Raw genomic sequence first — 72089 nt, 5'->3', positions numbered from 1 at the left:
CAAAAGTTCCCTTTGTTTGCATTGATATCAAAGACGGCTTAGAGACAATATCAACGCGGAGAGCGTTTTTTTTTCATATATTTTTTTGAGGTTTTAATGGACTTCATTGTCAAGTCGTGTAGTTTTTGATATATGTATAAGCACAGTAACGACTTTTTTCACCACAGCTCATCGTTGATGCTCTTAATCCCAGGTCCGATAACTGGAATCGCTTATTTTCAGTAGTAGAAACTAACTTTCTTACACTAACGAATAATGCATTTGTTTTTTATTAACTGCCAACTGTCCATCAAAAAATTATTAGTTTACCTCATAAGACGCCTACATCCAACTGGTCTCACGACGTTACTTATTTCTAGGAAAATAAGGACAGCTTTTTACTTAAAATTTGGAGAAAATTGTACCTATAAGATTATTGCAGACCAAAATATTCTTTTAAAGAAGGATGCTATGACCGTTTACGTCAAAAAAATAAGAATAGTTGAGACGACTCGTCAGAGATTGATCATTCCATGCTTACTGGCCTGGGGGAGAAGGGCTAAACATATATCAATTCCCTTACCCGATGAGTGAATTTAAAACTAGTTCGGTTTTATCAGAACACGGGAAATCAAATGTGGTTCTGGGACGACCTCACTTCAAACAAGCATTAATAATTAACCTTTCCTCAGTGAATATTTCTTATAAAAGCCTGTGTGTGCATTTAACTTACCCTAGAACATTTGAGGTTCCAGTGAAGAAGACCTAACCCTAATCATCCTTTTTTATGCGGATAATATTGTCACCGATACGTTTATTGGTTGGTTGCTATCCAACTTGCCTGGATAAGGCGGAGATTCCAAAAACGCTTACCATGATACTTAACACGAAGTTAAACTAAAGAAGTGCAAGGGCATTTTCTTAACCAGATGCTTCGGTTTTGATCAAGCAACAAAAAAGATTGCCACGATAAATTTCACCTGTCTTTAAACGTCATTGGAACGATTAATGGGGCGAATAAAGATATGCAAAGTTCGCCTGTGCCAGACTGAGCTTTAACAAGTCACCATGTGAACTTAATAGTGGAAATAACTAGACATACAATGCTTTTCATTAAGATATACCACGATCCAGGATTTAAGCTAGTGGTTTGTTTTGTTTTAAGAAGTATGGGTAGAACTTGCGAAGCACTTGGTTTATCGCATCAGGTAGCCAAAAAAGCTGGTGGAGTTTGCCCTACAGCTAGCTGTGGCAACTAGTAGGGATCCCACCATACTCGTCTCAGGTAGAACTCTCCTACAATAAGACACTGGTCAAAACTGGTGGATGTATTTCGGGTTTCCCTGTTTTAAAAACAGAATTGAACTTGATTTCGAAGTTGCGAAGGCTCTCCAAAACACTGACAGCATTTATAGGGAGTGCATTAGCAAACTATGCTGTCTCGAAATGGTTCAAATGAATGACTTAATTCTAATGGTGAATCAGCGTAGGCAAATAAAACTGAGATCAGAACTACAGTAGCTAAGACACTTTTGTCTTGGACTCTGGAGACGAAACGTTTAATAAAAGCAGAATTTACAGTCAGCTTGCATCTTGTTGAAAAATAACAGATTATCATGATGATTCTAGCACCAGCTTATCCACCACCTTTATATGTTTATTTCTTCATAAATCGCCTTCCAACCTGATTAATTATAATTTATCAGCAAGAAAGGAAACGCTTAGAATGATTTATTTAGTTACCTTTTTGCAGATTTCATAATCAACATTTTGTAAACTGTGTTCTTACACCAATATGGTATCAGTAACCAAATCTGTAGTTAAGGTTCTGTTACTGAAAGCTTCGTTTCAAAACTACTTTTAACACACTAAAAATTGAACAAATTTACCCCTACAAAATAGCATTTTTGTTCTATTTATAGAATCTTAGGACACGCAAACCCTATTGTAAGTTTGTTGGAGTTAATAAACTGCGTTTGAATTCTGGTACAACTTGCTCCCTCGCAAATAGATGAACGGCCAGAACTGAAAAAGGTTATTCCGATGCGGAAAAATATTTTTTTTTCCGTAACATTAAAAATTTATTGTAGGGCAAATAGAAGTATAAGAATAAGGAGGATTTATTTATCCTGGACAGCTAATAGAAAGACAAATGATTTACAACTCACGTATTTGATCCCTTCGTGAGTGTAACATTGGGTCATTGTTCTAAAAAAATACGAGGATAAAATTTGAGTCAGATTTTAAAATTCGACTTCAAACCAGAGGTCAAATCTGCACTGAGTATACGGTACAACTGTGTAATTGATACGCAGCGCTTATATGACAAGGAAATGGATACCTTTGAGCACTTGGCAGATGTGAGCAAGAAGTTGCGTTGATGTCCGAAACCCCCTTTTCCCGCATGAAGCTTTTTTTCAAGTAAATTTCATGTTACAAATTTACTTTTAACAGACCAGGAAGCTTAGTTTTTTTTCTACCGTCATATGAACGCCTCTTTAAATATTTCCTACGCATTCAAAATTTTAAAATTCAAAATTTAATAGAAAAGTGCGATTCTTGAATTCTGAGCGATATCTTCTGTGACTTTTCCATATTAACTAGAAATTCAAATTAAAACGTTCCCCATTGGCGTCAGACATACAAAACATGCACTTGCCATCAGTTTTTGACAGCCGTCTGTATCAACTACTATAGTGAATGGATTAGTTAAGACTAACTTGTTAATCGTATTGTTCTGAGAACTTCTGTGTTCTTCATTTGTGATCAAGAGTTTGGTTTTTGCCGGGGAACTTTGTTCATAGATATTAGCTGCAATATCCAAATGGTTTCTTTCTGCCTCCATGTACCACATTTCAACTGATAGACAAATAAGGGATTTGTGTAAAACATCGAGAGTTTGTTGCGTATAATTCCAACTACTCTGGTTATTTTCAAAACACAAATTTAGAAAATGTGATTATAATATGAGCCCGGGCTAATGGGTCATTGAAAAGAGATCAGTCAAATCCCCACTTAAAAATGGCAAAGGACTGAGCCGGAACAAATGCAGGAGTTTGTCATGATGTAATTTCAAACCACGAAGCTATGCTTTTGATTTAAACTAGATTAATAAATAAAGCCCCTTATTCTTATTGTCATCTCTCCTTTCCCATGCGACTCGACGCTATCAAATTATATTAAGTTTAAAAATAACTTGCAGAAATATTCTAATTTATTTATTACTTGTGGTCGCATCAGTAGAAGCAGAACTATAGCCAAATGCACTAAAAGGCATCTTTTTACCGGCTTTTTGCGGATTGTTTTCGAACGGCTGCAGAAAAGAATCATTTATACTCCTCATCATTTAATTTTCTATTAAAGGTGTTCCTAGGAAAATCGAAAATTCGCCAAGAAAGTTAACAGCTTCTTGCTCCTTCAAGTGTCGTCGATTGGGCTATTAGCCTCTTGTAGAATAAAACCACGGTGAGGTATACGTCTATGCAGTCCTTAAAAAGGATAAAACAAATTTTGAAAATGGTTGACGAAACCCAAATTGCCTGGCAAATGTTCAAAAACTCAATTCTTCAAGCAATATCAACTGAGAGTCAAACATCCGATAAGCCCAGGAATCTGATTTGTCGGAGATGTCTTGGTTTCAAATGCGTTCTGTGCCATCCAGGCACATGTTATCAATAGCCTTTAGCATCACTCCCTTGCAAGGGCGAAGTTAATATGAAATTCACTTAACAAAAAATCCGGCTATGATATTAATAATGCCGGTAGTGATTAGTTTCCGTCACCCAGACTGTTATTGTTTTACTGAGAGCTAAGAAAAGCAAAAAGTTGTCCCATTACATGATTTCAGCCTAAACAAAAAGTATAAGAATATTTCTGATTGAAGGCGAAAGGGACTGAAAACAGTAAAAATCTCGCAATTTCGTTTCATGTTGAAACAGTTACGCGCCTAAAGGTGGGGGGTGGGGGGGGGGGGGAAACAAATGAACAAAACACAGCGCCCGAGTGGAGTTTAAAAACCACTGTCAAGCTAGTCTCTCAAACAGAGTTCCATTGGTTGGAAAGTTTTCTAACTGGGCAGTTATTCGTAGCCAGCACTTTCGGAAAATATGTTGGGCCTTAAATACAGATTAATGAACGTCAGGCAACTTAGGAGAACTGCGAGGATGGAACGCCAGTTTCGATCAAGTAATCACCTTTTTGTTGGCTCCGTTAACCTCAACATCCTTAATACGGAGAGATGGCGGATGAATGTGAGTGTAAATTAGAATTTCACGGTGAAGAGCAGCAAACAATTGTCAATGATGTGACGCAAAGAAGGTATGGTTGCTAAAACATTACATTAAATTTAAAGTAGCAGTCAAAGTTGAGAATGAGTATGATGAATATCATAACAGAAGGCGATTTTATTGAACATGCTAACTTGAAGACTTAGTGTTAACCCTTCCAGAAAACAGCAAGCAGCTAAACAAATAGCAAATGTTTCTACATAGAGGAATAACCCCTGAAGAATCCCTTGCAATTAAACGAGTTTAACACTACGTATTTCGCCATAAAACACTTCCAGAATTCACAACAGTACGGATTTGATAGCATTTACTTCCGAGATAAAAACGTGGAATAAAGACATGTGAAAATGAAAGTCAGCCATTTTTAGTTCCTTACTTCTAATTAAGTTAGTTGATAGATTCCAAAGGTAGCACAGACAAAAGTGCATTGTTGGGCGATCTAGAGGTCACTTTTCTGCCCTTACTCTGTCAAAATTGTGCAACGAGAGATCTATTCTAACTACCCTTTCCAATTTAGGAAGCCGCGCTTTGGCTACTTACACTCCAAAACCGATCAAGGTTTGGCGGTGCTAGGAAAATTGTATTTTCTATACACGAATCAAACATACTTTCTGGAATACTACGCTTAGTTTTTAAACTAAGAGAGAACTTAATTAAAACCACCTACAATTAAATTTAAGTAATTATTATTTGCAGTGCGGTTTTGACTTGACTAATTTTTGGAAGGATTTTACCGCGGCCTGATTAGCCACTGTACCTATACCGCCTCATTACATATGGGTATGCATAGAAGTCAACCTAATTTAAGTGCTGCGTATTAACACGAGCTAAAATTAAACAAGTTCAACAAATATTACTTTCTTACATAAAATCCTGCATATCCATCAATTTGTCCAATGTCGCCGTTCCTGTTAGCGTTTGGGATTCGAGACGCAGTTGGAACGCCTGCGACAAATCACGGGAAAAGAGTGAAAAATTAACACTAAGCAGACATTTGTTATTCGGCCGAAATTTCACAATACACCGATATCTGTGATTAGAAGGAAAGAATGCGCCTCCTCAGAAAATAGGCAGTCATAATAACGTAGAGAAAATGTTGGTCAAAATTGGGAGTTATTTGATTCCAAGAACTTTCATGTTAAACGACCGAAATTAAAGAAGTGCACCTTTGTCGAATGTCAGCCAGACGTCGAGAAAAAGGAAGTTTTTTGTTGGTCCCTGAGTTCCGACAATTTTGCCATTCCTCAATTTCACTTCTGCACCCAAAGCTACCCAGGTGGGATGGCGAGACTTGAAGAAAAGCAAAGAAAACATAGTGGATATTCAAGATGGGTGGAAAGAATAAGTGGTACTAGAAGTCGTACGTACTTCGGCCTGACGTAAAAATGGATAACCACATATCCTGCTTACTAACCTTAACACATTGGATCAGATTAGGCAGTTTGGGGGAAATTCCACGACAGTCACCACTCACCGCTGCAGCACCCTGTCGAACCTTCTTAATAGGAACGTAGAAAGCTCCGATGGTTTGGCGGCGAAGAAATCCCTTAAGCTGAACCTCTAGAAGTACACCCCCATCCACACTGTCGAGTTCACTATGAAGAAATGGTTAAAGTATAACCTGGCAATCCATGATAAGTTCATTCCAAATGACCTCAAAATTTACGCCCGATAAAACCAGGTCTCAACGGGTTTTTTGGATTATTACCCCGTTGTATTTACTTCGTTATGGAGTCCCACTAGATAAATCAGGTCCTAGATCTAAGTTAAATTTACAGAGAAGTTAGAAGGGAGATCATTAAGCATAGGCATAATTTACAAAAATATTTTCAAGGGGAGATGCACACCATTGTAAACGATTTTCTGCATTTCAGTAGTCTAAAGTACTATTGTTGCAAAGTCCCAACATTAATCATACGCTCTGGTTTACACTTCCAGTTAGAGCAAAGGTGATGTCCTCGACGACTATTTATTATGCACAAATATTTAATTTGTGCATCCTTATAGCAATACGCATAAATGTGTCACGAAGTAGAACCACTACTGTAGGAGCAAGCGCAAATAAAGTAGACGGTGGTTCACATAGGAACCTTTGCTTAAAATTCACAAAATGAAACTCGTTCCCCGCATTTTAAAGGTTATTACCATAGCTACCTAGCTTTTATGAGTGTCATACTTCAATTAATTTAGTTACGTTCGCGAACGCTGCCACTATCCAAAATAGAGGTGTTTCAAAAAAAGCATTCTTTAGTTCAAAAAAAATTATAGAGGAAATAAAGTCATACTACGAAAACTCCTCGTTCCATATGGGGTTGCAGCCCGTTAGCGTTCGCGTAAAAGATTTCGCCCCATTGACGTCCAGTGCCACAAGTACAGCGACAGAACTGCTAAATCCCTGCAGCCGCGCTTCTTTGACTGATAAGCAAAAAGCTATTATTAAAACATTTGCAAAAAGATTATTAAACGACTGGAATTCTTAAAAATGACACCAAGCACGAGAACTCAGAAACAGAAATTAGGGAATAATTAAATTTGGTGACTAATTACATGACCCCAAATGCAACAGCCACATTGCCCAAAAAATATACCAAACAGCCTCTGCTTACTTTCTTAAGTATCACGAGACATAAAACGTTCCATAAAATTTTGATAATCGCCGGTAACACTCGAGAATCTCTAAATTCGGCCCAAATTTTAAGCATAAATAGTTAACTATGAACAAGTGACACCGATTTGATTATCCAAACTAAGTGCCACTAGAACATATGAGAAACTATCAGGATTAGTTCGTTAACGAAGTAAATCAACATAAACATTAGGGAAAATACGCGATTACCTACTAGAGTGAAAAAATCGGGAATACTCGTGGTTAAGAAAGTGCACAAAATTATTTTACGCTTATCAACAAAACATCATTCATGCAATCCCACCTTCAATGCATAAAATGGGCATTTTTGGCATGAAGACGCAACACACTCATCTCGAGCGTATGCTACAGGTCTAATCAAGCTCCCTCAAAAGGCATTGCATTAATAACAATCAAGATAAAACAAACAAAGTAAGGTCAAACAAATATGAAGTTCGTTAACGAAAAATAAAGCAAATACCCCGTTTTACATGGCTTTTTGCAAAAGATTCTCTAAATTTTAATAGACTATTAATTGTAAAAGTGGTTGTCACAAAAGTTTGTAAATTCCACCTATTATTAAGCAGTGAAGGTAACAGGGAAATCTGTAAGTACACATGTGCAAAGCATAACCTTTTTAATGCTTTGCTGCCTACAATTTGTGCATGTTTTGTTAGAAGATTTTATCCTATTACGGGCTCCAAAGTTCACACTGCGTTTCTCTATATGCTTACTGCCGAACTGTTGACCGAGCTGAGATTCTGGATAGTAGCACTGTAACACTATGGTGTTTTTTTCCTTGGTATTGCTGAGGCGCCACTTTTTAACCTTTAAATTTGTCTGCTTGTACCTCGCTGGGTGGGCTGGCCGTCGGACCATGCCAATATATATTCTGCCCGGGTATTGTGTATTCCTTTGCCTTTAGGGAAGTCTCGGGACGCTACAAACACAATATTTAATATTACCGCACCAGCTGCTACTATGCTTCAGACAGCGTATCGAACGACCGGAAGGCTAAAAAGTATTACCAAAAGACTATGCAGGGAACTTATGATGTCAGCTGTTGAGACCACAAAGTACACTTTGCAGTAGCTGGACACCTTGTGTAATTGTATGACTAACTGCCTTACCACCTCAGTCTCTAAAGGTTGCAATTCCATTCAGCTGCATTGCGTCTCTGCTGTACACATCACATTGGTCAACTGCTACTTTAGGTAAGACTTACAGTAGGTAATTCGTTGGTTGTTCATTTAATAATCGGTTTCGGCAAAGGGCTACTTTATCTAGGGAATTATACTGTAGCGTCCCGAGACTACCTGAAGACGAAAGAATACAGAATATATATTCAGCGCAGAGAAGGTGTCTGGGCTATTGGCATGGCTCGAAAGGCCGGCCCATCCAGCGAGGTACAGGAGGGCTAATTCAAGGAACAAAAGTGGTGCTTCACCAATACCGAGGGACAAACCACTGTCGTATTACACTAAAAAGGCCTTTGCAACATAACATAAATAAGCTTAGTAATTATTAACCTAAAATTGAATAATGACAAATCTAATTTGTACAAGCTACCTAGTTGACCACTATCCAATCATGCAACTACGCCTTAATAAAAAGGCCTAATTAGGTATTCCAAACTCTGATATTCAAATTCAATTTCCTAAACTTATTGCCAAATTTTATTCAAATGTCTGATATCATCTCTCATCCATTTTTAAAGATGTTTTTAACTATCTCCGACGTTTTTATCCTAGCCTTTACTGCTGGAATAGTTGGAGCTGATATTTTATCTCTGTTTTTTAATCTTGTGGCATTTTGCACTGGTTGGACAACCCACCAAGGGCGATCTTGTCTATATGTGGTGTTTGTCACTGGAACAGATTTCTACGGGCAAGGTGGTTTTTACATATATCACTAAATTTTTTCAAATGCACACTTTTAACATTTTTCGTTTTTGGACTGATCCATGAGGGGTTCAACAACTCATATAACTTGAAGTGGTATTCACAATACATGCGTTGATAATTCTCCTTGATGATTATTTGAATTTGTTGTGACTTTTCTGTTAATGTATTTGTTGGATTATATCATCGTTAGTGCAAAACCTCCTGACTTTCTTTCAATCTGTGGGCACTAAATGCCACTCTCAGGTTCGGGTCCTATGCATCCTTCCGGATCGGGACCTATTATGAGAAAGTCCATTTTCTGGTCTTCCATCTCATCATTTATCTTCTTTATCACATGTTTTGCGCATAATACTGAGAGGCCCTAAAAGTAACATGAGCAAGTTAGCAAACCAGTGTCATTTTACGCAAACTGTTTTTTCCTTATAGGCGTTTCTGTGGATGGATACAAACTCTTCTTTAGTTATGTCCAGGTCAACTTACCGTCATTAAGACCTTTTCATAAGTAATGAATTACACATTTGCTATAAGAAGCCTTTGTATATGTTATTTGTTTATACATGGGTTGTAACATTCCTGATTGTGTATGACTGTAATATTGGAATTATATGATAAGTTCGTTGAAAAAAATGCACTTGGTCACCATGAGTTCGAAGCTGTCTGCTATAAAGAAGTGATGTTTTAGTAAAAGGCGGTGAAGGTTTCCCACTGCACAATGTTAATCGCCCTGTAGTAATTGAATAAGCGTTTTTAGCATGTTTGATGTGCGTGGCCGTACTTAGGTAGGAAGTTAATATCTTTCGACAAAGACATCGCAAATGAGCTATGGATCAATAGCTCTTGCGCTATACCTTCTCCTACTCGCAATTCGCCCCCATCATGTCTTTTTTGATTCGAGGGTAGATCATCAATTGGCCAGTCGTTAGTCGCTACATTCCTTACGCTTTTACCAAAAAATTTCATCGAGTGAGTTGAATTTTCAAATACAGTGCTCCACCCTTTTCTGACTCTTATTGCTGCACAGTAACGAATTTCGAGGGTAGCTTACATCTCACTTGTATGCTTTAGATCAAAGTCTTTTTTTTGAATTCTACTATGATTCTTCCAAATTCGTAACCTTAACTGAGTCTGTGTGCACAACTGATACGTATTTTGGTCTCGGATATTTATCTAGTTATCACTACTCTCAAGCCATGCTTCCTTCCCGCTCCAGATTTCCCCGGTGAAATCATCGAATATGCTTCCTTAAAAAACGAGAGAAAAGTTATGGAACCACAAGCGAAAGCTCCATCATTGTCTCTGGATGCCTATGCTTCCAGCGCAGCCTCTGTCGCCAGTGTTCCTGCACAGGCTGTCTTCGTCCCAACTAAACTCCCACCAAGACCCACTTCAAGTCCCTCTACTCTCCTGCCTCCTACTTTTACGTACTCTTCCAATGTGGTTGTCGAATCGCCAATCCCTGAAGGACAAGCATTTCCTCGCGCGGAACCTGCCGAAACTATGGCTGTGCAGACCCCCATGGAAAGTGAAACCAATATGAATGAAACCTCTCCCATTCCAATGGATGATAGCGCTATGACGCAGCTGTTAGCCTCGATAGAACCCATTGGTCCACCAGTTGTGGAACCAATGGAATGTCAGTCGCAGCAACAACAGAAGATGGGAGAGAAAGGGGTAGAGGAGGAGGTTGAAGATGAGGAGAAAAGAGAGGAAGTAGAGACGGATCAAAAGGAGCTAAATTTGGATGAAAGTGTGAGCGCCTCTAAAGAGCTTGATACTACCAAATCAATTCCTCAGCCTTCTCTTCCTTCTCCACCATCTATGACGACCACTGCTGCAGCTGATATCGATGTTTCAGTAGCAACAGTAGAAAACTCAAAAGTGGTAACAGATGAGGTTGCTGATACTGCTACTCACCTTCCTCTATCACCACCGAAGTCGAAATCGAAACCCGTTGTCCAGATTGTGCGCAAACGAAGGCATATCTTGTCGACGCTGCAAATGATGCGAAGCTACGCGGACACACTACAGCCAGTAGATTGTGTGATTCTCGTGGAGCGTTGTGCTCCTTTCTCCAGGAACACTCGTTTCATGAAGTACTTTAAAACAGAATTTTTGTCCAAAATCCTCAGGTGGGTCATAGCTAACACCTATTGGTGCTCCCTTATCTGTTGTTAGTTTTTGCTTTTCACTATCTTATATTGCACATTATTGCCTTAAAATACAAGCTCTCTTTAAAAGGACTTTATTTTGTGGAGCCTTTTCATACTTAAAACTGGGTTTAAATGCCTTGGAATATAATTGAGTATCATATTCTGCTGTATTGGGACGTAGTATTCAATTAAAAGGCTCCGTTTTTTAATTTCAGTGATTTAAATGGTGGGCCTCCTGTGGATATGAATTTTGGAAGAGATGTAAGGCATTTGCTTTTTATAACTACTTTATGGCTATTAAAACTTCTTTGGGCCACGTATGATGATATTTGTACTATATATCTCTTAAACCGTGTTTTAACGGATTAAGAAACCCCGATTATGTTGTTTGCTTCTGGAAATAATAATCAAAATCATATTTCTAGAATTGGGTGTTGGATTTTACCACTTATATGCATTAATTTTTAGGAAAAATTCTCCTATTTGCCTAAGTATCGCTGTAAATATGTTATAACTCAAGGTTTTTTCCATATTGCTCTATCCTCGTTGAATTCTTCTTGGTTCGTAGCATCATAACGCCGAGGGTACACTTGAAGACAATAAAATAACCATGTTGGGGATGGGCTTTGTTACTGACATACAGAAGGGTTGGTACTTTGGGCGATTGTGGGTCTTTAGCATTGAGTAAAGTTAGGGGGGAGCGCTTGACACAATAGCAGAAATAGGTACCATATTTCCCTTCCTCAATTGTCTATGTGCACCGCATTGACCCTTAATTTGAAAGCTTTGAATTATTTTTTCCTCCAGCAATTATTTTTGCTTAAAGCTCAAGAATAACCTACAAATCTGTTGGTGTGAGTCTGTTTCACGTAGATTACCGGGTATAAAAGTTTGTATAGCCAGTAGAAGTTCATAACTAGTCGTTTTAAACAACTTCTAATCGTTTTTTGTGAAGTATGAAAATGGTTCATAGATCTAAATTGTGTCTTTTTTGAAGTCTGTGCACTCGTTGATTCCGACTAAAGTGGATGTAAATGCCGCTATGACACGGAAGCATGTAAGAGCGTGTCTTTCTAGTCATACACTTCCCTCTACTCACTCCACACCTTCGATTGGCGCAATCCGGAGCCTCCTACCACACTGGTCAGCGACACCGCTATCATCAAGAGCATCTTTACCGCTCTTGACACCCTGCAATCCTCCGGAGTCCCACCCGTCGCTCGAGGAGACGAGGGTATTCCCATAGTGCCACTGTTACGCGTAGCCCTCAGTCTTTTTGATAACCTTGAAACACATCGTCGTCGCGCCCTGGGTCTACGTTTACGACGCCGTCACCTTATTCTTCTCCTGCGTTCGCCCTGCGCCACTCTTGAACCCCTTAAGGCCGAGGCGGCTATCCTATCGGGTGAGGCGGTGGTAGAGAGTTCTGCCACTGCGATAGAGACAGCGGAGTGTTCAGAGACTACTGCTGCTGGCGAACCAATGGATGTGGAGGGAGCGGCAGTGGACAGCAGCACAATGCGGAAGGGTGTTTTGGCACAGCTGCGTGAGCTCCGTGTGGCGGTAAGTGTCTTCTCGCCCTGTGAGGACAAGAATCTGCGACGCCTGGCGCAAATGTGCAATATGCTGCCGCCAGATATTCGGCGGGACTCCGAGTGGCCTACGGTCATCTTCTCGCGTGAGTTAAATTAGAGTTTTACCTCCCTATCTTGAATGCTTTGTAAATAGGTGAAACACATTTGAATCAACGATAGCGAATACTTAATGCTTAGTGTTCATTAATACACTGGGCCTAGTCACTTAGCTTTCGAGTGGTGCTGGTTGAGTAACGAAAAGTGATTGCTTCATTCCTATTCATTTTAACATGTTCAGCTCATTTGCACTTGGAAATGAAATTTCATTAAACCGCAAACCTTTAGAAAACTACTTTTATTTCACTTTTAACTCGAGTCAGAAAACTACCTGAATATTTCTTTTCGTAATCGTCGTTATTTTACTCAGCCAATTCTTCAAAATGGCTTCAGTAAGTCAGGCAAGAAGTATTTCTCAAAGAATGGCACTTAGGTTCAAGAATTGCGATAGTCTGATCATCCCTATCGGCTGATTGAATTTTAGTCAATGAGGCGTTCTAAGAAGCCGCTAAAGAAATTAGTATGGCCATTTATTGTCGCCCCTTTCAGGTGAGATATCCCAGGCTTCGCTGGCCCAGCGCCATTCTAGTGGTCCCACAGCTTCCCGACGATCCGCGGCACCACCGTCACCACAGCAACAGCAACGTCCCCAGCAAACACCGCCACAACCCACCTCTGCCTTAGGGAGCGCCGAACCCTCGCCCTGTCATCCCTTGCAAACTCAAAATCAACAACCTCAACAGCAACAGGTGCCATCGTTGCTGCCGCAACAACAGCAGCCATCAATGGTGCGTCATGTGGTCGGAGGTCCTGGTGACTGCTCTGCTCCTTCGCCTCACCAGACGAGAATGGTGAGATAACCTTTTGATGTTTTAGCCTCTGCCAGCTGAATAAATAGGGAGCTTAGTGCCAGATTCGCTATTTGATGTTGTAGTTATTTCCCACCGACTGATCTCAGCCCAGTGAATGCGTACGATCCATGCTTTGGTGTGGTTTTTAAAGCGTTTTGTAATACCGCGGATTTTATGAGTCACCTTGTGGAATAATTACCGAAAGCTTTAAAAAAAGTTATGTAAGTTCTCCTCGTATTTCCGAAGACATGTGCTGAAATCGAGGTATAGCAGAAACGTATAAATTCATGGAAATCTATGCGTAAATTATTGAGGGTCTGTTATGACCATTTAAAGTAAATTATCATTCAAGAGACCGTGTACGCTTAGGTTTTTTTGGCTACCTTCAAAATCATAGTAAAACTAACTGCCGTGATTTGGCGTTTAGCATAATCGGCACTATTCAATTCAGCGTATACAATAATCACTCCTTCGACTTCCTTTGGAGTTGATTTTTACACTATTCTAATCCAGGAAGGTGGATACATGAGGGGCAACAGTGTCTTTTGTCAGTGGTCTTTTAGACTTTTAATCAAATAAGGTGGCGACAGAATTCAACAGAATCTTTTTTCTCCGCTTCAGCCGGTTCCTTATCCGCCAGGCAGCAATCCAATAGTATCTGGAAGTGGTCAATCGCACACCGCCTTCTCAGGTCCGAATTCCATTGAGCCTGCACAGAGCCATCACCTGCATCAGAGTCTGCAGAGGTCTCTTGGCAGTAGAAGTGGACTTACCGGACCCAGCAGTGTGCCCGATGCCTTGAGCAGCACGTACCAGGTCTCACCCATGGCCGCTCAAGGCTATGGTCTCGCACCACCGCTCTCTGTTGAAAGCCAGGTGCCCCGAGCTTCACACCAACCAATCCCATCGCAGCAACCACAGCAGGCACCACCACCACAACAGCAGTACTATTCACCGGTGGCTCCAACGCCTTATGATGTAAGGTTTTAACGGTTATTTAAGAGCCTTCAAGTAGCCTCATTATGGTATACTGGCTTGCTACTGAATGTCAATTCAATTCATCTGTGCTTACGGTTGAATTGCTTCATTTTCACTATATTTCAATGCTGGCTAGACATATCATTTGGTCGTGATATAATTGCGTCTTTGTTTGTACTTTTTAGGGTGAGAGCACCTTATCAGGCCTCTCGCCGGCAATGGCCTCCGACCCATATCTTCGGGTTAGCTATCCACCCAATCCGAGTCCCATGTGCTCTAGCGCAAATATGAGTATTAATCCCAACATCTCTGCTACAACTGACTCACAGTCTGCCATCGGGTTACAGAACTCTTCCGAGCCTCTAAACTCAGATCATCACCATCAGCAGAAGGCGAAACAGCGGCCGACATCGCAGCAACAGCAACCCGTTCTGTCGACCTACGCGATTCCCGGCACTCCACACTCCGCAGAACCAACTAACGTGCAGTATCACCAACGCCAGCATCCCTCACCCTATCAGGCACCACAGCAGTCACCAATGGCAACCAATCCTGTACCTGTGTCGACGGTGGTGAGTGGGCAGTATCATCCTCCGTCCACACTGGCGTATCCCATACCAGAAATGAGTCGGTAAGTTAGCATTTGTTGGATGTGTGATTGAGTTCTTAATTCTACTTCTTGGTGTAGAAGTACTTTGATTAAGGGTTGGAAAGCTCGGTTATTCAAACATTGATGTGTTCTCCGTTGAATCGCTAAATTTTCTTTTTATCTATCAATGTGCGGTCATGGAATGGTTTCATTAGTTTTATTCAAGAAATTAAAGGCTTTATAAAGAAGGCAATAATTTGGGACCTCAGTATTGAGAGATGGGAATTGCTCAGTAATAACCGTGCCCTCCACGATTTTGGGTTTTCGCACCGGGGTTCGTTATCCGGGCGGGTCAGAAGTACCTTTGTTTTTTTTCACTCGATGAATCATTTTACCCTTATTCAAATGTGAGAAAATACTGCTAAGGGAGGAATTTGGGGTATTTTTAACAGGTATTTCTATGAGTATGGAAGAGATCTCGCTAAAGAATGCTCCGAATGTTCAAAGATATCATCCCAGGTTATTAAAGTGAAGGAGAAGCTTACGTACTACCTAAACTTCTAAAAACCACTAATAATCTGCTTTATAGCATTTAATCCAATTACGAATCCTACAAGGTTGTGTTCAGTGGAACTCATGGGTAGAAATCCTAAAGAGGTAAAAGGTAAAATCAAGAATTCGTTTAGCCATACCAACTGTAAAAGAAGGTTATTGTTTTATTCAGAATTAAAATTACTGCTTCACGATGAGTGAATAATACGAATAAGTTCTTTTCAAATGATCACAATACGAGACATGATAGATAAAGTCCATCCGCCAAATGGAAAAGAGGTTTTCACGATTTTCCATTTTCATGAGAAAATTTTTACTCGCCTCCCATTACTGATGACTGGACGATGTTTTGTAAAGAGCGTTTTTTAGTTACTTAAAAGTAAAAATATTTAATAAAACTGACGACGAAGTGGCTGCTTTTTACTGTATTACCGTTCCATTGTCACCCAGCTATCTGATTTTTAATTCTTTACAACAAGAAGAGAGATGGGTCGTTCATAATTTAGTACTGTGAGCAGTGGTTTTAATTAGTTGAGGATCGGTTCCGCTGTATTGCTGGTCATCATGAAGGAAGTCTTCACGGTTTTGATGGTCCTTTTGCAGATTTAACTTTTTACGATAAATTCAATCTCTCTTGTGTTTTGGAGCATTATTCAGTCAGCAAAATCAATCTTGTTGATTCCCCAATGCCAAAGTCACTCCTTAATAGATTTGAATGTTTACCGGTTGAATGGCATGGGCAAAGCCTACACCATTAACGTATTGGCAGAATCGCTAGAAAATTTAGAAGTCATGACAAGGTCTAATAAGTGAGGTATTTCGTATTTATTTTTCAAGCTACCAAAACACGGGCTCTCCACTGAACGCAATGCGCCCGTCTGCCCCGACAGTCCCACCCGGTCGGGTTATGGGAGAAGAGCGGACGCTCCTCTGGGAGGGCCAATTGAATGTGCGCGGTCAGATGCTCGCCTACGTGCAGATCTTCTTTGAAGTCCCAGCTCCGTAGGTTTCTCTTCTGACAGCTTGCACTTAGGCAAGGGAGAGGTGGTCTACTATTTTGACAATCAGGGTTTTATTACATTGGCAGTGGCAAATTATTTTTAAAAGTACAGGGAGTGGTAAAATTATTGCTATGCGTGTTGAACATATTGAACAAAATTTAACTTGCATGACGGTTTAAGTAAGGAGCTACTTGCAAGGTTCATTTTAACTGAATAGTTTAAAAGCATCCAGTTCTATGTCAAGTAGCTCAGGAATGCTTATCCAACTCGGAAATTGAAATATTATTCATTTGCCTTCAAAGTGACAAAAGCGAGCAACCGAGCTTAATATCCCTTTTGATTAATTATGGGAAGGCAAACTACACTGACTGACTTAGCAGGAATTACACAATTTTTTTGACGCTTCAATACGAGGTTAACACGCCAAGAACTGTTTTTATTGACGTTTAACGTAAGTGATGCAACAATCGGTTTACACTCACATCAACTGCAAAGTAGCGGAAGCTGATCACACAGGCTCTCTCAACGTGCATTAGCAGATAATAGTAAGCCTCGTAAACTATCAATTAAAGTCCTCATTTCCTTCGTCCTGTAAAAAGACATCATATCCCTCAGATTGCCTGCTGACTGGTGAGGAGAAATGGGACACTTGACACATGATATTTCATCTTTAGAAGATTATGGCTGGTATCTTATACTTATCATCATTGAAGTATTTAGTTCTTAGGCAACTAGCACTGACTATGTTATGTAAAGCACAGAAAAAAACTTACTAATGGTGTTAGACTGTAATATAGGTCGCAATCTTATATATCTGCAAACGTTGGCGCTTCTTGCCGTGAAGGCCAGCAGCTGAAGCCTTTTGCCTAGCTGGTATGCTTATGAACCAATAGCAACCTTATTCGGGATAATGTATTTCTATCTTCACACGTGGACATAAAAGTACAATTAATCGTTTATTGCACTTCCTTACTGGTTTTTGCTAGCCCTGGAACCAATACGTTGCGTGTAATTTCTTTATATTTTAGCGCCTTGATTCCTCTTTGAAGTTGTATCAGGTCATACTCATAAAGAAGGAAGGTTCATTATTAGCGTGGAGAAGGGTTGGTAGGCTGCATGCATGATCAGAGAGTCATGCCACCGCGTAAGGGTACAACACAGGAGGCTGAAGGGTCCGTGTAGTTAAATATTACAATAAAGCAAGCACCTTTTATATTCGAGCTTTTTTGGGCCTATTTAAGTTCCTCTTCAAAGATTCGGTTTCAACTCAATCACTTTAAAAGGTTTCTGCATAGAATTGTCTCATGATCACAAAGGGACACTGCGACTCGTTGTTTCTTACTTATTTCTCCTCCTAGTCTTTTGCTCCATAAAGCCTCGATTTCATTTCCGACCTTTTGGCGGCTGCAAATGGAGTTCCTGTTAGATATTACAATGACATGGTTTCTTTTTTCCCTTTCGTCAGCCGAATAACCTTTCCGTGGCAGAAGAGTTCATGCCTAATGCTGCAACTGGAACAGGTTGATCGTGACAGCCAAATGGGACAGATTCTGAGCCACCGTATGTCCTCCTACCTTTTGCCCACAAAACTTTCAATTGCTTTCAAGGTAGGCGCTATTCTTAAGTTCGAAATGTCCGAATTTTTTAAGTATAGAGTTTACTTTCATCTTCATTACCACTTTTACTTGGTTATCGTTAAGACGCATAGCTATTTATGTTTTAGACATGTTTCGATCTGCAGATATATTTTAAATAGTACTTCTGCAGTAATTGTTTTTTGCGTATACAGTACATAGCCGATGGTGGTTAGACAATTTCCATTCTTATAGGTGATTTTAGTCTTGAATATGACCAAGCCCATTGTGAGAGACCTCAGCTGAATTAAAATGCGTGGTTAAAACTTTACCATCTCAAACCGGACAATTATTGGCTAAATATTTCAAAGTATCCTGGAGAATTATCAATCATATCCCGTAGCAATCGTCACGTCTTATGTTAGAAATTTCCACTCTACCTCATCAAGTTCTGAGAAGCATCTTTATCCGGACATATTCACAACTCAAATAAAAAAGGCTGAACTCCCATTCGCGTGTATAAATCAGTTACATTGTTTAGAGTTTGAGATAAGAAAGAACCAAATTAATTCATATTTAGTGGTAGATTGCCGCTTTCTCCTTGTTCCTTTCAGAACCCCGAAAGTCAGATTGCCTTGCAGAATCGTCTGCTCAGTCCTACACCCACGTCTTTTACTATGGGCATAGTACCACCTTTGGCCAGTTTTAACGGTTCAATTGCTCCAGGTGTTATTTCTTTCATCTGCCTACTCTGCACTGATGATGGGCACGTTATAGGTGGGCTACCTCACTGTGTTTTCATTTTTATCCACTTACATTAGGATTGATATTAATGTGAGTAGAAGAAGGACGGCAAATGGCTCTATGCAATCACTTACAAATTATTGTCTGAAATTAGCTCATTTGAGGAGCACTGATTTATACCCTATGTGGTGTTTGCATCTGCTAATAATTGAAATTCTGAATGAGTTACCCAACTTTCTGGCATTTAATTTTACTAGCATGATATAAAGCTAATGCAGTGATTGTTTATTGGTTAGTCTTTCACATCCTGTCAAAAGGTCGAGTTTTTGTTCTATTGTCTCCTTTTTAATATGTGTCCTCTTTGAGAGACAACCTCCGTCAGCAATTTTTTGCCTTATAAATCCTAGATGATCAATTTATAGGGCCTTATCGAAGATAGCGGGAAAATTTAACTCATCCACTATATTTAACGAGAGAACAAAAGAGTTAGCCTTGCTCGTAAAGACGAAATTGCATCACAACCCTTTCCATTTTAACTGCTTACTTGTTTCCATGGTCGCACTCGATGTAGGTGGTTGGCGTTGAATTCGTCTTCCATACCAAAACGTATTTTGTCCTCACTATTATATTTCACGCACTTTTTGAGACCCTGAAAAGTCTGTATTGTGTGCTTGTAGGGTCATCGTGGGGTCTCTGTTGTATCTTGGATCCTTCTTTCTTGATTTATAAACAAGTTTGGTTTTGCCAAAGAAGTAGTTTCCGAGTGGCTAGAGCAGTATTAACAGACGTCTTGGGATATCATTTCTGTACTTTCCACTTCCTGTAATTCAAACATTTTAGGCGCTTTGGAATGTCCCTCAGGAAGTTCTTCATTTTCTCAAAAATTGGTTTCCGAAACCACAATTGTATTTCAAAATCCTGCAGCGGGCCTGCATCATCTTAAACAAGTCACAGTGCTTTTGCCATTACTTTTATGGTTTTAGCTTGCCAATGTCACTTATCCCCTGCAAACTTACAAACCTTTCGCGCTTTGAGCCAGTTGTGCGTCGGGTTCACGGAAGTCAGCCTCATTGTGTTTTAGGCTTAGAGTTCGAGGAATCGCTCAGAAAGTACCATTTTTCAATTTACCTCTCTTTGGCTATTCAACAGTTTTCGCCAACACAGCCTTCAACGGCTATTGTTTCAGTGGTTGATTGACGTTTAGTGGCGAGTGCCTTGCGAACACCTCTTTCTGTGTGTTATACACTTGAATTTTGGTATCACGACGAAAACGAGAATTTGTTAGTCATCGTCTAAGAAGCAACTATAATCTACAGTGATTTTTTTAAGTTCAATCTCTTTTATGGCGATAGGCCTAATGCCAAAGGATTCGGAGACATTCCGTGGTGACATACTCCTTCGTCAATTGCATCGATGCCAGAGAGTCGTATCGGAGAGGCAACAGCAGCAGTATGATGCTGGCTTATTAGAGCTACAGCCACAACAGCACCAGCAACAGCCTTCACCGGCCTACAGCACCAGCACACCCTCTCTGCCCAACACACCCAGTAAGATGGTGCGCCCATCTACTGCGGTAAGTGTAAATAACTAAGCATTTCATCCTGTAATTCGATTCGCAATTTTTCTATTTCAAATACCACTTGTTTCCGCACTATGGGGTCAGAATGTATGAGGGATTAGTCATTGAGATGGAAGGCTTGATGTTTACTTTGTAATCCTCAAAGTGACACTTCTTCAGCTTCGGTATGCAGTTCCGCTAGCGTTTTCGTTATACATACTTGTGCTTCTCTTGCAACTGTGATACGGAAGCAGCTTAAGTTTGATTTTTGTGAATTTCTTGATTCACTAATTGTTTTCCTGCTTCACTATTTTCAATGATTTTTTATGGTCGGTCAATGTGCAAACAATCGGTAATACCGTTCCCAGTCAGTTTACCATTTACTGCGATGCTTGGTAAAGGCTTGACAAAACAAATGCTTCACCTTTCGAGACTCACAAGTTTTACTGGCAATGCGGAAGAATAGTAGTGAGATTGATGAAGGTGGAAAGCAGGATCGGCATAAGCGTGTATTGTATTATTTTTCGCCGTGGCTTTGGTGTATAGAAAGGTAAACGCTGCTTCGGTTTGATAGCAGCGGTAATATGAAAATTTGTACATTCAGGTTCCCCTTCATACGGTAAGTATGCCCACGTAATTTTCTGTTCCAAAAGTTCACCCACGGCAAAGAGCTCCTTAAAACGCTTTACTTGTTAAAATAATCATTGAAGTCTAAATTCCCAATAATTACTTTTTCTCACCCTAATCACCTCCACTTCTGTCTATTCAATTTTCATTTAAGACTCTGTTCCTTTTTCTTACTTGAAAATATGGTTGTCTAAGTTTAATGCTAAGAAAAGGTGATGGTCATCACCCTCTTCGCGTCTCCTCATTAGTAGGTCTTGAGATACGGGATATGAGTTGGTCTGTAGAAATAGGACTTGCGTTCAATTATTTTACTATTGCTGGCTGTATCTGAAAACTAAACTTCTCTTGCACAATCTGTTTCTCGAGTTACAACCAGCTGTATCGAGTACGCAGATGTCATTCACTTTTAGCAGGTGAGCAATCCATAGTGCACAATGCCGTCTGCAATTCACCCAACACGCGCAAATTCTAGTCCTCTGGGTATGCAGCAGTGTCTTTGAAGTGTGGAGTGGGCAGTGTGCCGATTGTTTGGGGACAGCCGGTGACATGCCCGTTCTCTTAACGAATGTTGTAGTACGAAAGCCATTTCTCGGCAAATGACCATTTTAAGGGGACACCTGTGAAATAAGAGAATACAATGACAGTCTGCGAGGCTTATCTTCATCTGGTAGTGCACGTGGATGGGATCTGTGTGCTCAGCTTCCACCACTTTCCAGTTGTTGTAAGCGTGAAACAATCCTTCTACTATTCACTTCACAGATCTCCACAATTGGTTGCAAGAGGTCATTTTAGCAAACCTTATGGTAAACCTCTATTTTTTGGTTATCTTATTTATCAAACTGATTACTTGATTATTTGTTTGACTTTGGAAATTCGGTGTTATAGTCAATTCAATTGAAGTTAAATTTTTAGTGAAATTTTAGTCTCCTGTGCTAAGGATTTGTGCAACTGTACTTTGCGCATTCTTTTTGCTGAAAAATAATATGGAAAGATGAGAATTAACTACTATTTAGGGGTAAATAGGATTACTTTTGACATGGGTTTAATCTCAGTCTTATTTTTATTGAAAGTAGAAAGGTGATAAGTTACTGGAGACTCATGCCTCTAGGTAGTTTGAAACTAGGGTGGTTTTTTCCAAAAACCAACTAAATGGTAAGAAATAGGATTACAACATTATTGAGGAGTGTTGTTGTTGATCTCTTAAGCTTCAGTTCTTTCGCCTACTTCCAATGAACTTGTAACCTCTATACCATGCTCAATTGAAAGACTTGAGTTAGTAATTTTAAATCCCCCAAAAGCCTTCATTTTACAATCAGTCAGTAACAAAATAGAATAAACTTCTTGCTAATTTAATGCTTTACAAATCTCTTCATAGCGCTGACATGCCAAAAATAAACTTGCCTATTCTAATTGAAATGTGTTTATGGTGTTATTGTCTCACAGACACCTTCGCCGGTGGTTGGTCGAAGCAGTGGTGGCAGTGGCAGTGGCGGCGGTAATTTAGCATCACGAGTCGGGGGAGGTGTAATGAGTGAGGAGAACGAAATGGTCCAACAGCAACAGCAGCAGTTTATGACCACGTACCACCAGATGCCCCCACAGCAACAACAGAAGATGCAGCAGCAGCAACCACAGATGCCTCGACAACCTCCATGGCAGGATCAAAGACAGACTGGAACGCCAAGCGATTTGATTCAGCAACAGCAGCCGAGACCCTACCAGCCCTATCAACATCCCCCTCAGCAACAGATGATGATGTCACCTGGTCCAAGTGGTCAGGTTGGTTGACATCAAATTTGCGGTGTCCGATTTAGAACTTAAAGCGGGCAGACAATATAATTGTTCAAGCAATGTATCAAAGCTGTCGCCTGCAACTGTTTAGGTCTTTTGTCGAGAACTTGTTTATCTGTCGGTAGGGCCGGCAGTAAGCAGTGGAATCTTAGCAACACTTGTTTTACAATCTTGGGGGCTGGAGGGGGAGTGTTCAAACGCCCTTCAGTTAGTGCTAAGTAAAAGAGGATGGATACTTTTTCAAGTTTTGAACATGTTTTTAGCTTGAGCAGCGTAGTCTAAGCTTCATTACTATCCCGCTTTATCTCTCTCTACACTTGGTTGGTAGTTTACTACGGATTGGTTGTTATCGCCTCATTTTTCATCCAAAAATCTGTCAAAAAGTAGTTTTGAAAATAAAATTTTTGCTCCTTGCTTTGCTGAAGTGGGGTTGTTTGATGAAAGATTTATGATTGATCCTAGTCTTCATCATTGATTAAATTACCTTTATCCAATTTCGACAATGGCAAGATTGGATAGATGGGTTATTTTCTTCTTCGTCTCCAGTCGCAGCAACAGCAACAACATCTCTATCAGCCTCAAGGAGTGCCCATGGCTCAGTCCGCTTACATGCAACAAAAAATCCCGGGTATCATGTCCCAACAACAACAGCAGCAACAACACCTCCAACGTCCACAGGCCTACCCTGGTCTCGTCACCCCAAGACAGCAGCTACGAGACGCCTCGGGCCGCTTTCAGAGTAGTAGTTCCGCTGCCGCTGCCGCCGCTGCTGCGGCAGCAACTGCCTCTGGGGGCCAGGACTATCACACCCCACCCCTCCCACCTTCTTACGCACCCACCCCCGGGGCGCAGATTTACGATTTGCCACAGCAGTACGCCGGAATGGGTCCGACGCCTCGTATGCCCGCCTATGCCCGCCCTCCGCCCGCCATGCGGCCTGGTTTCCCCCGGATGAACTCCGCTGCAGCTGCTGCTGCCGCTTATGCAGCGCGCGCGCCCGTCGGTAGGGCCATTCCAAGGGGCATGGGGATGCGGGGAATCGCCCAGCCTCATCTCGTGATGCCACCAGGGCCTGGCGAGGGAATGATTTACGAGAATCCGATGGATCAACAACAACAGGGCGTATTCGAGTCCAATGTTGTAGTGACCCCGTCTACCCCACATAACCAACCGCCGATGTTTTGATTAACTATTCCTTTTTTTCTTAAGGGAGTGTGTGTATAGATGTTGATTTTATATCCAAGTCTTGGTCATCCCCGGTCTGTATATGTGATTAAAGCATTTGCCAAGTGGTATATTGAAATAAATGTGGCTTTTTGTGGAAGAAATAGTTGGCTTTATCCTTATTCCACCACCGCTTCAGTGACTTGAAATGAAGGATTTTTTGCACATTTCCCAGCAATCCGCCGGGATAAAAAGGACCCCAAATTTGGCAACAAAATGATTTCACTCATCTTGTTCATTTGATAAAAGCAATCCCCTCAATAAATAGTTCGGAAGTACGTCACAGCCGGAGCGTAAAACTAGCCGGGCTTTTTAAAGGTTGTATTTTCAGATTGATTTACTCAATTACCCCGATGCCATGTCGCCTAAGACAAGTCATCGGTGGGAAAGTCAAGTGATTAAGCAGTGTAAGGCGGGTGAATTCTTTAATGTGCATTTCCACCACTCATGATTTGAGATAGACTCAAACTCAAATAAACAGATCTACTCGAATCAAACAATTGCAGAGACAAGACGCATAAAGGTGACTTAATTTACTTACGCAATATCAGAGATAATAAAAACAATCTTCACCAACACACATAGAGACTCAATTCAAGGTTTCCAAAGCCGCAGCAGCCCATCCTCAGAAAATGTGGCGATGAGGTTTTGGTGTGGATGGTGAGCCACCCCAAGGATCTCTTTTTCATGCACCTAAAAGGAAGCACACAAATCAAGCACCAACAAACTGTCAATCAGAAGTAGAGATATCACATCACAACTGGCATCGCTCACCGGGAGGGTTCGTTCCAACTTGCCGCCGCTGCTGACGTTAAAGCAGTAAAGAAGGCGATCCTCACACACCGCGTAGATCCACTCGCCTCCTGAACTCACCGTCAGACCGACAAATTCACCACCCTCGCGCTTCCCATTGGTGCAGCTGCGGATTACCTGTTTGCGCAAGCAAATAGTGCTTCAACACCACCGAGCTCGGTGTGAAAGAGCTGGTACGCAACTAGCGGAAATAGAGCACATTAGATGAGACCACGTGAATGCACAGTACCTAAGTTGCCTCCATCAACAAATTTACGATACTAATGTTATGATGCAAGTAAAGTGTGGCAAAGTTTCCACCCTTCGGTGTTTGCAGTGCTGTGTTCGTGATCAAGCGTGTCGTCGCATGGCTAGCTAAGTTTAATAAGTGCGAGGTTTGATACCAAATCAACTGAAAACCTTTCAACAACCGTAGTGACTTCGATTACTGTATTTTACCAAGAAAGTTACGTTAAAAGCAGTCATCACAAACCATTAAATATTTAAGGAAGATTATACAATGCTTGGTCTACAGTTCGAATTTATTATCACTTAATTTCAACATTTCTGAATTGCTTAAGGATTAAGGAGGCAAAATTCTCATCTAATGACGATAGCAAAAACGGACTTTCTAAGCTGACCGTTTACACTTTCACACTGAAGATAGAATTCAAACTTCGCTGAGGAAACGTAACAGGAGCAAATGGATACAAAGTAATTCAAAGTAGACCGACTTAACTACGAGGCAAACGGCATAAAAAGCATTTCCATTGCCGTTTCGTCCAAATCGGGAAAAGAGGAGATTTGTGAGCTTGGTGACTCTCGGGGCTTACAGCAAAATTACCAGAAGTTCATAAACTTCCAAAATCTTCCCTATATACGATGAAAGTTCTATTAAAAGGGATCAAGATCACAGCACTCACCTGTCCCTGCATATTCATGATGGCAATGGTGTTTGAACGACTGCAGACGATGAACTGGTCCGCGTTGCGAGGCATCAGCTGCACACTCAAAATCGGCACCTCACGTCCAACAAGGCCCGAAATGGTCTGGACAAAAGGGGTGAGAAGGGTAGAAAATGCTCTAGATAAGATTACCCTATTACTGTTCCTTGGCTGTGGCCATTAACTGCAAAAAAATATCGATGCTTTGTAGTACCAAATGACAACAGAATACAAAGAAATCTCTTAAGTGAGGTAATTTCCTACTTCTAAACTTGAGGCAGACAAATTATAAGTCGGCACCTTCAATGTGATAGGTTTGATAAACAAAAAAAATTGCATATTTTTTTCTTAAAAGCATCTAATTTATCGTATTCAAGAACAAAAAAATAGTATGAATGAATAAAAACGAGATCACATTTGTATGCGCAACCACCTAATAGAGAGAAAGGTAACAGTAGCGGAATGAGATGAAGTACCTTTACTTCGAACCCATCAAATGTTACTTTTCCTTTATCAAGCTAGTTTTCACGAAGTGGCTAATATCAGAGTAAGCAAAACTAGAAGCCGCTGGCTTGCTTCGGCGGCACTGAGGTAGGTGAAGTTCCTTCAGTGTTAATTGATGAAATACTGAAGCATTTAAACGCAAGATGTACTTTAAAATAACCCCTTCTAAAAAGTAAGCAGACTATTCTATTTCCTTTGACATGGGCTAGTGTGATTAAGGATCATTACTATCATTTCCCAGTTGGGGACGTTAAATCAGAGGGGTAGAGCAACGCCTCCATTTGTGAAGAGCAGTAATGAATAAACCAGTTCAATCGCCAAGGCCACAGATGTGGATCTAAGGGACAAACTTTACCAAATGAGAAATCCAGAGCACTCACCTTGCAATTGCTCACACACTCAGCGGTGCGCGTGGACCAGATGCGGACCGACCCATCCGCACTGCCGCTGAGCACGTGACGACCGTCAGGGCTGAAGACTACGTCGTTGACAAAGCCCGTGTGACCCACGAACTCCTTCAGTAGGTTACCAGACTTCATCCCATGAATCCTTAAAGCAAATCATAACAGCTATCAATGGGAACTAAATTTCCAGTCTAATGGTCGACATTTCTCAGGCATCCCACTTAGAATGCATCTTTAATGTCATTTCATTGTAATCATTCCAAATTATTTCTACCTTGTTAATGGTTTACAACAGACCAAGTGTAGGCATTTTTATGGGCTGGATCTCTATGTGCATGAGCTTGAAGCCCGCAATCAACAAGTAAGACTTCAATGCAGATCGCTTCACCACCGATATGTATTGGTAAGCAAAGCGGGTAAGACAAATGTGTACGAGCCCGGAAGTTGGACATTGGGGACTACCTGAGTCGTCACTAGGCTGTTTCAGTCACGTGTACTTATAGTAACATCCCTATCTTAGCCTTATTATAGTGGGCGTTAGTGTGCTCAAAGCGCGTCCATACGTGATATCAGCCATTCAAGAGGGACTGAGTAAGAACGCGACGCTCTAGGATGTTCGGAAGATATCCATGGAAATGGAAACTCCTGGAAAAACAAACGAGAACGTTTTCTGGGGTTTCAGGCATCTCAAACAAACGCGTTGTCATTTTTACCTCCAACATGAATTCGGACGCAGAAGGTATGGGGAATAGGCAGGTGCAAATGTAATGGAGAAGAGTTCGAAACGCTTGGAGCACAGAACAGGGGCTTAATCAAACTACGTGACAACTCTAACGCATCGGACGTTTTTATATTTAGTGACAAATTAACAGAAAATCGTGAATACGATTTCGGGTACAATCCTTAAGGTAGTCCATAGGATTGGCCATCAATTCAGCCATTGTACAAGCTGAACGGAGCGATAAAAAAGCATGCTGAAATAAGGTCACTAATCAAACAAGGGCGCAAATGCGCTGATAAAACATGTCTACCTTGAAAGATGGACAGCAATGGTCCGTATCAATATCTTAGTCTCAAGTGTTGAGTAATCGCATCAAGATTCGCCCAGGATACAAACAGAAATTTACTATCATGAGCAGATGTTTAATGGCCAAATGGAATGCTAGGGGCGTGCCAAAATGTGGCCAAGAATCCAGCAACGCATCTTGTACATTACTCGACCGTAAATTAGCTTTAACCCATGATAAACGTTGGTCGGTGTTGACATTTGGGGCGCAAAACATTGTATTTTTTCAGGACAATAACAATGTAAACACTTGGTTCAAAAATGCACACTTCACATAGTTATCTGATGAGAAGTACAACTTTCCGAGTGAATTGGATAATTATCTGTCTACTCACTAAGACATTACTCACACCTACACTATAAATTTTACAAGTGAAATGGCCAGTAAAGCAGTGCAGATAACCGATTATCCATTCATGCACTGTATTGGCCGAATGGGGGATCAAAGCAGTAAAAATGAGTCAGCTAATCGGACAGTCCAACTAATGGACAAGCTAAATTTAATATATATCGCTAACATTGGCTCGCACCAGTGTTTTAGGAGTGAGCGTTTGGTAACTGGACAATTTGCTTGAGAAAAAAAGTAAAACTAACTTCGATTGGATACTGTACTGACCGAAAATCCGCCAGTGCAGCTAAAGCAAGAGCAAGGCTTACTCTAGCCCTATTGTTAGGTGCAAATGCCGCAATTTGCTCAAGGTGATAAGACAACCAAGACTAAATATTTCATTTTCAGGAACACAGAAAGAAGAGAGACGGTGGTAAAACTACTAGGAAAAGTTCAATTCAACTTAAATAAAAGCCACGTTCAGTAATTATGATGGGAGTATACAGTGAGACCTAGAATCAGATATTGCAGCTAGTGCACCAGACCAGAAACACCCAGTAAACTGACCGGATGGTGTGATCGTAACTAGCAGTGAGGAGGTGGACATTGTCCATGGAGAAGTGGGCAGCGGTGACACCCTTCGTATGAGCTTTCTCAAAACGTCGGAGACACTGACCCGATTGAATGCGCCACACTTTCACCTTGCCGTCCAGTGAGCCCGAGGCCAGCAGTTCGGAGTCGCGGCTGAAGGCCAGACACAGCACCGCTGCGTCCATCATCATAAAGTTCTCCTATAACAAACAACACAGACTGGTCATTTTATTGTCAGGCCATAATTTACGGTGAAGCGCCGTTTTGATGCTCCATTTAGTACCTTTGCTCTAAGTTCCAAAGACCTAGTAAATAATTGAAAATAAATGTGTTTGAGTTTCAAACAAAGTGTTTCACCCATTAGACTTTGTGGGCACTGGCACGGCATAGCAGCACAGTCTATCGTAGAACACTTCCTTCAGAAAAACCACCCCAACCTCCTAAATAGTTAAAACATATTATAGACATTTAACTCGGTGGAGCTCGCTGTCTACGTGCGTATTATAACAACAAAACAGTTCAGTTCGTTTCTCGTGTTTCGCAAAAACAATACATCGTGAAACCTCGTTCTGATAGTCCATCCGAAACCTGTTCTTATTAGAATCACTCGTTGTAAAAAGATACTGTCCTAGTTCCGAGGAGTGAGTAAATCAAGCTACTTCATCCCATAGACTCCGAGTTGAAATAAGCACGGAATCGCTCAGTTAACCATCACGCAATGCTATTGTTAAAGGAGCATAAAAAGTGTTAAAATAGAAAAGAAGCAGTCGACAGCGTTTGATATGAAAATACAACTTGTATAGCCTCATTTTCAAGGGCTACTTAGAACTACCGGTCCATGTCGGCGAATAAACAAATAGTGGCAGTGAATCCAGCTAATAAACCATCTCGTTTTGTGCCCTGAGGTGCGATGGTGATGCGATATCACTTTTGCTAAATGAATAAATGTAAGTGTTGCTAGATCTACAGGTCATTTTCAAGTTGCTAAAAACTTTCCTGTGGGTTGCGGTTTTAAATAAATACTCCGTGCATCTACCTCACTGTGCTTATCTCAACTTCATAAACTTGACCTTTCAATGCTAGACTTACTAAAACTGTATAATTCAGGATGCAGTGAACAATGTACGTGTGCTTAAAATCATCCATAAAAGAACGAAAAATGTTACAGCAGATGTCCGCCAGATAAACAAACAGCAAAATACTAAACAAAATGGACGTACCTGCGCTTGATACTTAAGATCCTTTCTCAACTTGCCCGTGATGAAATTCCACACTTCAATAAAACCATCCACAGATCCTGTCACTAGATACTGCCCATCCGGACTGAACTTTGCGCACTCAACATGTGTCTTTTGACCCAACTAAACAAACCGTTTCATTAATTGATCTTGGGTAGGTGGTAAAGCAAACCTTAATTGTCGCCGAAAGCTGCGTGGGTGGCTTCTCTTCCTCCTGCTCACGAACAGCTGCCTTACCGCGGAAGACGTCGATGGCCGTTCCAGGGGGAAGGAGACCTTGATGCTGCTGCCACTTCAGCGCCTGACTCAACAGGGCCAGCAGTCTTGAGGGTGGTACTACGCTAACCTCACCAGATAGCGCGGAGGCAATCGCCTGACGCCGTTTTTCACGGGACTGCCCTTCGAGATAAGCCTCACGCGGATCAAAGTAGGATCGGGCCAAGAGGTTTTCCAAATGCAGGTAGCGGTCCGGGTGATTCTGTTTGAGTAGGACCATGGGATCTGTTTGACGGAGAAGAGTTCGAGCTGCGCCTAATTCTCGCAGTTCTACCAGCTCGATGACAATCTTTAAGCGGAAACAATAATACAAAATGCAGATTTGAAGAATGCACCTGTTCGTAGAGGTCCATAAGTTTGTGGTCTGAGAGCTTCAAATTTTGTACAACCTTGAGAACAGTATCCCAATGACCACTTGTGATTTCATTCATAAAACTTTCAACAGAATCGACAGTGTTAAGTGTGACACCAGTTTCTTCCTGTCTGAAAATAAATTAACTTCAGATCACCGACCTGTAGTACTTGCAAGGTACGCAGTAGATTATTCTCCTTTAAATACTGTTCAATAAGCCGAACAACACTAAAAACCACTAGAAAATGTGAAAACACTACTCAGCGGATTCCAACTCGATCGACATCTGCAAGATCAAAGCACAGCCCGTGCTCACATATGAACAAATCGAAGTTGGCTCCCTCTATATGATTAGTAAAAACTCTTCAGGATTCGTTAAAGAAAACAAGTGTCCTCTAAAAAAATTCACTAAAATTATTAAATACCGCTAACCGTGACAGCTGACTAGCAAAAAAAGGACAACAGCTGTGTCGTAATAGTTCCATGAAGCTTAAAAAATAGCACGCAATCAGCACAAATTAATGACAGAAAATATGAGAGCGAATGAAGTATAACTACCATACTCGCATTCCAGCTAGACTAGACTTATGAGTAGAAAAAACCTGCACGATCCACACACAAGTTGCGCCTTGGCTTTTATTTATTCAATGCCGCGCACATGTAGTCGTACAGATTCAACAATTAGCTGAAGCTTAACCGTAATATGGTGATTGTTGTTGTTTGTTTTATTTCTTATTAGCTGAGTAGGGCACGGGCAGCTCTAAAGTGGGAACAACGTGGCAAGGAGGAACAGACTCGAAACCCTTTCTCCAAGGACCTGTGTTAAATCCCGTCCCTCTTTCACAAATCTGCTTCTAGGCCAGTTTGCCTACATCTACCCAAATCAAATTCCCAAACCGGACGAAATCCCATAACCAATTAAATTACCAAGAGGGATTAGTGACGTTGAGGTCAAGTATCTCCTCAGTTGCATGGAAATTTGTTGACTGACACGGCTGGTCGCGGGTGTTTCTTTACAGCACCAACTACGTTATGGTGGCCGACGGGGGAGGTTAACCAAGGGAAGAGCCGGAGACGAAGCTTAGAAGAGGGAGGGGCTACTTAATACAATGGTTGTTTATCTCCCGGTATTGGAGAGTAGCCACTTTTGACTTGGCTTTTGTACCACACCGAGTGGGCTGGCCTTCAGGCCTTGCAGTTAGCCCAAATACCTTCTCTGTGATCAATATATATATGTATATATTCTAATCGAGTATTATGTCTTCTCTCGTCTTCAGGAAGATCTCGGGACGCAGCACAAGGGTTTAAATTGTATTGAAGTTGCACATTTTGACAATATGTCACCCAAAGTCCTCTTAGCTGTAAAAACCTAATCATCATGATAGAACTTGCATCAGTGACTTGCAAAGTAGTTTAGCCTATGCCGCATAGGGTGCCTATACCCTTACGCTGATTCAAATATCCAGAAATATGAACAAAGTATCAGATAAGTGCACCACGAAGTAAATAAATACTACGCACACCAAGCCGCAGTGCGAAATTACAGACCTCAGGGACAGGAACCTCTGCGTGGCTGTACAAAAAAGCTAAAAAATATGGCAAACTGATACGTATTTGCCAGGTTATGTTAAGTAGTATATCTCCCCAGACTTCCCTGAGAACGATGGATGACATAATACTAAGGTGGAATATACATACTCCGTTTGAAGTAGTACTTGGTCATACTAGCATGATCTGGACGCCAGCTCACCCCTCGAATGAGCACTGGTTAAGACGCAAAGAAGTCTCATGCCGAATTGGGGCTAAACAACAGCCCTTTCGTCTTTTATGTGTCATCTGCGGTGGTTCTTTTGTTAAACCTTCCGTGTCAGCCATCACAGTGCAATCATTGCTGAAAGATAACATCCACGAGGCAATCGTGATGGTGATCGAATTCGCATACAACTGAGAAGATAATTAACTACAATGCCACAAACATTTCATAGCAAATCTGCTGGATTTGAAATTTCGTTCTGTATAAGAACGGAATTCAGGGACATTCGATTGTGCTAGACATCACTCCATTTTTCGGTATAGTTTTGGGTCTGTTCCTACCCGGTAATTTATTCTTACTTCAGCACTGTGCATTCAAATCTCTATGGGTTCTATCCAGCTAAAAGAGGGCCAAAGAGGGGGATCGAAAGTTCCTTTTATTGATGCCTTCTTGCAGGTGCTTTGGGAGACTCCATACCGAAACCTTTCTAAGTGGGGCACGGATAGTGTCGTCTCTTGTTAATGGCTAAACCTGCGAACACGAGATTAAGGTAGCTAATAAGGTAGCTGTCACTCCCAGCCCATCTTTTTTGGGTCGGCACTGATTACTCTATCGTGGCATGTTCACTTTTACCACCCTGTTAAGTGTGTCACCTAGCAGTAGAAATCAGGAGAGATATCCTTTAGGGTCGGGTTTGCTTAAAGTTTCCAACAAAGAAGCGCACTGTGACCTATTTGAAGACAATAGGACACCACATATTTGGGTAAAATGTAAATGTTCAACACAGAAGGCCCTAAGGATTCTCGCATAGCCCAGAGACCAACCAACTTGGCAATTGCACAATGGCCAAGACACAGAGTTGGCTTCTAAAAGTCGAGCCTTAGCAAACCAACATAGGGTATGTAGGGTTTCTATGTTGATACAAACTGAAAATTAGAAATCTGGACTTCAATCGGCCCGGCGATTTATATTGAATCTTAGTGCCAACCTCGAGGCTGGGTAAACGTCACTGATTCCCAAAGAGTTGTCGATTCCTGATCCTCCGTGAAAATTGGTGACCGGTAAGTCTCCAAGGCTTAGATACTGGGGATGCAGCCCTTTTATCACCTAATCTGCCCAAGGTTTGGAGTAAATATAGGATAACACAGTCTAATTTACAATGCACTTAACCTTGTTTAGCTCTATTCTCTTTATATAATTCTTCACGCGCAATCCTCCTGACTGTGGATCTGTAGATTTACAAGTTTTAGTGGATATGTTAATTTTAAAAGGCCTAATTGGCACATAAATCTTACTTTGATTTACACTTTCTGTGTGTTCCTATGCACTTAATTGTCGGCGACTTTATTGAAGTACTTTTTCTCAGCCAATAATTGTCGTAACGTGTTTCCTTTGCTGGATGTCGGGTGAGGGTTTGAAGAGGACACTAGCTGCTATTCCCCTTCTCAAGACAAGGGCTGGTCCACGAGATGGAGATGATTGGGTTACACGTTTAAAGGAGGAATATACTTCTTTAATAAAATATGTGGAACATAATAAGGAAAATGACAATCATTGGTTCCAAATTGAATCCAACTCAAATGGGACGAGGTGGACAGGAAAATGTTGGTGTGTGAGCAGCTAATTTTTCTTATCAGTGCCTTTAACTTTAGGTATATTCATGAAATGAGAAAATATGAATTCGATGTTTGCTTCGATATTCCTGTTTCTTATCCCGCATCCAACCCAGAGATAATGCTACCGGAATTGGATGGGAAAACGGCGAAGATGTATCGTGGTGGAAAAATTTGCCTCACTGATCACTTCAAACCCTTATGGACTCGAAATGTCCCCAAATTTGGTATTGCACATGCTCTTGCGCTGGGTCTCGGTCCATGGCTTGCAGTTGAGATTCCTGATTTGATTAGTAAAGGGTTAATAAAACATCCCGAAGATGAGTGATTTCATTTTGTACATGTTTTTTGGCTTTTCTTTGCAGATAACTTTTGTGAAAATAAAGAACTAATTTGGGCGTGATCTGGGAAGATCAGTATTTCGGCTTAAGATATTCATTTTCAATTATTTTTTTACTGAGCATAAATTGGTTGAATCTCTACCTTCATACATCAGAAGATTTGAGTTGTCCCATTTAGTACTCATTAGGTTGTTTGGTGTGACCTGGATGGTTATTCTTCGTAAATACTTCATGCGTGTATATGGACGAAGCACTGCTCCTATTTGACCCTGGCACTGTAATTTGCGTTCTTTTTTCATATTTTTGGTGGCATATCGTAACTAATTCAAAATCACTCTGTTCTTCAATTGTCCTCTAAATTTTTGCTGCTATAGGCTAGTTTAGTTTGGGGATGATCTATTTGGGGCTGTGTATAGAACAGGTTTCTTTGTCTTCTGGTCAATAATTGAGCCACCTGAAACCGCTCTTTGGTAGAGTGGGTAGATTCTCCTTTAAAATATGCGTAACCGAGCACCTGCTCCGCACCTTGACATTCCGCTTCCGATTTGGTAACGGAGTTCTAATTGTAATCGAGGCTGGGAGTTAAAGCTTGGTCGAAGACTGCTAGCGCTTTTGGGTATCACATCTTAGTTCCCTTTAGCCAAACTATATTTAAGCTTTTGTGAGGGTTTCAATTTGAGATTAACGATGTTGTGAGTTGCTGGCCTTATTGTCCTCTTATGAATTTGGTACAGAAGTCATTTTCAATCAGATCTGCTGCGATATGACTACATCATGCAGTCTGTTTTCCGGCCAATAAGGGGTATCTACGGGAGGTTCTGCAGTGCATAGTTGTGTAATGCCTGGATACTTTATTTCTAGGTTTGACTGCGCTGGCGCGTTGGTCCCCGTGGATCGTGCTCCGACGAGGTGCCTTGGCTTTCGAGCCATGCCATTATCCACTCAACTCTTCTGTGTGTTAGTAATGTAATACGATAGTGGTCTATCCCTCGGTATTGGTGAGGCGCCGCTTTTGTACTTTGAATTAGCCCTCTCGTACTTCGTTGGGTGGGCTGGCCTTTCGGGCCATGCCAATAGCCCAGACGCCTTCTCTGCGCTGAATATATTCTGCCCGAGCGCTGTGTCTTCTTTCGTCTTCAGGGAGTCTCGGGGCGCTACAGTAATGTATCCTCCAGCATACTGCTGGGCCCTACTACAAGCTCGTGGGAAATCCAAAGTGCCACACTTTTTGAACAGTTCCTATGGGCACAAGCTCTCAAGATGAACCTCACGACCGAGGGCACACTATCGATCAACATGGAGATTGGTTCTATTCCCCTGGAACCTCTACTCCCAGTATAAGGGTGTCGGAAATGCTTCATGATCTCTACAGGCAAAGCTTATCAATACAAGTATTTGGAATATGGGAGAAACTGGTGGCGCGACTACGGTTTGAATGAAGTTGTTATGTGGTATTTTGATTGTTTGTTCAACTTCATTTTTGTTACGCGGGCACTTAAGGGTGCAGCCGTTGTAGTCAATCCCAGTGACACGGACTTCGGTCCATGCCGGTAGCCTCCCAGCCATTCCCTGCGTCGGTAGTACATATTCGGTCATACTATTACGCTTTCTTTCGCGTCCAGAGAAGTCTTAGGGTGCTACAGTTACATGAGAGACGTTATTGATATTTTAGATGCTTGTGTGTTCTATGATATCGCAGGTAAAATTAGCTCGCGGAAATGTATATGTAGAAAGAGTAGAAGTAGAAAGCCAATATGCTCTGTAATTTGTTGGTTGTTTCACTCTTACTGTTAGTAAAGGAAACAATATGAGGCTCTACTGTAGTAACTTCTTTGGGTGGCTTGGCCTCGGGACCATGCTAATAGCTTAAAGCTTTGCTGTATGGCAAATACAAATTTTGTGCCAGGGTAGAAGGTCTTCTCTCATCTTCAGGAAATTATTAGGACGTTGTGGATTATCGACTGTATTTTTAGAACCACAGGAATTATAATTCGAGTAAAGAATCGAGCAGGTGTTTAAACTACTGCCAGTAGTGTACAAAATGTGCCTAGTGCGTCGTTTTGGGGGGCTTAGGAGTGTTTTTTAGGTTGGCAATCTAGAAAAAAAATATGCATTATACTAGTCGTTATCTAGAAATTGCTGTAGTTATTAAATCTAATGTAGGAAAGATGGATATCGCGCACAACTACCTAAGGGTTGAAAAACACTAGTCGGTTAAAGGTAACCGAATCACAAATATGCCATCATTGTGTTCACTTTTCCCATGACTGTGCTTATAATATGCAACTTGTTTTTAACTTGGGTGGAGAGAAGAACATCTATAATATTCTAAAAAAAGGAAGCACATACGTTTACCTCACACTATTAGTAACACAACACGATAGTATGCGACATTTACGCAACGATTTGAAGAGAAATATTTTGAAATAATATGAGAAATAATGAAATTGTTTATAGTACTCATTTCAATTGTCTCAACACTTACTCAAGGTTACATGTTCCTCAAAGTTCGGGAACGTTGAAATGGTTGGGCTTCCGAACTTCTTCGAGGCGATATTATCTACCTTATCGGCTATGGCAGTCGGAAGCAGTGGCATTTTTCCCGCACTCATTTTAGAAGCTCCAAACAAACTTAGCTTGAATGAAATTGGTATGAATTGTGGGGATTCTATATCAACTTTGGAAATAGTGTTAAACCGGTGGCTGTGCTTTGCTACTGGCAGCCTTTTGGGTGAAGTCTTCCTCCATTTACTTCCAGAATCTGTTGACAGCCTTTTACTCAGCAGCAGTGCATGGGCTCTTGCAATCCTCACTGGTATTTTGGTATTTTTTGCAACAGAAATGGTCGCTGGCTTTTACGAGAACCTGCAGGTATACAGTACCTTAAAGAAGGTTACCTATTCGTAAAGCTTTCGAAAACTGGCAAATCATCAAATGATTTACAAATTATGGATTCTCCTCGAGTAAGACCGGGAGTTGGTTTCTCTGTTCCACGGGTTTGGCCAATTCTTATTTAATGGTTTAGGCCGTTGGATATTTAAATCTTCTTGCAAATTCAATTGATAACTTTTCTCACGGGCTTTCATTGGGAGCTAGTTATTCCGTTTCAATTCGCGTAAGACGCTGTCTAGATTAGTTACCATATGTAAAATTCTGCAATGTCTTGATATTTTTTTTAACTCTAATTAGACGATTCTGACATAAAGGTAGCTATGTTTTATTAATTCCGCAATACATTAGCAACACGATCTCTTAAACATTATACAAAACGCTTTTGAATCACGTATGAGGAAACTATATTCAAGACTGTCTGTAATAATTTGAACTAAAGAGATAATTTCGAAAGATCCACCTCCAAGATAGATACGAATTTGATTAATGCCGTCAGCAAGTAAAATTTTGTCTTAATCAGGAGGTTGCATTTGAAGAAGTCGGAATAATACTTATGGCAAACCCAGTCTTGCATTCTAATTAGCTTGTCATGTGTTTTGACATTGTTGCATGTATCTCATCTGCTGCTACGATATTCCATGTATGATTTAACAAAAACTGCCCATTAAAATATCCTGGGATTTTATTATTTTCCTTTTTTTTGCATTTCAGTGTGGGCTGATTGCTACGACGTGCCTACTAATTCACGAGATTCCCCACGAAATATCTGATTTCATCATTCTGCTTCGGAGTGGATTTTCTCGACGGGGTGCCATTAAAGCACAGGTGAGAGTCTGTTTTTTAATATTTATCTCAAATTCTCACGAACCTAGACCTGTCGATAGGGGTCAAAATAAACTAAGCCATTCTTGCCCCGTATGCAATCTGTAGTACCTTTTTTTTGTGTTTACACTAGTCAAAAGTGAAATCGAATGCATACTTCACTTAATGGTAGGCTTTGAAATGCAACCTATCTTAAAGCCTTCAAGCGGACTTTAAAGCTTAACATCCTAACTTATTTGTACAAACAACCTCATGTTATCGTCAGCCGTTAGACTAGCCTATGGTTTCGCGTAATCCCTATGGATTCTAATGAATAAATTAAGTACGTAATTCTCTACATTGTTTCAGCTTTTGACGGCTTCGACGTGTCTAATTGGAACGTACACATTAGCCATTTTTCGTTGGAAGTTTAAAGGTAGGTGACACTAACTAATTAATTTGATCTTCTCTAGTATGCATCTAGGTTTTTACACCTTTTGACGTGAAAAAATCATACGACTGTTTCAAATAACTATAGTCCCTTAGGGCTGGTTTTAGCTCACTACCCTGGAGCGCAGACTCTTAGCTTAGAAGTGAAGTGTTGCGATAGCTTTCCTACCGCCCTTTTTTGAACGTCGTCTGCTAAATATTCCTGTGCAGCATAATTCTTTTCACTTATTCTCCGTTACGATGCGATCGCCTGTAGTTTTCAGGTTAACTTGATTGACTTGAACCATGTGACCTGCAAAGTTTTGAAGCCTTGGGGCCAGGGCAAACCTGTTATAACAAATCAAGGTGTGTCCGGGTGTATTTAAGGTATACACTTTATTCTGCCACTTTATATCACCAACGTGAGTTGGTTATCCAAGGGAGCTTGATTGACGTGATTTCTTCAGAATTCCTGTTTGTTTGACCTTGTAGAATATGCCAAACACAACACTTTAGTGTTTCGGTCACGGCACTGCTGTTTAACGCAATTTTGTTCCAAATTAATGGAGCTAGTTTCTTAAATTTCTTCCTGGCCGGAATGGTGATGCAGTGAACCATCGGATAGTTTTCTATCCTTATAAGATGTATGAACTAAGAAACGACGTTAACTTATTACTGACTGCAAGTTTTATAGAGTGAATTAAATAAACGTAATAAGACATTTTGAAAATATTTGCTTTTATTGTCAGTTGAGGATTGGTATTTGCATTTGTAGACCTAAAAATTACTTGTTTTGTCGTTTGCTTATTCTTCTTCATCTGACTATTTACCGCTTCATCTGTCTTCGTAAGGGTATGGGCCAGTAGAACAATGGTGTAAATATTTGTGGGCAAACACAAACAGTGCGAGCGTTGCACCTCCAAGTCCACTGTCAGGACATCTCCTTGTTCACTCGGCTTTGTGTTTGACCAACACCCAGTGGTGCCTAGTTTAGCAAAGGGCCCTTTTTGTTGCCTATGTAAAGCTTTTTACAACCAAATCCCCATAGTCCTCTAGTCTCTAAGTAATTAGTAGCACTGTACTGCCCCGAATTAATAAAAAAAGAACGAAAATTCTAGCATAGAATTTATGAACATGTCTGTATTCTCACTCACCGTAGTGAATTAAATACTCCTTCCATCCGTCTAGGGTAAAACACTATGCGTTTGTCTCTACTCTTGGGTCCGAACTGATTATCAACACACGTAATGAAACAAATTATTCGCTTGGAAAATGTGGGTTTCTAATCCATACTGAGGGAAAAGTGTTTAGTGCTTCAGCTCGAAGAGTCATGGCCTATTAACCGTAGGTGCTCGAAACAAGTAGATGATGAGGGTATGTGTTCTGCCCGCATTTCACATTTGAGTGATCCTATCACTACTTAATCATTCATTAAATCGAGTGACTCTTCCACAAATAAGTCGACTTTGACATAGTGGTTTCTGTTTCCGTCGGTTTGTGTTACAGTGGAAATCACACTATCCATCGTTGTCTTCATTGGAAATGAATGGCAATTATTCCATTAAGGTTGATTAAAATGACAATATGAAGTGGATTTTAACAAAAACGTAGTTTAAGTTCCGGGTGATATTGGGACACGATTTTTCGTTAAACCTCTGGGACATTTGGCCACATGAAGTCAAAACACCATTCGCTTTCCTTGGCAGTTCGCGTTTAAAACATTTGTGCAGTTATTTTCGGTTAAAGTTTTCGTAAATCGCCTTCATGTCTGTTAACACTTTTTGACATTTAGTAAATCGGAAAACGCACTCCTATTAGTACTGAAATACGATTTACCACATACATTTTTGTATCTGCCTTGTCAAAATTATGCGTGAAATTTTCTCGGCATTCCTTACTGTCAATTCCTTCTGATTTAACAAACTACGAGCCACAATCACCGTTGCACGTGCTTATGGGTAACACTTATAATGGTTCCTAGGGCTTGAATTAGCTGACGATGCTTGGTAGAGTTCTGTGTTTATCTTCAGCACTATACACAATTGAATATTCGGCTTCATTATGCAAATATGCAGGCAGCAAGTTCGCTCCCTTTCTTGCTCTTGTTGGCAGCAGAGCCATCAGTGTCCAAGTTTATATGATTTTGAAACATACTGGAAGTTCCGTAAATCAGAGGCGATACTTGATCCTTTTTAAATGAAGGACATGCTTCAAAATCTGATTCAACAATCCATGCTGGCTCCCCTTTATCATTTGACAGCGGATTAATGCACGCATCTTAGCGATTATTCCTGCTCTAATTTGGATGGCGAAAGCTTGCTTTGTTCGCTCCCAGTGCAGCATCTGGTTCGCCGTAATCAAAATGATCTTTTACAGTTAAGATCGCCTGACCTTAGTTAATTCTGCTAGCATCCAAGCTCTGTGTCTTTCTTCATCAAAGGTGACAGCAGGCAAGGCCTATCGCATTGATTCATCCACTGTGCCACAAGTAGTGTCGGTTCCCCCAAGGCAATTGTTGAACCTAGACTGTGTACAATCAACGGTAGTTCAAATCCTTCACAGACGCCGCGTGTTTACAATAAATCACCACCTCCAAATAACTTTGTGTGCCTTTCATTATGGAATTCGGCTTCGTCGTTTTTTTGCAGTCACACGGCAACGTTTGGTGTTTCGACAACAAATGTGTTTGGCGAGTACGACTGTGGTCGATGTCATTTTTTTCTGCTAATTCCTGGGTCACCTATTATTGCAAAATGCATGCCCTGTAGAATCATTTATGAGAATGAATGAATGAATTATTTGTGGCTTCTGTCACGGAATTTATGGACTTTTGTTTTAGTAACTTTCATATGCACGAAGTCATGCAAGTCCAAAAATTCCATCAAAACATCATTGTGAGCTAAGTCCAAGACTAAAGCGAAATATTCTGAGGCCCTTTTCAAGTATGTTACAAGATTTGGTAGTCTTCACGGGGACCCAATCATTATTTAAATTTATGCGGCTGTTTTATGTATTGCTAATGGTTAAAATGGTTCTGCTTTCCTCGTAGATTGGATGTTATTGCTGCCTTTTACGGCCGGTGGGTTTCTGTACATCGCGCTGGTCTCTTTACTTCCCACTTTTTTGCAAGAAAAGACACCAAGGTAGGTGATGTGTAAATTTAAAAAATCCTTATTCAATTTAATCTAGCCTACCATCCAAACCCTCAGTACAGACCTTTGCCCTCCCTTTACACAAACGAGCGAAATTAGTGGAACACTTAAATCTTTTACAATTTGTTAGTTTCGAGGAACAAACATGGCGACTTTAACTACTTATATGTAAGATTCCCATGCGTTTACCCTGAATTTATGCGAAAATGAACCGTGTACAATTTTTTAAAGACGTGTCGCCTGTTATGGTGCTAAACGATGTCAGTAAATACCCACTCACATTTGCTTGTAAATGGCCATTGAGCCGTGGTTGTCAAGATTGAGAGGGGAGGTGACTCGGGTTTTCGAGCGTCGAAATTCCTAGAGCTTGATGTGACCTGCGTGGCTAGATGCGTCCATCTGGTTTACGACTTCATAATCACACGAGTAATTTGTAGAAGTAATGTGATTTTATCTCCTCAAACAAGTGTTTTATTGCCGATTCCAATCCTGATCACGAAAGCTAGGCCTGTATAAAATGTACTCCCCAGTCCTCTCCGAAATCATTTTCAACGTTTGACTGCTTAAAAATCACTGGGACAAATTTTGAAGGAAGATACCGTTTTGGATGGTGTTAAAATGGTAGTTATTGGTACCCAAATGCTTAATTATGCTTTGTTGCTTCATTTTAAGGGAGTCCTTCATCCAGCTGTGCTTCATGTTGCTTGGAGTGGTGTGCATTCAGGGACTTGCATGCGTCCACTTTTTGAGTTAGAATCAAGCGATCGCGATGAAAGCATTTTGGAAACAATCTCCTCTAGTGGACAATTTGTGCAATCTTCAGCCTTTGTACCTGCAAGAATGATTGTCATAGTTGTTTTCGTTTTTTACCATCCAGATTCATTTCCTATCAAGCACCAATAAATGCGTGTGCTTTTACGTGCTCTTCACCGACAAAGTATACAAAAAGTCGCAATCACTTTTGGATAGTCATGAGCGAGGGCGGTACCTTCCGTCACTGGGCTGACGTCATAAGTCTCAAAAAATGAATTGGGATTTAGTGTGGAATTTCATGGAAAATGCTTGGGAATGTCGATTCTGGTAAGTGAGAACATGGGAATGCGCCATTCTGAGACTCCCTCAAGTTTAGCTAGGTTAGTGTTTATGGACAAATCGCGTCTGGAAGGAGTTGATAATTGCGAAATTGGTATTGCGATGCACTCTAGTATTACCACCCTATTGCAGAGAATGGAATCAAACATGTAACCGTTGTACCACACACTGCATAAAGTTCACGTATTAATTTACTTTGATGTTCTCTTATAAATCCGGCTATAGATGCCTGGATTGGGAAGATTAATGGCCGGCATGGGTCATATTACGGAGAATGGGAAGTTTGCAAGCTAGCAATGTTTTATGAGGTAGCGCCCGAAAAGCCACGTGGTTTGTGTGAGAGGTATCGTAATAAGTTGTCCACTTAACTCTCGGTTTTGCTAAAAGGGACCACTTTGGGTGTCCTCTATTGCACTTCCTTTGGGTGGGGCGGTCTCTGGACCATGCTGTATCCCCAAGTCCCACTAGATGTAGAACACATATTTGGCCAGAGAACGATATTTCCAATCATCCTCAGAAAAGTCTCAAGTTGCAATGGTACATTCATAAAAGATGTCTTGAATGATTTTTGAGAAATAAAATGAACTTTACTCCACATTGCCCAATCAAACGATTAGTGTTATCTTTATGAGTCAAAATGGAATCGTGAAATACCTCTTGTTAATAGTTGGTGTCTATGCCTGCCAAAGCATGGTCATTTGCAATAGTACGTTTTGACTCTAGACCGAATCAGGTCTTCAGTACCTTATTAAAGGATGTAGTTAAGGCACATCCGGTCTAAAATCCTGAGTACGTGACCAGATAATATGGATGTGCCATTACCGCCAATGCCAACCATGCTTAAGAGTTTAAGGGGAAACTGATTTAGTTCTGAATTAGCTTTTAGGTTTGATCGGCCAATCAACTAATTTGGAGATTGATACGTAAAAAACATCTTAAATAAAACAGAAGCAAATAATTACTTTTGAGACTATTTGAATTGGCTTTTTTCCTAAAAGACCACAGCCTTTGGCTTGCAATAAAAATATCTGTGTTAATTGGGATAAATATATATATTTAAAAATGAATGTTGGATTAACCACAAACATTTGAATTCAGACTAATGAGACTGTCATACTTTTTGAACTGATTTGCGCAATTATGATTGGATCACTTCCCCACTAGTTTTGGTATTTAGTCCTGGCTTTATTGAGATGGCGGATGTCGTCGAAATTCATGGTGGGAATGACTTCGAGGATGATACGGAGGGTGATCGTAAGTGGTCAATTCGCCCTAAAATGTGTATTTCCACCATGATTGTGATTCTCCTCACATTGTCATTCCATGATTTGATCGTAGCAGATGTTATCGCGTCAATTGGACTGACTCAATTCTAATTGACAGCTGATATGAATTGAGGTATCTTCGTTGAGCCACTAACTAGAGTCTGTTTTTCCATCATTAAAATCAGCGAGCACTTCTCAGTTCTGTTAATCTTGGTTTCTAATAACCTATTAATTTTTTCCATTCTAAATGGCCTAGCATCGTGGCTTATCATGCGGATAAATGCGTTGACTGAACCATTTTTATATCTGTGACTGTAGTTCACAAATATTTGGTTTCCAGTTTTGATGGATGAAACCGTTTATTTTAACCGTAATATGTTTAGAATCCATGAGCGGGGCGATCAGTCAATTTTATGGTTAACTGGACCTACACTTAACTCAGAACACTTAAGAACATCTATTATTGAAGAAGCTCGAAATGTCATTTTGCTAATATTTTATGTGCATTGAATTTTCATTGAGTTGTTCAGCTAAATGCCCTGGTTGGGTGTTTCATACGCTTACTAGACTTGGTATTTTTAAAAATGCATATGTATTAGATCTCCCGATTCTGCGTGGCTTTTGTCTTGTGCCATTTACAAGTTCTCATAAGGTATTCTCAAGTATTGCTCAATTGCAGTTGCTTCAACCTTCATTAATCAACAGCTTTTTAACGGGACCTTTTGTATTGCAGATGGAATCATGCGCCTAAAGGAGCAGGCGACCAAACGCAAGGGTCGTGGTTTTCGAGGAGGTATTTTTGTTCCCATATTGATTTTTCCTTATTCGTACCTCTAGAGGTTGTCACACGTGCTCAGGAGGAAGAATTCGAGTCTCTTAAAACGGACGATAATGCCTCTGCAACTGGTCCTCAACGCTGTAAATTTTTAACTCACAGTAATTCCCTTTCCTTAGCTATCGAGGGTTGGATCGTGTTTGTGCGCAACGTTCACGAAGAGGCTACAGACGAAGACATCCGAGACAAGTTCTGTGAGTACGGAGAAATCAAGAACATCCATCTTAATCTCGATCGACGTACCGGTTTCCTTAAGGGTTATGCACTAGTTGAGTATGAGACTTTTAAAGACGCCAATGCAGCCCTCCAGGCCTTGAATGGTAGTGAGTTGCATGGGCAGAAGATCTTGGTCGATTGGGCCTTCGTGAAGGGCAGTAGCCGCGGCAGCGGTAGCAGTCGAAGACCTGGTCATCGGCACGGAGGTGGTGGCAATCAGCGCCGTATTAGCCGCTCCCGAAGCCGCAGCCATTCGAGGTCTCGGGATAGAGCCCGTAACTGAGTCCTGGGCTGCATGGTAGGATGACGATGTTTGTGAATAAACTCATTCCCATTTCATTTCCTTCCGTCAACCTACTCTCTATCCAATCCCATGCCTTTTAATACAACCGAGAGTTTTCACTTTTGTGTTATAACGGGAATGAATATACTATTGTGTGTATTTATCGTTTGTTTGGATGCAACGCAGATGAAAGTCACAGTTGGTTGTTGTGGTGTAAAGTATTTTGATCGAAGGATAGATTCTGCAAAAATTGCACCCTAGCGTCTGAGGCTTGTGGCGCGTGAACTGATTTGACGATCTAGGGGCTGTCGAACACAACGTCAATGCTTTTGCCTTGCCTCCAAATTAATATTCGTGCAGTATTTCTTCGGCCCCTTGGAACTAGTAATGCAGTTGGAATGTCTGGCGTTATTTTGTGCATTGATTAATCAAAGTCACGGGTTCTCATCGTTGCAGACGCGTGAGAAGGTGTGGATAAGTGCTGCAGTGAGTTCTAACAAATGGCTTGTCATCCATCCAAAATATTTTCCTGTTTTCGCTTCATTCTAGTCAAAAATGCCTGGTACTCACGGCCACAATAGCGCTGTGGTTCATTAATGTATCCAACAGTCTATTAACTATACTTGAGATCCGTGTTTAAGGTCGGTCCATTTTTGCCTGGTTGGGTCCTCGTTTATTTTATTTGGATGCAATGTCCACGTGGAGTTATGGCACCCTTGATCATATTTGGCCTCTACTTTTTATTCTTTAAATGGAATACAATGGCTTCCATAATCAAACATTTCTCCAGTATTTTGAGTGTGCCAAATGTGTCGTTATGTGCTCTGGATCCTCGGATTTTGCCTCACCTATAGTTTTTGGCTGACTGAGTATTTAGAAATGCAGATAAATTAGCTCTCCTCTCCTTTGCTTTGGGTGATTGCGCGAATCTTTAGCGGGAAACTCACAGGAAATTGTTACAGACTCCTCTACTAGTAGGCGAGGAGGGGAGGGATAAGGCATGCTGTTTGCTATCGTGTTTCCGGTAAAATAAGCGCACATTTTTTGACACATTGTGGATATAAGCCACCAGGGAACATGTGCATAGACTAGAAAAGCAATGTCTGATAAGGTGACCATTTGTCTTGCGTAGAGAACTGGTAAAATAAATTTCCAAACCCCAGACAGTCCAGCTAAGCAGCGTCGTGGAACAGATTCAGATGTATGTTAAGATAGGTGTGAGAGGCAATCATGAGCCTGAAACTAGGTAAAACCTGGCGGAGTCCTTATTCACTTTTTAAACCTATCCGAACTTTGGGCGTTCAAATATTGACGCATACCAGACACCTGCCGTGGCCGTAGTTTGACGGGAATGGTTGCCATTTTGGGCGTTTTAGATTACCCTAGATACGTGGAGTTGGGAAGGATGCTAAACATCGTGTAGTCCTTTGTACCTCTGACTAATGTCGGAGACAGGGTGGATGTTGAACGATGTTTTAGAACAAAGTGAATGGGTGATAATGGAGATTTTGGGTGGCTAGTCATTTAGGCCCGAGTCTTGAAGACTCTTTAATACTAGTGTTCACAACATAAACGGGACGGTCTGGATTATCTGCGAAGAATTCATATTGACTGTGTGAAACTATGTCAATTAGTGTTACGGGAGATTAGCCTGAATGAAGGCAACCCTGCCTACTCTTAACTGTGAAAGTGGTGCGATAGAGGATTGAATCCTTTGTCGACAGCTTTTTAGGATTAGGATTAAGTATTTTTGCAGTTGAAACACTCACTGTTACAGCCTATAATCCTTTCCCAGCAAAGCCTAAGCTTGTCGCGAACTATACTTTTCTAAGCTCTCTTGTCTCTAGGACCCAAAAATCCAGCCCCACTGCCTGCCCTACTTTACATGTGACCATGTGATTATTAGACAGTAAGGTCAAGACCTCACTTGAAGGAATCCACCAAAGCGATGCGGAAGATGAGGCTAGAGATGAGGGGATATCTTCCTTCCTCTCTACCAGCCTAAAGTGAGATATGAGGGCTTTTCAAGGGTTTGTTGCAGTATGTAGTATTAAGTCTTGCATTGTTTTTTTATTGAATAGGATTTCCTTCCGACTAATTCTTGCACATCGGTGAATCGTATCGAGTGGACATAATTCAGTCATAATTATTTGGCTTTTGGAAGGTGACCAGTCCGCGGTAGAAATCTCGTCAAAAGTCTGCTACACACTGAACAGGCATAGTGTTCTGAAGACAAAAAGTTAGATGGGTAACAAGTGGATCGCTTGACGGGATCAAAGCAGCTTTGGAATGCAAGAATCGCTTCTCATTAAAAGTCATTGACCGAATAATCCAAAAAGGTGCCTTTCTAACGCACAATCCATGACTTTCAAGAATTGTTCATCTCATTTAATGTAAATCAACTCCTTTGATCACTCGTTTTAAACATTACTGGAAATTCTTGTCATTATTAATCCCAGCCGACGAGAGTTAAGTGTTACCAAGGTCGTAGGGTCTTCCTGAGCGTGGCATACCCACCTTAAGGTGATTTGTCTTATTCATCAGGTTAGTTCAATGGACATTTCATGGTGTGAAGTTAAAAAATAAAACCAGGGAAAGATGTTGCTGACCACATTACAAAGTACTGCACGGATAGGATAGCGCGTACACAAACTTTATGATACATGGCTGTAAACTGCAGCATTGACAATTAGTTACAGGAAGTCATACCATCGAGATGACCACGCGAAATTTGTGACCTCCTGACACAATGGACGAAACACATTGAGTTGTGCTGTTGTGCGACCAAATGTGCAGTGCAGAAGAGGTGGTATTTTGCCAGAATTGTTGCTCTGTAGGTGTAGGCTCTTATTGCCGTGAAGAGTGTTAAGCTGTAGAAGTCCGTAGATCTTGTTTAAGATGGCCTCGTACATCGCGTGTACTCTTCTACGCCAAAAGTTTTGGTCTTCTTCTAGTTAGCCACGGAAATGGTGGAGTTTAATTGAATGCTATGCATAGAGTTGCAAGTGGAGGATAATTCGGCTGTAGGGACAATAAAGTGGAGGTGAGGACAATGAATTTTGCCACGTAGATGATAGGGTTCTAAAAGGAGGTATTTATTTTGGTATTAGTTAGGAGTAGTACGCCTATTAAATGTCGTTTTTTGATAGAAAACTGACGTGCTACTACATTTTACCCAGTATTTTTATAAAGAAAACTTACCTAAAAGTTTTACCACAATGCGCATCTTCATTTGAATTCCATGGGCTATTACTTCTTAAAAGCTAATTACTTTGAAAGATTTTCAACCCAGAAGGTAATGTATACAAGAAGGTTGATATGACTAGTGCATCTGTCTGGGAGAAAGTGGCACGGATCTCCTTTTGCTTTGAATACATTCAGTGACTGCGTTATTACTAGAGACGCAATAACAGGCGCCTGAGAATGCCTTTGTTAGGGAGAAAAGGAATAACAGTAAGGCTACAAACTCTGTAATGCGATGCACAAATAAAACAACCACTAAAATTCCATATATTTTTGTTTCCTTCTTGAGGATCATTCCCGACAAGTGGTGTTAGTGCACCTCAGCTTTGTCTGTTGTAGCAGTAGTTGGCTGTATGGAAACAACCCCTGAGGCAGCAGGGAAAATAACTTCCGTTGTCAAAAGTTACAGTGAATCTGATAAATTGCGATGTGAAGGGCGCCATTAGTCGGGTCATTTGATGGACGGGTCACATTGTTGAACTGAGCTGTGAGGTAGAGTTCGAGGTTGGAAAATGTCTTATAGTGGGATAACCTCGTAGGTAAATTCGTCAAAAAACGAATTAATCGCTGCCAAATTTTTTATGCTACCCAGCTGTCAGTTTGAGTTATCGTCACTCCATCTCTTTTTTAGCTGTTTTTTGGCATGTGTGTTTTGGAATTGGGAATGCATACAATCCATCATGTTGGTATATCACAATACAATTAATATCCATCGAACAGAAACAATTTTCTCTGTTCTTCTGCTAAAGAGCTTCACACTTTACCTTTTCTGTTTCAACCTCTTTTAAAAACACTAGTGTCATCCAGCCTAGAAACGTCTGACAGTGTGATTCCTTACAGGATGCTAAAGATGCTGGGTAAACGTTTAGGAGGGTAAGAAAATTTTTTGCGGTAACACGGGTGGGCTTTGAGGCCAAAAAAAATTTGACAGCATAATCAGTGAAACTAGGTGAAGCCCCGAAGTTGCAACCTCGAGATCTACTTACTATCACTTGGAACAAATGCAAACATCGATGTACCATTGGAGGAGAGAAATCAAAATGACTTGACATCGGGCCCAAAAAACCCAGCATCCATAATTTATCTCTCCTATTACGCGCTTCATGAGAATCCATGACTCGGAGCATGCTCCACTGTGGTAAAATCAAGGCTTCTTATCTCTAGCAAGTGTACATTCATGCTTTGTAAATGAAAAAAAAAAAGGCGTTTCGGTACATACACAAGCAGTATGAGCCTTCCGTGTCTATATCTATCGAGTCAAGCCATAACTCACTCAAGATCCCTTATTTTTCTTAGAATAATTAGGTAAGGCAAGGTCTGTAACCATGACATCTCCTCTTAAAACAAAAGTCCAAAAAAGCTAACGCGAATACTCATTAGTATAATTATTGTTCTACAGTTAATATCAGAGCATGTCTTGACGATACCACGACTAAAGTTGTATATCACAAATGGTGACTTTACATCTTTACCATTTGGCACGAAAAGTTCTGATTCAGGCCTTAATAAGTTTAAGCGCTGTGGAATGAATAAGATTCCAGCATTTGGTTTGAAATATCGTCATAAAAGTTAGTCAAAGGCAGGAGGTCGGAATTTTTAAGTCTTCTACTGGGGTAAAACCAATTCTTCATCGCAATTCCTGTTGGCATACAGCTACTGTGGTGTAAATAACCTCAGGATCTCTAGTTAATCCCTTAGGTTTCAGCAGATCAGAATCTTGTGTTACTTCATCACGGCTAACGGCTAAACGGCTAACGCGTAAATCAGGATTTATTTGTACCCTGGATGTGTCATGAGGGACAGTAAAATGTGAACTCTATCAAGAGTTTAACTTGCCCTGACATTCGATAAGTAGGGCAATTCAAAACGGTTACCTCCAATGTAAGGCTTGTTTACTTAAAAACTTATTAGACCATTGTAATTTGATACATTAGGATGGTAAGATGATTCGTATAAAGGATTTAATTGCTTGATAGCATTCCGAGTTACACAAAGTAAAAGCGTCTCATTATCATAACCCATTTCTCAAGTTACATGGCCTGCCAACCACATCCAAAAAAATTTTCGCCAGCACATTGTCTACCTTTAATTTAGATTGTCCTAACGAAGTCTACAAGATGACTGAATGCTGAAACCAGGCGCTGAAACTTCAACTGCACTATCGTGTGTCTTTGACATTTAAGTGGTTAACAACTTACAAATCCTACGTTATGGTAGTTACGGTAACAAAGCAGGTTGTGATGATATGTACCAGATCAAAGAAGATAGGAAAACAAGTCTCCTTTGCAGTGCGTTACCCTCAATAGTATCCTGGCTTAAGGGCATTTCTGGGTGCATTGTGTCCTGTTAGCTCCTATTAAGTGGTTATCTACATGCGCCCATGTTACCTTCACCCAGACCTTGTTAGACAGACGCACAAACGGGCATAGACTAGACACAAGGCATTACAAGACAGGGTAGGGGAATTACAGGTTCGTGTGTCTGGACCTTACTTCTGACATTTGAATCCCTTAACAAGGGCTATTATAAGGTTGAATGGGCCACTTGTGGATACAGTTAGCTCCTGGCGGTGGGTTAGCATTCACTCATGGTAGACATTTCCACCAGCAAGAATAGGCAGACTTGAGAAGCCATTACAAAGGAAGGATGATTGACTTTAGTTTTTAATTCCATAAAAAGTATATTTACGGATTCTCTGAGAAAATATGTGGTTTTACTTATTCTGCGGGAAAATGTTTAGTGAGATATAGTATTGCATTTATTACTCACACACCATTATATAATCTAACTCCTTTATGTTGTGGTAGGTGAATGTGTGAATGTAGGCGTACTTTTACCACTAAAAACTTTAAAAGGAAAATTCCATTTACTTTGAAACGTACTAACAAGGGATTCTCGATTGTAGCCACTCAAATTAACAAAAGCAAATGCAATAAAGATGAAAAGAATTAAAGAAGCTAGTGGTAAAGTATGCGAGTTAAGGATACGGCAATGCAGTTATAGGAAGGAGGTGGTGGCAAGGTTTGACTTTAGGGAAGAGGTACTTTCCGTGGAACGAAATGTTCAACTACCGATGTAGCTAAAACAGTGTAGTTTTTTTAACTGCAACATCGCAAATGAGATGTACTTACATGAAAAAAAAGTAACGTGACGACCACATCACCATTTAAGAGGGACATAAAATAGTCAGAAATTTCATCAACTTCTTGTACAAATGCGAAAGTCTAGAAATTGCTACTTACCACTGCAAGATTAAGCATCGACGAGGTAAAAGACACAAAGTCAAAAGCTTTGCTATGAGTGGGGCATTCATATTCATAAAGTAATTGCTTCGCCTGTCCCCTAGGTGTTGCACCTGCGGTTTCTCATTACTGTTATAAATGGATATGCGAGCTAACAGAAAACAGTTGATAGATTGACTTCAAAGAACCACTTAAACCATTGCATTAGGCCTTGGATCAACGTAGATTTTTTCCTCTCGAATCCTACCATAATGATTCGGTTCATCTACGCAAGTTAATCGTGCTGTTTTCCACGAGAGACTCCTAGACAGTGGAAAAAGTCATGGTTGTAGATTGCAGATGCGCATAAACTTTGCTGCCTCCTTAAAGATTAAGTACTTTACATCTGAAAAAACCTTTTTAAAGGCAAATGATGTCAGGGTAAAAGGAACAACTATTTAACTTGCATTTATACCGAATAAAAACACTAAAACAAGGCACCAATGGTATTTGAAGACCACTATTTAGTCTGCACTAAATTGACCCTTCATGGCTAAACCAACAGACTTAGTGGAGAAAATTCTGCGTACGGGCCTACCATTTACCATGGCAGTGTCACCACATCAACTTAATAAGTAAACAATCAAGCTCCCTATCCTCAATGGTGCCTCCGCCATTCTGTTTATTGGTGCCAATGGTAGTCGTCTGCAGCCTATTTAGCTTGCCTTCTACCCTGAGTATGGGGAATTGGACAGCTTCTGGAGGAGCTTACAAAATTTCCTTAAGCTGAAGTTTTAAACCATTCTACGTACCTTACCCCAAACTACCTCTCGAATTAAAACCCATTAGTGGATTAATAGGTGTACTACTTGTGTGTGTGTGTGTGTATGTGTGTGTGTGTGGAATAAGTTCACTTCACCAAAGTCAAGACACCCCACGGCATTGGGTGTCACCCGCATAATGTGCAAAGATGAAAGGAAAACAGAGAACAGACAATGAGAGACACGTGACACGTCGTTCGATTACTTCACATTTAATGGCAGTGTACAGAAATAGACTTCAACGAGTGGGACTTGAAATGCTCTTCCACCGAATTAGTTTGAAATCGGCTTCCGAGAAGCATACACCCGTAGTTGTGTAATTACGTTAAAGTTTAAGAGTCCTCGAGTTTCTTTCTTACCTGTGTTTGTCCTCACGAGACGCGGAAGAAATCTTGCCTATAAATAAGGTAAATATTTTTGAAATTTTCCGCATTGCATCAAGAAGCAGTTAAATTCAACTCTCTTCTCTTCTGTTTTGACCTTGGATAAAAATGTCATATTTGACAAAAAGTGACGTTTTTAATTCCTTTGGCAACTTAAACTGTTCATGATTTATGTTTTAACATTCCCGAAATGAAAGTGATGATAAACACATAAATATCGCACTTTGTCACGTTCTATGCAATTCCTTCCGTTTTTTTAGGACCTCATCAAGGCAGGCGACATAGCGAGTAGCCATGCATGAGCTTACTAAATGCCTTAAAGAACGGTTTAACAGAGCATTCATTATCGCTGTGACTACCTATTTATTATTTACACTCTTTTGGTAAAAAAGTATATGCTGTTTTAATTGCTGATGTCGCGCAATTCCTCATTTTAAGGCCAAACGCTTAATGGTATATTTATCACCGGATGTGAACCTTTTTTTCTCAGTGGGGATGCAGCATTTTTCCACCCTATTATTCTTGCATATAAAGTAGTGTTGGTGCATAAAAAGGAGCGCAGTACTCACTTGAATTGCAGAAAACAATGATACTAAACACCACCAAGGTGTTCCGCCAACAAATGAGAAATTGGTTACCTCAGTTTAATCCCACATGCATATATCATCATTTCGTTCTACATTCCTTAGGAGATTTTTTTGGTTCACATACCTAAACAGTGTTGCGCAAATTCAATTTTTAAGCACACTAGATCAAAAAAAGATACACAGAGCTACCCAAATGTAACTGCAATCCCTTTCGCAGTTTTGTAGACAAGGGACGAAAGAGTATTTCCACGGAGGAGAAATTATTTGTGGAAGAGAGGAAGAAAAACTACCCTGCTAGGGTCCGTTTAGTAAACAAAAGACAAAGGTAGAAGTAAGGCACCTTCTGTCAATGTAAGCCATCATTGTCTCCAGAAATCGCCTTCTTTTAGGTCATTCACAACTCAAATCACCGCCATCAACTTTGACACTTTGTGATTGTCTAAATCACCGACAAATTCATTCAACACACCAAAACTCGGGTATCAAAATGCTATAAGTCAAATATAAGAATTTACCCGTAGGTGTGGTGGTTAGAAAGGAAACTTATGGAATCTTCCCACAGGGGGCGTTAGGCTGCTTATAGTCAAGTGGTCGACAGGATCCGTAGGTTTTCCAACAAATATTCAGCAACGAGAGGTGTACACACCAGGTTTCACTTTTTGGTCCCGCAAAATAGAGCATTACATTATTTAGCAAAACTCTTGGTTTCTCACAGTTTTTTTTTGAACAAATAGTTAACACCGTTCTAGCAAAGTTTCTTCGCTTAAAAGAACTAATCTGAGGGCTTAGATTCCACTGTGAGTGTGGATTTGATGATAAACAATCACAAACAGTATTTATTTCACGAAATTTATAGCTCGTCATCTCTATTTTAGATACATCAACAAGTTCCATTAGAGCGAAGTGGATATTATCCACAATGGAACAGAAATCCTTGCCTTCAGGACTGCGTTTTCATTTCGACAACTGAATGTTCATCACCCATTCTACCCTCCATTAAGGAAAGTTACGATGATATTTAGAAGGCCTAGAAAATAATGTGTGTAGCCTCCTTGCACCGTCAGCTCGCGAAGCTCCAATGATTCATTGTGGTCTGATAAGCTTTGCTTGCCCACTAAATATGGTCACCCGTTCAGCCAACCCAGCCAGTACGAATTTAATGCTGCATGTAAATGACTTTTAGGTGCGCAGTTTAGCGGTAACACAGTTTCATGCTGCTCCCTCGATGTAGCATCAGTTACTTTCGTCGAATCACATCGGTTAAGAAGATTAATCCCCACAACCCATGGAGAGTGGGTCCACTGTAACTACATCAATTCTGATGTGGTCAGAGGTTGCCTTGAGCAATAACCGGTGTTCTTTGTGGAAAGGCCAGTCAGCTTTTACAATCAGTTGAAGAACCCTCTCTTATGTCAAACGCGCCTGCTCAGTTCTCAGCTGTGTGCATGTATTACTGCACGACTACACTTTATGGGGGAGTGAGGTAGATGCAAAAGTCTGTCTTCTCTAGGCTCTTCGACCTCCCTTATGTTCAGTTAGCATAATGTTTCATTTTTCCGTTCGTTTTACTAACCCCTTCCCACATTTGCATGTTGAGAATTGAGTTAATCTTGAACCTACGGGATTTACATATGTGATAACATTAGCAAACTTACTCCTAAAAGCTTAGCATTGTACATAGTCCACTAGCCGTAGGAAGGAGACTCACAATAAAAGTGCTATTAAAACTAAATTGTCTTTCTTCGACTACAATAACTAACAACTAGTAAAGATACAAAAGTATACTTGAATGGGAAGTTGCTAATAAGATTGGTTGGCTTCGGTGCCACGTTACAGAAAGCAAGGTCTAATCCAGAGAGACAGTTGGAAACCTTAAAGTTCAAATGAGTAAAAAGATTAAAGAATTCGGAAAGCAGTCCTATGGAAATGTCCTCAATTAACCGGTATTATCAAGGATTTTTACAAAATGTGCCAATCCAAACAATGAATTGGGTTGCAAGGTCTCCCTATGGTAACGAAAAATTATCGCCAGACCTTCGTTACCATCGTCACATATTTGTGACGTCTGAATTATCCAATCTGGGTTCATAGATCACACAGGTATGAAACATTAAACTGAAAAGAATGAAGAAATTGAGAAATTGTTATATTAATGGAGCAATGAAATATCTGGATCGCATTGGGCGATTTATCCCTGAGACCTAAGTAGGTGACAAGTTAAAGTAAACCCTACTGCTATGTGATAACCGAAGTAGGTCCAATGGAGGCAGTCAAAATAACAGAGTTTCTGTGTGGCATAGTAATACATTCCTGTACAAGTTTCTTCTATCTTTCTAGATTTGGCTTCTAAGATGAATTTATGGCATCTCGCCTATGCCACCAATGTTACCAGTCCTTCTGTATGTCGATTATAAACCTGTTTCCAGACTCGTATACCCGAGAGCATCGTTAGGAATAACTTGGACACTGGTATTTTTAAATGCCATCATAACTATACGAGCCACTACTGCCACTTCATGACATGACTCATACCGCTGTAAATATTGCCCGAAATGTACGGCAGGCTCCTCGCGACATCCTCTCCCTTTTGACATGGCTCTTAAAGAGCAGGCATGCGGGTCGGGAGACAGAATACTGTGATATGGCATTTCAATACCGCCATAGGTAGTTTAGTTGCAAAGAGCTTTGCACAAGTGGAATAGGCGTGACAGATTCCAGAGCGCGATAAGACGCTTAATATACCCTTCATGCTACTGACACCTCTACTGGCTATTTGGTTTTCCTTTTTTGCTTAGAACCTAGGTGATCTCAGTGACACGAATTTCAGTACAACAATGAGGTGCCTTGGTTATGAAAAAAAACCACAAAGACGCTTTTTAACAACCGCCTCTGTGTTGAAGGTGGATTGGACGATTGCTTTTTTTAACTACGCTGCACCTTACTTTTATTGTACCACCATCAGAAGGTCGTACTCCATGTCCTTTCACACGGATGCGTACCCGAATACACAAGCATTCCACTAAAAATAGACAAAATACTTCTTGTTTTGACTAAAGGTATACGTTGGAGTGGGAAGGCTTTGTGCTGCTCTTGTCAGATAAAACGAATTCGTCCTGACTCGTTCCAGTAGTACACTGATACAAAAAAAAAGACTTCCGAAGACTATTTTTGTTGGTTTTACCTGAAGAATGGTAGGAAAATAACTATGGGTGCTTCATTAAGGCTGAATGAGCCTAAGCAGTTGGGAGATCAAAGCGAACCATTTGATTGACGTTTGTGAGACCAATGCAGCCTATCGCGGAGGAGCGCGAATCCACATCCCACTAAATTATTACGTTGTAGGTAAAGGTGTTGACAACAACGATATGGCAGTCATGTATGCGATGTAACAAATTGGCATCCTGTTTTCTAGCAATTAAGAGCTTATTTTATATCTACCCAAAGGTAGTGGCGCATTTTTCGCTGGAACTTTTACCCTCCGACACTTTTCACCCGAGCTTCAAGCCTGTCATGCATCCGCAGCCTATACCGCTAGAGCAAGGTTATCTTAACTTCAAAATTTTTCAAAGGAATTCCTGCCTGCCTCTTGGTGAGACGATAGTCAACCAAAGAGGCTCAGCTAGTGCGTGCAGAAGGCGAGAACTCATTGAAAGTTCAACTATCCAATAAAATGAATGAAATTGCCTGAAGGACGAAACCTGACGCAGAAGGTTCAGCTGTATTCTGCTACAAATAACTGCCTATTCAATTGACAAATGAACTGTAGACCCACTGGACAGATTGGTACTGCAGGGTTTTGCGTTGTCCATGCATGATGCAGGCAGCTCCCTAACGTCAATTTGGCATTACAATAGGCTTCTGCCAGTAAAGTATCCCAAAATCCTTCCCCATTCGGCTCAAAATTCCAAGAATACCGATTTAGAAGTTTATATGAAATACTCTTGCTTTACAAAGACAACGCAGAGTTGTACTCAAAAAATAAAAGACGATCTATGAACAGTGAAGCAGAGATGGCAGTTCGGGGATGGGAGCATTTGATACGTCTGACACAATGAACCTAGATGGGTGATAAACTTTTCTAGGCACTACCCTGTTTTAAATGTCAATCAGACTTGGAATAAAGCGCAGGTGTAGAGCGAGTTGCGCAGCGCCAATTAATTGAGTGGATCGTCTACAGCCTCATTGTGAACCTCTAATCACGCAACGAAGTAATGATGAAGTGTCAAATTGATGAGCGCAAGCTGAAATAAGACGTTTTCAACTGCATTACATGCCAAATTGAAGTGATTTCCACTCGGCATGAAAAGCACTCCAATTATGTGACTTGAGTGCGTGCCGACTCAAAGAACTAGAGATAGAACGTACCACTGTTCCAACTACCGCATTTGGGCTCCTAGATGGAAACCTTCACACTGTCATCACAATAAAGAGGACCCCTTCAAATGGATAGAGGAAAGTAAACCAGATCACACTTTGATACACCTACCATGATCCCGATTGACGCTGCTAACGCCAACTCTTGGGGACCATACACGACGGTCTTAGCACACCAACGCTGTCACCGCCCAAACTGGCTTGAGCTCAAACCCCAAGTTTAAGATAATAAAACAAGGTCGCAAAAGTGCTTCTTTACTTCCTCTAGGGAGGAAAAATCCACCTCCGTGTTGAGGTTAAAATAAGATAAGGATGCCACCCAAACGCAACTTTAAACTCATAAAATACGAAACTTACAAACGAGACCGACAAAACGACATCCCTGCTAACTTTGTCATGGCGAAAACGACACGAATTCCTCGCCCGTAGGAGAATAGTAAACAATGTTGTCAACGTCCCAAGCACTTACCCCTACTCTACCAGTGCATACAGGCAAGAACGCCTAACATTGATAAAATATTGAGCGTTTATACCTGAAACACCCTCAGGGGCGTCTATCATTGACAAGTGCCGCCACAAGAATTGTCATGTTCACTGGTTCATTTTTATTGATAGATTCAACCTTGAAGCAAGCAGGTTGAGAACTCATATCAAGATGAGTTGCCAATTCGCAACATCCACCTTCTCCTTGGGATCGGGTTACAGTCGTAACTCTATAACCTCCCGGCTATATTGAGAGAAGGGTCGGTATCGCTAGAAATAGTTGTCTTGGGGAGAAGAAAAACAATTTACAGAGTTTGCACGCAAGCACGCGCGCGTTGCAGGAGAGCAACATTGCCGACAGGAGCGCGCACGTGGGGGGTTAGGGCGGAAATTGAGGTGTTCAGCAGGAAAGGCGGCGGGCAAGTCTTAATTCTACCAATGTGTGGAAGGTGGCATTAGTGGTAACAGCGATGGGCTCAAGGTACCAAGAGTTTTCACCGCAGCCCAAGAAAATAAAGTGTGTATGAGTTGGACAGAAGGAGAGAGAAAAGAAGGCTTATATACATATATAATTGAAATAGCGCTAAGGTGATACGCGCTTCGACCAGTAGACAGGAAGAGGAGGAGGAGATGGTAGCATGTACAAGTTGGTGGTCGCGGTGCATACAGTGAGGAGCAAGTGGAGCGGGAGAGAATGAGCGATGACTGGTGAAAGGTGTGCGCATCCCTGCTGGAGTACGAAAAGAGGGGGCAGCTAGTAGCACTTCACTGATTAGGACAATACGTAGAGATTGGCGCTGAGATACACCCACGCACACACCCTCATGCAGCCGACGACATCCCAGTGGCAGACACCACGACTTTCCCACGAGGCTTGCGGTGGTAGTAGTTAATTTCAAGTTTCGCGCGCGCTGCTAGTACATGATTGATACGTAAGTAAAAAAAAGTCTCAGCACAAGGAAGTGGAGGGAGGAGAGGTCCTGCGGCAGTGCGCGGACATGCACAAGTAAGCCAAAACAAACGGAATAGGTAGGAGGGAGAAATGCGATGGTATAGACAACCTCTACTCGAAGAGTTAACACACGTGAAGAGGTTATCGGCAGGAAGCTAAAATCACGAGCCCGAGGGATTACTTGAGGAAGATGGAGGATTCTGGGGCGGTGGTTGCTGCTGCTGTTGTTGAGGCTTCAACAGCTGTGGGTTTTGTGGGGATGGCTGCTGCATCAGAGCCACAATTGGACGCTGCTGCGAAGGCGGCTGTTGCTGCTGCGCCTGCTGTTGCGAAGCCGCCCGAAAATGAACCACTGTGGTGGACTGCCCACCGACTCTTTGGCCTCCACCACCTGCAGTCACTGCGGGAATGAGCCTTGACGGTGAAATGATCCGCTGTGGATGATGCTGGGTTTGTTGGGGGCCTCCACCACCGGCTCCAATTGTTGTCAAAAGTGTAGTTCCAGTACTTCCTCCTCCTGTTGCCGTGTACACTGCTGCCGAGGGTTGCACATTTCCAGGACTACTGTTGGAATAGAGCTGTTGTTGCTGCTGGCCAGGCCCCGTACGGACACGGGTGACGAACCACTGTTGGTCGGACGGATGCTGAGTCTGAGGTTGAACTTGTTGTTGAATAACAGCAGGACCCCCAGGGAGGGTACGGACACGCATCGGCTGCGCAATCACATATTGTTGCTGCTGTTGTTGGTCAGCTAAGTGAGGTGTGAATTGTGCCGGTTGTTGTTGCTGTGAAAACTGACGCTGACCAACTGCTGCGCTGATAGCAACTTGCCTTGGTTGTGAGATCGCCGAGGTGGAGGGAATGGACTCTGCGGCCTGGTTATAGGAAAGGACGGTGGTTGAAGACGAAGATGGTTGAATGGGCGTGACGCCCACCGTAGACTGGGGTTGAACTCCAGGGGCTTGATGGCTAACGGTTGGCTGCTGCGCTACGCGCTGGTTTTGATTGGCAGCTTGCCTATTGCGTCCACGTAGGGCAAGGAAGGCTGGCCGAAACTCGGGATGGCGATTAATCCAGTTGATGAACTAAAACCGGGTAGTGTTGATAGGAAGTGAGTATCCAAAGGCAATATGAGAGACGATATCAACACGACACCACCAATAACAGTAACAGACTTACTTTTGGACTAGTATGCTATACTTTTACTACTACAGAATATAAAGAATAACAGACAATAAGTAGGATGTAGTAGTTCGTGGCAGGACATTCGGCCCAACCAAAGTCTATTGCTGAATGATTTATGATGGCCACGGAGAGAACAAACTAATAAATTAGACCACATAAGGCAAAAAAGAGCAGCCGGCTTTGTATTCTAACAGTATACACCATCCCAGAACCGTAGCACTTTTTTGGCCGAAAAATATCAAGATGAAAGCTTTAGACAAGTTGGGCTACTAAATTGCCATCATAGCGACGAGAGACCAGATACAACAAAGGTCTGTACCATACAGCACAAACTAGGGGTGCAATGAATCGGTGGACAAAGACTACTTAGAACAGAATGATCTCCTCACTAAAACGAATGGTTTAACGACTTGCAAAAAGCACACAACTCATAAAATAACTTATCTTTCTCGTCTTTGACAAAAGAGAAGTTTGAATAAGGATCTCCAAGAGTCGAGCATTTCATAAACAGTAAGCGCATCACACACCTGCTTATTTTGTTCCTCTTGAGAAGCCGGTGTTCTTCGAATGAGATCAACCACTTTTACGACTTGGTCAATTTGTTGTTGAGTGGGTGCCAGGCTGTTAACATCTTGCGTCACAAGAGCACCACCACCATTACCGCCAGATCGGAACGTCGAAGTAGGTGTCATGGACTGCTGTTGCTGTGATGGAGGCTGCTGCTGCAGCTGCATCTGTCCCGCCTGCTGTGAAGGCACTGGCTGTCCATCCCGCCAAACCAGTTGTGAGGAAGCAGCAGGCAACCTCGAAGGCTGTTGGCCCTGAAGTGAGAACGAGGGTGCGGGCAGAACCCTTGGAGATGCCGCCACCGTCATCCCACCGTTGACAGAAAGAGTCTGTAAACTCCCAACCCTGCTGCTATCGGTAGTACTGCTAAATGAAGAGTTCCGAGAAATCTGTCGCGAATCAGCCATGGATGTGGGGAGATCTCCACTTGACGACTGGGCAGAGGAGTTCCCCGGCGCCCCATATTGAGAATGGTAGGCCGAAGTCGCGGCAGAGGACTCCGTACCAGTGGCTCCTCGAGTGAGATTCGTCCTTCTCTGCAGGGACTTGTTCTGCTGACGTCGTTTTTGAATCTGCTGTTGACGAAGCCTGTCTTTGAGTTGAGGGCATAGTGGCACCTGACATTGTTCTTCCGTACAGGCTTTGGCGTGCAAACAGCACATGCTAATAAGTTGACGACACAGTGGACACGTACCGCTGGAACGTTTTGGACAGGCACGTAGATGTGCCAAGACTCGCTTCATTTGGATGCAAGCAGCCATACGACAGTTTGCATCACGGCACTGATTGGCGTGAACCAAAGCAGCGATACAGGAGACAAGATTCGGTTTCCTGTCCGTACTTCCCACCGGACGTTCCCCACTGGACTCACCGTTGGCGTTAGAACCCTCCTCTTCAATACCCAGACCATACTGTTCCATGGGATGAGGATGGTTTTCACGCTTGTAGCAGCGATTGCAAAGATCGTACTCGTCACACTCATTGCAATGCCATCGAGTTTCAATTTGGTCTTTGCATACGTTGCAAGTGTAGAGGAAGCTCTGCCTGCCCTCGTTATGCAATTCGTAGAGCATCACCAAAGTCGAGTACTTGGCTCGTCTAAGTGAGGAGAATTCAAGATGCTTTTCTCTGGCCATTTGAAGGAAGGAGTCACGACTATCCATCAATTCACTGGAAATAAGTGCATCTGGATCCACAATAGGTGGGAGGGAGGCGGTGGCCCCATGCTTATGCAGCCGAATAACGAAGAATATCTCCTTCAGCTTTTCCATCGTGTCGTACACCTTACGTGTAAGTTCTGTGTTACAATCCACCGGCCCATCAAGCTTCTTGCGCTTGTTAGCCGTAGAACCACCAGACTTTTTGCTACATTTGCGTTTTTTTGCCTTCTTTTTGCCGGACCGTTTGTCCAAATCGCCGTGGCCACCGTCTCGGTCACGCGACCCATCCAGATCATCATCTTCGGTCTCAGCCAACGCCTCTTCGCGACGCCGGCGTTCCTCCTCCTTGTCCAAATCCTTAAAACAGCAAAAAAATGCACATTAAGTAAATTCATTATATTTTTTTGGAATTAAGCGAAATCTACACGAGCTACAGTTATAAAACACTAGTGGTTATTTATGAGAACGTGAACACAGACGGACAGCCTAGGGAGTAGGATACTGGGATATAATTGGTCTGATGAAATTGAAAATAGGTCATGATTAGCAAGTGAAATTTTGTTACAAAACTATGCTAATAATTAAGCAAAACACTAAGGGCTACCAAAGGCGATCAAAGTGAGACTCAATGGGGTAAAGTGTCAATGATCATGTTGAACAAATAAAAATGACAGATTAGCTTAGAATATCCCAGATTAATGCGGAACCAAATTAAATGCAAAAAATACTTAATTTTGACGGTTTGAATGTGTAAGAGCTTTGATCTGTCAGAGGTCTTGAATCCAGTCCAGGGAACCCAATAGATGTCACTGCAGCTTGTTTAGTTTATTGCACGCTAGTCATGTCCCCAATGCGGTTAAAAGCGATTCGTTATGGACATAAAACTAACAAATTGAATTTAAAAACGCTAGGAAACTCACGCAGAAAAATTTACCAATTCAACTCATCTAGGTTAGAAAATGTTTAGAATTAATGACGCCTGTCAAACTGGCTACCACGGAGAAACTGTTACACATGATTCCAGACATTTGATGGTAAGGCGTCTATAAACTCAATAAAATCACCTACAACAAAAAGCGACCTCACTAACCTGCAAAATCTCCTCCAAAGTATTCGGCCAAAAATCGCCTTCAAAGTAGGGGATTTCTGTAGGAGACACTAGGTGATGATCAATAGCATCCTTGAGTATGTCTTTGAAATCTGCAACAATGCCCTCAATCATTGCTTTCTGCAGCATCCTTTTGTACCAATCTTGAAGACGCTTGGCCTTAGGAATTCTTTGTTCTAGCGGATGCATGTGAAATATGTAGTCATCTCCTTCGGCCGGAGGACAAGCCCAAATATGAGCCATTGTGTAGCCCAGTTGCTTGGCGTAGTGTAAATAACCGACTAGAATCTCATGATAGACATCCGTTCGATACTGCTTCGGACGGAAATAAAAGACGGAGTCCAAGTAGGCTACATAGACACGTCTTCGATTTGGCTGAGGAGACTCGGAACCATACTCCTGAATGTACAAACCAAAGAAGCAGACGTCTTGACCGTCAATTTCTTGAAATGCAAATATGGCTTTCAGGCGGTAGGGAAAGCTTTCAGACAGTTCCCCACTTTCTGTGAAACGACCCCGCATCAGCGGTTTCACTTCAACCAATTTATCAGAGCTGGCAAGAACGCGAATCGTCACCTCCCCCGTACCAACTTCCTTTTTCTTCAAGAAATCGTTGACTCTGCGTTCAAGGAAGTTACTCAGTTTATTAGTGGGCAAATTCTTGGCAGTAAAACGATTTTCCTTCCGTCTAAGACCACGCTCTCGCAGACATCCAGAGCAAACGAATCCCGTTGTCCAAATCTCATCCATGTGAAGAGCACAAACCTTGTGCCAACGACGGCCACATTCCTTGCAATGTACATCGGTCTCCTCTATAGTTACGTTGTTCTTTTTTCGTTCAAAAAGCTCCTTTCTAATAGGACTAGAGAAAAATGCACTCAGAAGAAATCCCAAAACATACATTGGAGTCTGATTAGCTTCGTCCGCAAGCATTATCTCATCTCCTGCTTCGTTGAAGCATTTCTCGCATTGATAGTAAGTATCACAGATAAGAACTCTTTTGTCACTAAAGTAAATAGTTAGAGAGAGATATTAACAATTTACGTATTTGTGTACATATAGTAGTGAGCATCTTTACCAATAGTACACACATTTGCAGAACTGCAATAAAGGATTTGCTGATAGGAATATTCATGTCCGCAGCAAAACCCCATCGCCTGCATTACTTGATCCACTTGACTCTCGAATAACTCCGATAGCTAAAAGAATGATTCTAAAGAAAAATTTCTTACTTTAGTACACATTTTGTATACTTTGGAATTTTTTTTATTGTATAGCCAGGCATTGTTAAACATCAAGCGAAAGTGGTTCAACACTTCCCATGGATCTTTGTATATACCATCTTCCAGATTATTCCGGATCGTAGTTAGATCCATGGGGTGTTTGATAACTTCCGGGTAATCTGGTATATTTAAAGCAACCGGATCCACCGGGTCACGAAACCATTCAGCATTTTTATCGGCGTACACCTCTTCATGGAGACGCAAAAAGTGACGCAAAAGTTCTTCGCGAGACCACTTTTTCCATTTGGACTCATCAACTTTGGTGGTGTCAGCAACAGTAGTAGAACCTAACGCACCACCTGTGGAAATAGAGGCAACGGATGGAAGAGAGTCGTCAGGTTTAATCTGGGTCTTTTTTATTTCATTAGACGATGAATTGGATTGATTGGTATCGGAAACAAATGGCTTCACATCCTCCTCTTTTTTGAATGCACCAATACCGTCCCTTGAATCTGATTCTTGGTTAAACTCAGCATTCGAGTTGGCAATGCTTGGACGATAGTCAGCAGAGACAGAACCTCTGTTCGGAGTCATTCTATCAGGTTCGACAGAATTTGCGGATACATCCGATACGCTATTAGTACTAACGGCCGAATCATTCGGAAGGGAGGACGTAGACCCATTTCCAGAGGCAGAAGCAGCACTTTTCCTTCGACGCCGAGCTTCCTCCAACTCCTTGTATATCTTATAACACCTCTCTGAGAGTAGTTGAAAGTACTCCGTTTTATCTTTCGCCGTTGTGTACATTGCATTTTCCACCTTCTTTGCGTACTCAATCAAGTTGGCCATTCGTGGATCACTGTAGGCCGCAGGATCAGGCTGTGGCAAGATATACTTGACTCTAAAAATACCGATACAAAACAAGTGGTGACTTACATTCTACGAACAACATGATCCCGGTGTTCCATATTTACACCAGCTCGCCAATCCGTTTGCTCAACACTCTCGCTCACACTCTGAGAAGGGGTAGTCGGGACACTAGAAACGGGAGCCGACTGAGTGTAAGCTCCAGTAATCCTGACCTGAGATGTAGAAGTGGCGGTGGCTGCCGGAAGAGACCTTCTAACACTTTGAGGTGCTGGAGAACGAAGTACTGGAGCTGGTTGTCCAGGAGAGACCCCATTCATCTCACTAGGCTGCGAAGCGTTGGGAAGAATTTGACCAGGCGGCCGTTGTGGGACGGTCCTCTGCTGATGCCCTCTCTTCAGAGGTCCACACACCGGACACTCCCGGCTGCTACAATTTTTCCAATGTGAAATAATCTGTCGTGATGAAGCGCAATGCGGCTTTCGACAGTTCTTCCCTTCAGTACAGTTCTTCATATGCTGAAGAACATTCCGCATAGTGCGACAGTGAGGAGTGGTACAAGGCGTGGAATGGGTCTGTTCCTGCCGACAGCATTGAGCATGCAGCAATAAAAGAAGTTGTTGTTGAATGAGTTGCCGTTTTTCAAGGTCAGTTGCTGAGGAGGAAGACCCAGGAACTTGGGAGTTCTGAATGGTTGAATTCGTCATCGGATTCGGATAACTGGTGGAGCCGCTAAAACGTGATGTTGGGCCAGGAGTGCCTTGTAGATTAGCGTGCGAGACATATGTAGTAGGCACAGTCCCTTGGCTAGACGGAGTAACAGAAGCACCCACCCCATAAAACGTTTGAGCAGGCGGTTTACTCGCTTCAGAATAGGCGTTCAGGCCTTGTGAAGACTGCGCCTTCATGTAGACGGAACCTTGCCCAGGAGCAAGTCGGGAGCTTAATGACGAACAGCCAGGAACTAGAACAGCACCCGAACTGTCAGTGGTACAACGCGCCGAATCTGAACTCTGAACGGATAAAACGTGCTGAGAGGATTGAGAAGTATTTCCGCCGTACTGCTGCTGTAGATGTGTACGGTCACTGGAGTTAGGATAGTTGGAATTCAGTGTTGTTAAAGAATTCGAGTGACTAAAATTATTATTCTGATAATTCAAAGTTCCATGAGAGAGATCCGGATGTGGTTCTTTCTCCATTAAACTGCTAAAATAAAACAAAAAATGCGACTCGAATTGGGAAGAAGAGAGGACACAAATGACAGATCTTGTTGTGAAAAGCCCTGTAAATAAAAAGCACGTGCATTTTCTAGGGCATCAGCACGCTCACCATCCCGCTTTAACCTGCTAGATTTAAAATTGACCCAAAAAGCGTGCAAGCATTCAATTACAGATATCTAACTAAGGATGGCACTAAGCAGACAAGTAGGTGGATTTCTCCGCAATAATCATATCTTACATAATACACAAGCTTCATTTATTTGCATAGACCACTTCGTATATTTTCCTATGAAAATACAATTTGCAGACAAATATGGCTTCCACCAAACAAAACGGTCACTACCCTGATTGGTCACAAACTGCTAATTTCATATATTAAATAATTCGTACACATTCAAACAAATCATTCGTGTGCCAAAAGATTCTCACCTTCTTCTTACAGAAGCAAAGAGTACATGTAAGATTTAAAAAAAGAAGTTCCAATCATATACACGAACTTTGTCAAAATCGCTATTCATAGGTAAATCTCGTCACCTTTTGAGCTCATCTTTATGTGAGCATGTTTTAAAACTCCCTAAACAAATCGTTTGTCTTATTGCGATGGAAGTTCATACCTACTGCTAAAAGTCTAAAAGCATTTATACTCCTCGTTAAACGAATATAGGCTCTTAGGGCACTTCTGTCAAATCTCGGAGCTTCCAAATTTGAAACTGCGATCCAACAAATTCTGCGCATAATTATTAAGCTAAAGAGGATAAACACCATTTCGTTGGCATTCTTAAGATTAAATTCTGCTAAGTGAAATTCAACATATTTGAAGGGCATAAATTCTTATTTTTACGGAAAAAATTGTGCATTGATAAATATTATTGGCCATTCTGCTGAACTGGGCTGGTACCCAATTAGTCAATTCCATTGATAAGAAATATCTTAAATACTCTTTTTCATCAATTATTTGGCAATCTGTCAATTCAACCGTAGTTTTTTTTACCCGGACCATTAGGTCTTCGTGGAAAGTAGCTACTCTGAACTAAAAGCTTTAATCTTCCAGACCGCGTTAGTAGGCTCACAGCATTGACAAACGAATCTACCCTAAAAGCACAACCTTCCTTGCTTCCATCTGGACTTACTCAAGTTCAACGTCAAAGTGTGCGAACATCTTGCTGCGAATACCTGAGTTTGCGGAAACCTTAGTTACGGGGGCAGAAACGGTGTCTACATTTGGTAGTGGCTAAGCCTAGTGTTTTTCAAGGGGCTACCAACATTTGCGACGACCTCCGACTTAAATGCCTAATGAAGTCTGCCATTTGAAGCGCCCCCAGAACTTACGTAAAGACGTTGTTAACGTGAATATATAGTACTTTCACCACATCTCTATTAGCTGAATGGGATCCCGATGGAAGGCGAGACAGCGCTGAAATTTGAACATTGCTGCTACGGGAGACGAGGGTGGCTAAGGCACAGCATTAGCTCCATAATAATGATAACAATAATAATAATAATTTAATCCCTGACTTTTACTGCGTGGCTCTACCTTCAGAAAATTCTTCGAAAAAGGGCGATTGAAAGTGACATGAACTCGTTGCATACCAACTTCTAGCTTCTAGCAGTGTGAAGACAAAGGATCCCGTGTCTCTCAATGCAGCTTAATAGTAGGTAGAAGCACTAGAAATACATCGTTACTGTAAGGATCAAAGGCCTTCTCACTTATGTAAAATTTAATCAATGCTGATTCTAGCTCGTAAGTATCCTTTGAGACCAGCCAGAAGTGCATGTAGCCTCCTTGTCCTTCTAAATCTCCCGAGGTTTTTCCCGGCCTCGATCGAACTAACGTTTTGATAGATTAATTGCAACAAGATTTATTTAATCAGATTTGACAATCAAAATAATAGCGATTGTGATTTAGGCCATTGCATATCCCATGCACCCATTAAATTCTGTCTCTCTCAAACGAGTTATGCAACCTATCCAACTTCGCCCATGCGAATTTCTCCGTTGCTCCTTCTGCTATTGAAGAGTTATTATCCTTCAGCAATTTTCAACACTTGACTTGAACATAGAAGTAAGAAACTTGGTAAACTCACCAACTTTGAGCTTTATTAAGAGTTTCGAATATCGAGATGAGTTAAATCAAAAGAAGTGGCATACATTCAGAGATGGAGATAAATTTGTGAAATTTTTGAAAACATACAGTAATGAGTACTAGTGTAGCGTCCCGAGACTTCCTGAAGACGAAAGAAGACAAAATACTCGGGCAGAATATATATATTCAGCACGGAGAAGGTGTCTGGGCTATTGGCATGGCCCAAAAGGCCAGCCCACCCAGCGAGGTACAAGGGGACCAATTCGAAGTACAAAAGTGGCGCCTCACCAATATCGAGGGCTAAACCACCATCGTATTACACTAGCTTAAGACTAATTACTGGTGTTGGGCGTTTCCAATTTATCCTATCTAGCCTTCAAATATTTTGAACGAATAGGTTAATTCGGTAGGGGCATGTTTGGTAGACAGAGCTAACGGGAATGAGTACAATTTTGGGGGGAGCCCGGTTACAGATCCTTCTTCTAGACTCCTGTATTATGTGACCAGAGTTGATTTAGCATTGCTAACCTAGTAGGTACTTTTAAACAACACAAGTATTAAATAGACCCCTCTTCTTCGCACTGCACACTGTGCTTTCCGCATGGGTTATCTTCGAATATGCCGTCGGGTAGTTTACTTTCTTCCGTTAACGCGTGGACTGCACCTTAGTGTCCGATCGGTGGTGCATCTTTGTAGGGGCGCATCTGGTTGCGGTGAACGGTTATGGGCTGAGTTGGAAGGTGTGCATCGCGGACGAGGTAGTTTGCAGGTGAGAGAACTTTCACCACTCGGAATGGATCTTCACTCCAAGGATGATGAAACTTGCTATGTATTTTAAGTAGGACAATCAACCTGCATATGTATGCTATGACTCCTTCTCGATAGAGATTAGTCCGGCCGTGTGTCGTAATGTTTATTCTGCCGGATGTGCGACAGTGGTAAGTACTTACGTGCCACGTTGAGTTTTTCTTATTTCACCTTTCATACGCAATATGCACTCTGGGACGTTGATGGCTGCTACTTTTGTGTTTGATAGGAAGATATCGTAGGGAACTCTCTTTACCTGTGAGAGTCTCGAACCATGAAATGCCGGCTAAAGTATGGACTGCAGTACTGTACGCCAGGAAGGAGCGTCCTAAGCTTACATTCCACTGCTTCGATTGTGCATCTTTAGTAAAAGTCTTCAGTAGTCTGATCAGAGTTCGGTGCTTTCACTAAAGATGCCTTGAGGATGCCCTGATGTCGTGCGTGTCTTTGAGATCCGTAAGGTGTTGCCTGGTTCAGGCCTTAAGAAATGAACTGATTTGGGCTCTCCATGCTGACAAATTCACCGGTTGGAGAAAACAGAAGCAACCATTTCAGTTTCTTGTGTCTTCATGGGTTCTGCCTGAGGTACTTTCATGCCTGCCATAGCCAAAATATATCTGTTTCCTCTCTTGATGGGTGGTAGAGGACGCACGATGCCTAAATTTACTCTTTCCCCTGGGAACCGCGTGGGCAAAGGCTGCAGTGGTGCGATCGCTGTTGGGTGATGCACCACGAAACTGCTGCAAGGGATACAGATTTGACAGAAATCTTGTACCTGTGGGTTGAGCGAAAGCTATCAATATCTTTTGCTTGGGCCATTTAGCATCTTCTTTTCACCCACGTAACCCAGTTACTCGTGCAGCTCTTCGAGAACTGTTTGTAATTGTGTGCTATGGGCCACTAGGCGCTTAGGACACCCGTCTTTGTCTTCCATAAAACCTCATTTACTGTGGAGAGTTTAGACCATTTTTGTCTCATTTGTCTGGCCCATTTGCCCGCTGAGGTCATCTCTTTTGCTGTGGGTTTATAAGAGGATGACAGGAAACTCTCGTGTGGCAGAGCTAAGTCGGGATCAGTACTATACGTGTTCAGTAGGCTCGCTCAAAAATGTTGTAAGCATTATAACACCGTCCGTTTCTGCCGCGACTAGTCTGCGGGACAGTGTCGGCGTTACAATATTTATTCCCACTTCTCTATTGAACTGTGAGATTATATTGTTGCAGTTCTTGGTATTAGCGTGTAACTAAACGGTCGACCTCCTTCATTGTTTTAATCAGGCAAGTGACTGATGATGTGTTTGAACTGGGAACTTCCTCGCTATCATGTAGTGCCTGAAATGTCCAAATATTACATAGATAGCAAACAGCTTACGCTGTGTTGTACTTTTCTGCCTCACTTTTTTGCTGAGTTTGGTACTCGTGTAGACAATGACGTGTTCCTCTACTTTTTGTCCCTTTGTGAGAGTACACCACCCACAAATGCGTCTCATGCTCTAGAATCGGTGCGAAGCAGAGCATTCCCTTTTACTTCTATAAACGCTTTATCACCTTTTTTCGCGTAAAATTCTTTTCAGCTTACTGTTTGGTTAGTTTGTGCAGCTGGATGGCTATCTAAGCAAAACCTTCAAAAATGGCCTGCAGTAATTTGCTAAACCTCGGAAACTACGAAGTTTAGTCTGGTTAGTTGGTGCTGTCCATACTCTCACTTGTTTCGATGGCTGTGGCGTCAAAGAGAACGCTTCGTCTGCCATCTGCGCCTTCTTTCAGCAGCGAAACAGCTGTGCTGGCTTCACTGCCTTGCTAGGTGGAAAAGGCGGCTCCCATGAAATTTGTGACAGCTTCAGTGTTATGTAAAAAACCAGCACTAGAATTTACGTAATAATACATTTCTGGACTTATAATAAACCTCACTGCCTAGGTTTCTTTCGCCATACGGACTTTGAACAGCGTTTCCCCTTTTACTACCATCTCCCATCTGCCGGATGCCGTCTTGTGGAAGGGGAAACGATACTAGTCATGTTGCAAAGGGTGGAGAAGGCCTGATTATTTGCTGGTGATTTAGCTGCGTTTGAGCCAAGTAAAAAACTGCATAATGTCCGTCTAGTTTACCTAAGATTAGCGTAAATGAATGAGAGCCGCTTGAGAGCAAACAGGGTAGGAAAATAAAAGGCTCACCTGACCTTGAAGTATAGCGCAAAGGAGCGCAGTGTGGAGATATTGTATTTGACCGTCCGCTGGATGTGGTGGAGTGGGACCGTACTAAGTTCCTGGCCCTTCATGATTGCCACCTTGATCTACTGACTGAGCTAGTTGGTCCTCATGCCGCAGAGCTTCTCAACCACAATGGGTGGTCGGACTTCGCCATACGGTTATACAGCTAGCGAACCTGTCTGGAGATGAGCCTTGAAAGGTACGTTCCTAGAGTACTCCTAATCATCTTCACCGGCTTTTTGGCAGCAATGGACAAAGTGTCTGTCTAAGGTATCTGTTTCTGTTCAAGGGTGAGTTGAGTTGAGGTGTCGCAGCATTGATTGATGTCAGTGTTGTGGATGATGCTAACATTTATTGTAGCCG

General features: G+C 41.6%; 7 protein-coding genes across 7 annotated transcripts; 4 read left to right on the top strand and 3 right to left on the bottom strand. All coding sequences in view use genetic code 11, as the record gives it.

Moving 5' to 3' along the window:
- Positions 1-3305: 3305 nt before the first annotated feature.
- EGR_04290 (Phorbol ester/diacylglycerol-binding protein unc-13) lies at positions 3306-7226 on the bottom strand (the record flags this gene model as incomplete). The annotated part of the gene is made up of 5 exons (XM_024493539.1): positions 3306-3348; positions 5131-5210; positions 5680-5860; positions 6551-6680; positions 7196-7226. The coding sequence occupies 5 exons, from the start codon at positions 7224-7226 to the stop codon at positions 3306-3308; spliced, it is 465 nt and encodes a 154-aa protein (XP_024352047.1).
- A 2832-nt stretch (positions 7227-10058) lies between these two features.
- On the top strand, positions 10059-12911 carry EGR_04289 (hypothetical protein; the record flags this gene model as incomplete). The annotated part of the gene is made up of 3 exons (XM_024493538.1): positions 10059-10924; positions 11161-11262; positions 12818-12911. The coding sequence occupies 3 exons, from the start codon at positions 10059-10061 to the stop codon at positions 12909-12911; spliced, it is 1062 nt and encodes a 353-aa protein (XP_024352046.1).
- Positions 12912-24659: 11748 nt separating this feature from the next.
- Positions 24660-31129, bottom strand: EGR_04288 (WD40 repeat-containing protein SMU1; the record flags this gene model as incomplete). Its single annotated transcript, XM_024493537.1, is given in 11 exon segments — positions 24660-24758; positions 24840-24995; positions 25781-25906; positions 26686-26854; positions 28671-28894; positions 29915-30055; positions 30105-30497; positions 30544-30691; positions 30708-30788; positions 30821-30903; positions 31124-31129. 11 exon segments carry the CDS (start codon positions 31127-31129, stop codon positions 24660-24662), a joined length of 1626 nt encoding a protein of 541 aa, XP_024352045.1.
- Positions 31130-33712: 2583 nt separating this feature from the next.
- EGR_04287 (Ubiquitin-fold modifier-conjugating enzyme) lies at positions 33713-34254 on the top strand (the record flags this gene model as incomplete). Its single annotated transcript, XM_024493536.1, has 2 exons — positions 33713-33921; positions 33966-34254. The coding sequence occupies 2 exons, from the start codon at positions 33713-33715 to the stop codon at positions 34252-34254; spliced, it is 498 nt and encodes a 165-aa protein (XP_024352044.1).
- Positions 34255-34508: 254 nt separating this feature from the next.
- Positions 34509-42444, top strand: EGR_04286 (Zinc transporter ZIP13; the record flags this gene model as incomplete). The annotated part of the gene is made up of 7 exons (XM_024493535.1): positions 34509-34544; positions 36758-37138; positions 37293-37382; positions 37871-37984; positions 38330-38400; positions 41439-41532; positions 42214-42444. 7 exons carry the CDS (start codon positions 34509-34511, stop codon positions 42442-42444), a joined length of 1017 nt encoding a protein of 338 aa, XP_024352043.1.
- Positions 42445-43826: 1382 nt separating this feature from the next.
- Positions 43827-45232, top strand: EGR_04285 (RNA-binding protein 8A; the record flags this gene model as incomplete). The annotated part of the gene is made up of 4 exons (XM_024493534.1): positions 43827-43887; positions 44632-44691; positions 44736-44816; positions 44853-45232. The coding sequence occupies 4 exons, from the start codon at positions 43827-43829 to the stop codon at positions 45230-45232; spliced, it is 582 nt and encodes a 193-aa protein (XP_024352042.1).
- A 12245-nt stretch (positions 45233-57477) lies between these two features.
- Positions 57478-66882, bottom strand: EGR_04284 (CREB-binding protein; the record flags this gene model as incomplete). Its single annotated transcript, XM_024493533.1, has 8 exons — positions 57478-57544; positions 59462-60381; positions 61009-62565; positions 63299-64322; positions 64361-64515; positions 64549-65440; positions 65476-66609; positions 66872-66882. 8 exons carry the CDS (start codon positions 66880-66882, stop codon positions 57478-57480), a joined length of 5760 nt encoding a protein of 1919 aa, XP_024352041.1.
- Between the last annotated feature and the right edge of the window lie 5207 nt (positions 66883-72089).

The sequence above is a fragment of the Echinococcus granulosus genome (genome assembly GCF_000524195.1).
Source record: "Echinococcus granulosus chromosome Unknown EG_S00026, whole genome shotgun sequence".
NCBI lineage: Eukaryota > Metazoa > Platyhelminthes > Cestoda > Cyclophyllidea > Taeniidae > Echinococcus > Echinococcus granulosus.
Note: the sequence above shows the minus strand (reverse complement) of the source record. Positions and strands in the feature narration are given on the sequence as shown.